At 34.3% G+C, this 72,089-nt stretch overlaps 2 protein-coding genes across 2 annotated transcripts; both read right to left on the minus strand.

The window, feature by feature from the left end:
- Positions 1–17,887: 17,887 nt before the first annotated feature.
- On the minus strand, positions 17,888–29,932 carry LOC139855619 (uncharacterized). The gene is made up of 12 exons (XM_071844861.1): positions 29,693–29,932; positions 21,814–22,029; positions 20,645–21,730; positions 20,429–20,551; positions 20,141–20,322; positions 19,828–20,059; positions 19,083–19,280; positions 18,846–18,974; positions 18,693–18,761; positions 18,405–18,527; positions 18,211–18,261; positions 17,888–18,120 (listed from the first exon to the last, which is right to left on the minus strand). The coding sequence occupies exons 1-12, from the start codon at positions 29,930–29,932 to the stop codon at positions 17,947–17,949; spliced, it is 2,823 nt and encodes a 940-aa protein (XP_071700962.1). The 3' UTR covers positions 17,888–17,946.
- A 1,857-nt stretch (positions 29,933–31,789) lies between these two features.
- LOC139852197 (uncharacterized) lies at positions 31,790–37,957 on the minus strand. The gene is made up of 12 exons (XM_071841422.1): positions 37,665–37,957; positions 36,776–36,991; positions 35,593–36,687; positions 35,344–35,466; positions 33,931–34,112; positions 33,617–33,848; positions 32,871–33,080; positions 32,629–32,757; positions 32,478–32,546; positions 32,196–32,318; positions 32,051–32,101; positions 31,790–31,954 (listed from the first exon to the last, which is right to left on the minus strand). Exons 1-12 carry the CDS (start codon positions 37,902–37,904, stop codon positions 31,790–31,792), a joined length of 2,835 nt encoding a protein of 944 aa, XP_071697523.1. The 5' UTR covers positions 37,905–37,957.
- Between the last annotated feature and the right edge of the window lie 34,132 nt (positions 37,958–72,089).

Here is a 72,089-nt window from a genome sequence, read left to right on the forward strand (position 1 = left end):
TATCCTTAATTTGTTTATCCATTTTATATATTTTTTTTGAAAAAATGTAACAATAATAGAATTTAGAATTGTTGTTTATGATGGTACAATGATATTCGATGCAACAAGTTTGTGGAGGTAAGTAGAAAGTTCATAATTGTTTTAACCTACGCCATGCTTTAGAAAATAATTAGCTTATATGAGAAATTTTATGTAGGATATTCCGAGTATATGGGAAGGTTAAGGTGAATTGAGTATGTAGAGAGTCTGTCTTTAACAACCGTGTGACAACCGTGTAGTGAATCGATGACTGTAATCAATATCGATAAAAGGCCTTTTGCATTGAAAGGAGAAAGTCCTCCTAGCCACCATTGCTTTGTAAAGAGGCTGTCTTTAACAACTGAGTGGTATGCGATCAAGTATGTAACAATTGCAGTCAATGTTAACTTTGTTGTATAGTTTTTTGTGGCATATGTTGATATGCATTGCCTAATGCCGCCCAACTTTAATATGAGAATGTAAGAAAATTATTTTATCTCTAGAAAATTATGTTGTATAATTTTATGAGAATGTAGTAGTCGAGAATGAAACTTCATAATAACGACTTAAGAAATTTGATTTTGCATTAACAATTGTTTTCATTCTTAGCGTTTAATAAATTTGGTTTCAATATAAATACTATTAATAATGAAGGGTTTCGTCATTATAACTATAATATTAATAATCGGTACCAATAATATCGTTACTTGATATATCATTTTAAGATTCAAGATTGTTTGCGAAAGAGTACCCGTGCAACGCACGGGCTCTTAAATCTAGTATTAGTATATACTCCGTATTTGATATTCCTACGATTTAACTTATTACTTACTAATTTTCTAATTAATCAATTCAATTAACTTTAGAACGATTTCACGCCCTTAATTTAATAGTACAAATATTTTCATCATGTTTAATTTTAATGGCATAAACTAAGAAAAGTTGGAATACACTTTTAGGAAATTATAAAATATGCTTATGTTTATTATGCTTATGCATATATGCAATAACCAATCACATATTTATTTTTATGGAAATGTTTTTTTTCCTAGAGTTTTAAATATTGCAGAGCATGCCGAGGTTGTAGCTAATATAGATTATGATCAAATTATTGAAGTTTTTGCATTAAAATAGGTAGTCATCATTTTAGTTGCTTCGTATGTTAGTAACTTAATTCATTGTTTATCTCAACAAATTGTATTGGACTCCGTATTTATTCAATATTAATGGGTGTAGGGATGAGTCAACTATTTTGACTATTTCTAATCCTTAAAAACATTGTGTTGTGTTGAGTGGGGGGATATTTTCAACCACCTCGCACTGAGTATCCAAATTCTCAGAACCGGCCCTGTAAACAATTGAATTGAAACGTTAAACTTCTGAGTATCTGATCAAGATCCACATTGAAGGAAGGTAATTGTGTAGTTGAGGATAATGACAATGACATAAATTGCATTTGCATGGAAACTCTTCGTCAAGTAGAGCTTTGTTGCGTTAAGTCCAAAGTTCGGTATGGTTTTTACTCGCTCTTATCATGTCAAGTTTACAACTCCATTCCAGGAGGCGTCATTTCTATTATAAACCACAATCATCCCAGCTTTCGAAGTTGAATAGATCCCATTTTTCTTTTCAAAAATCAGTGTTTTAGTTTATGCTTTGCAGGTAAGTTTAGCCCTTATGGCCCATTAATTTATTGCATTAATGATAAAAGGAGATATAAAGATAAAATATACTCGTCTTATTTAAGTGTATTTTTACCTCATCTCTCATGCGGTGTTTTTAATTTTCATTTTTTTTCTTGACAATAGGTAAATTGTATTTATCTATAAGAAAATATACATATAAACTTTCCTAATCAGTGATCATTGTGTTTAGGGATGGCAATGGATCTAAAAAAATCCGAGATCCGCGGATACCCGCGCCCGTGATGGGTGGATAAAATCCAAAATCTTTACCCGCTGGTGGGCGATGGATGTAATTTTGTACCCGCAGACGGGTCGCGGGTGGGTGATGGATGTAATAGATCCGTTGCGGGTAAATCCGATCCGAAAATCGTAATACCCGTTTGAATAATCCGCGGATATACCCGTTCTAAATGAGTGAAAATAACTCTAGTAATTCGTCAACGTACTTTATGATTAGTTTTAACAACTAAATTTTAATTGTTAATTTTAAACATTCTAACTTCGCATATATTAGTAAGAAAAGTATAACTAACATTATATGTTTTCTCATTTTATTATATCATAAACATGAATATATTATTGGATAATGTTTTTATGTCACTTTGAATTACGCAATTATATTTATTTTTGAATATTTTAATTTACATATACTTCATGAATAAGATCCGCGGGTAAACCCGTGACCCGCGAATATCCGTGAATACGGGTGATGGATCTAAAAATAAATCCGTTAACCAAGATCCGCGGATTAATGGATCGTAAAAAAATCCGCGGGTGCGGGTGATGGATGCAGTGAATCCGCGCCCACGACCCGCGGGTGCCATTCCTAATTGTGTTTTACTAACTATTATAAATTAAATATGTAAAGATATGGAAATGTATGTAATATATTTTTTTCGGTGCGAGTTTGGTTAAGTTATAGTTCTTGTTTTAAGCTCGGTTATCTTTGATTGTACGCTTTCTGGAGCTTCAATTTTTAATAAAGTCTTTTGTTTAATCCAAGTTCTTGTTTTTTCCACTGAATAAAAGAAATGTAATAGATGAGAATTAATTAGTTAAAAAGTAAATTTTGAAACTCCAACCATGATTCGAACGCGAACCACACGTGTTTCATATAGTAAGCCATCAATTTGGGCTAACTTATTACTTTCTGAAAACATTATTATATACTCTTTGATATCGAAAAAAAAAAGAATTTATTTCATTAAACGTTTGATTCAAAAAAATTTGTTTAGTTCTCCCTCGCTCATGAAAGGGCACTGTTCCATTTTAATTGTCCACCTTATTATTTTAATTTATTTGACAATCATTGTATCTTACTAGAAATAATAAAAAATAATCAGTAAAAACCATTAAACTTCTTATTTTTCCCTTATTTATTACTATTAATAATTTGATTAATAATAACTTTTAATCTGACTTATTTTAAATATAAGGGCAACACTGACAGTTTATCATAAAGCTAACGAAGCAGTGCTTCAGTGGTACCAGTCACCTATGAACTCTGGGCCCACGAGAATATGCTCTTTACCAAAAATGGGGTGCATGTTCGAATCCCTCCGGGGGCGATATTCAGCTTGCAAGTTCTCGTTGGGTATTGGGGGGAGGTGTTTTACACGGTATACTTAGCCCTTACTGTGTGGGCGGTATAGGTGCCAAAGGCACACGGGGTCAGGGTTTCTCCGCCAGATTAAACCTTTTACCAACATTTGTGTTGTGAGACAATTATTTTGGAACGGACGGAGTATTAAATGAAACTATAAATGAAAAAGACATGTAAAACAACATTCTTTAAGACACTAGACAACTCACCGACTTTCCACTGCTATTTAAAATAAAGCATCCGTGTTTTATCTATTTATACTTGGATATAAATATTTAACGCTATATAGTCAACCTTAAAACAAATTGTACTATAGTAAATCTAAATCTAAAGAATAAAATTTTAGAACATAAATGTAAATCTAAATAAATATTTGGATAGAATGATTTAGTCAACTCATTTGACACATTTTCTTTTGAAGACGTTTGTTTTATCTTATCATTTAAGATAAAACGCGACTGCATTTGATCCATTCACTTACCAGATGAGTTGAAATTATTATGATCATCTCTAATCTCTATTGCCGGGGTAAAAGATTAAAAAAAAATTGCATTTTCCAATTGCAAAATTTCTAAATGTTTCATGTTCATTAAGCAAAATTAGAGTAGCACAACCTAAAAGATTATACTACAAATCAAATAATTCTACATATCCAATTTTTTCAATATATAGATTCTTAAAACCTATAAACTCAATTTTGAGTACAAAATGCAGAACTATACATACTCATATTCCGTATCCTCTTGTTCATTATATATAAGTCAATTAAGATGTTTATTCCCATCCTCAACTTAGCGTAAACCAAAACGTGGTCTTAAAATGCTTCATAAAAGATCAGTTGTAACTGTTGAAATTGAAGGGAGATCCGACTGGTGCAGCAAGACCAAGAAAACGCATAATTTTGAATCTACGAACTTTCCTTGATGCATATAGCGGGCAGGTCACCTCCTAAAAAACGGTTTAAAACAAGGGTCAGTTTGACAGTTTGACAGATACTGTAACCGGATAAGGGTTTCACTGTTCAGCAAGTTTGACATAGATATTGAAAAACATTGAAAAAAAAACAAAAGGTATAAGGTAGGACCCAGTTAACTCACGTCGAAATGAACTTTCCGTTTTCTTTCACGCTGGCTTCTTGCTCTAACTGTCGAACCAGTTCCCGCAAGGCTTGAACTCGGTGAGTTGTCCCTTTCTCTATCTCCATCTTCATACTTCCTATTTCACACGTAAAAAATAATGCAGCCTTTGAGATATTGTGATTGCAAAAAGACGATATTGTGATTGCAAAAAGACCAAACAGATGTGCATATGGATGGTACACAATATGATATAAATAATTGTGTTAAACCTGTTACTGCAACGTTGAAGATGTGCATTTTCCTTGAAGGACTTGAGATTTGTGACTGGAATTTTTTTGTCGTTCGTCAGCGTTTTTTGTCTTCTCGTTTTAGGTTCGGTGGATCTAGTAGAAGAAAGGTCAACCGTACCATTTATGGTGTCATTTGACGAGCACCCAACAGTGATGCTTGATTTGATTTCTGTGCTGTTGTGCAGATCCAGTTCTACTGTTACATAAAAGATGACAAGATACGTAAACAAAAACATAAATCAGAAACTAAAACAGAATTTCTAGAATGTTCATTTGTCAATACACAACCGATATGGCCAAGACACCACCGCGACCAGGGGCGATTCTACCCACACAGGTGTGGGGTTCTTTGACCCCACTACTTTGTAATTTTTTTTTTTTTTTTTTTTACAATTTACTCTCTGAATTGTATAGGACAACTACATGACCTCATATAATTTAAGACATTTATGGTTTTTTGGGGGGTAAAGAACCACTAAAGTACCTTTCAAATAAAATTAGGTTTGAATTTTTTTTTGGGACCCCATTGAATTTCCATTCCGAATTCGCCACTGATAGCAACAGTAACCAAAACAAGCATTAAAAAGACACATATCTTAGCTAAAAAGCGTAGCTATATAACATCACTAAAAAGGTCTAAATAGCAGCAATGATTTGATGATCCAACATCACTTCAAATTTTAGACCTTTCTTTTGGTGTCTTTAACTGGTATAAATTATCTTACGTTATAATCATATCAATCATAAAACCTCTTATCAAATCAAGATTCGCTATACAGAACTACAGATCAACATACGTGGTTCATCACAAGAACCAAATCTCCTCTAAAAAAGAGGGTAGCTTGCATCATAAATATCTAAATTGCAGCAAAATATTCACAAATTTATGTGATGATCCAAAATCACTTCAAATTTAGACCCTCTTTGGTGTCTTTAACTGGTAAAATTATCTAAAGTTATCACATCAATCATAGAAAACTCTTATCAATTCAAGATTAGCTATATAAATCAACCTACATTAGTTATCACAAGCATCAAATATCCTCTAAATAGGCGAGTGTTCGAGCAACTAGCAAAACCTTACTCCCTAGTGACCAACAGTTCAATCTTGCAGACTTAGCCTTGTAGAGAATATTGGGAACATTGTGTACCAATAATCGCATAATCAAAGGAACCTTTGGGTGGGCTTTTTCATTCATAATATTCAAGACAAAGATTAATCACTTACAAAATTGCACACTAAATGTAATATAGTTTCAATAGAATCATATCAGCAAGATCCAATTGCATATTGTACATTGTACATTGTACATAAATATCAAAAGACAAACCTATAAACAAGATTAGCAATGGGGAAAAAAGCCCTAATCCTACCATCCTAATAAACATGTAAAAAGTACTCAATCTTTTACAAAATTCACATTAACCAATCAAAACAAATATTACAAGTCACAAATTTTCATCAAGTTCTAATTTTTATGAAAATTTATAAAGATATAAACAATACCCTTGAAGGAACGGATTGGAAGATTGAATTCAGTGCGTGGTTTAGATGCAGATGCAGTTCTAGGAAGCTGAAAATAGTTGGGAATATGATCAATTTGTTGGGTTTTTTTCTTTCTGTAATACACTTTCAACTCCATTGCCATAAACAGCACCAAAGTTGTCGTTTGATATAAAGAGAGAAACAATGGACGAATGAATGAATAGAATGAAACCCTATTGATATTTATATTCTGATTATTCAGGAAAGAACATGTATGTATATATATGTATATTGTACGGATTGAGAAGGCGAAAATTGGGTTTTTTTGTGTACTGATTTGTTGAATGGGTCACAAGGGATCAATCCCCGACCCTTTTTTCCACTACAATTCTATGCGACAGTTTCCTTTTTCGGGTACAAACTCTGAATTCCGAATTGGCAATGTTCTTCATGGAGCCCAACTTATTGTACGAATAGCAACTTCTATTTAGTACGGAGTAGTTTAAATTTAAATTAGTAAATTTAAAGAGTTTTCTAACAAAAGTAATTACTAGTAGATAAAACTGGAATGTAAACAGAAAGTGACTTTTATGATATTTCCTTAAACTGTGTATTTTTAATCCGTGAACTATTAATATAGGACGGATGAAGTACTTTCAAGTATGTTACAACGACATGTGGTTAGAAAATTTGCACCAAAATAATACAATAATACAATACTTCAGATTTTATTATATTTATAAATTATAGTAGCGGTGGTGGTGACGATGATTTTTTCCGGATAAATTAGTAATGTTATCATGAATTCGAATATTAAGAAGTAGAATACAATGGTAAACTAACAAATGAGCTCGCTAACTAGCTTAAAATACATTTGAATAGGACAAAACAAAACTAAAGCTATAACACGTGAAAATCAAAATAATCAACTACTTTAAACCATTCCCGACTAAACCCCCAGAAAGAACACCTAAGACCCCCAAACATGCAAGAATCAGAAGCAAACAAAGGAGACGACGAGAGAACACCGTCCACCAACGCAACATAACCTCTGGCAAAATTTTAGCGAGCTGCCGGAACAAACATCCTTCAAAGAGAACACGATACGACAAATCTCCAAACAAGAGAACGTTGCAAATGATCAAGCCAAAGTAAGGCGAACTAAAAACAATATGGCAGACCACTACATTAAACAACTCTTAGGTGAAAAATAAATTCGGGCGACCAATAAACTCAAACGCCTACAAGTCATGAGCCTATTTCAAAAAACGTCGCGGTCATCACCAAAACAAGAACTAGAGGGCCAAAAACACTCCAACCTTGAACTCAATCAAAACCGACAACACAAATTATGAAACTCTGGAAATATAAAACAAAATTTGACAAGAACCACCCACAGAAGCACATCAAACCCCCCAATAAATGACGAAGATAGAGCATCACGTGACTATAACTTCAGTGAACAAAAAGCTCAAAGATGTCAAAACCAGGGACGCACAGAAACGGCAAGTGGAAGAGACAAGTAGATGGTGGTTGCCAATACGAAAACAAAAAAACAGATGGACGAAGCGGATCCTGACCAAACAACAACCTTAGTCGTGTGAATGATGACAGTCATTGTCGACCCAAAAAATGAACATTTAGCCGGACAAAATGAGATGGAGAGCAAAGGCCAAACCACCGACGAGATGTCGGTGGTTAGAGTGGGAAAACATCTGTGTGCTACAAACCAGCCAGAAGTAGAGGGTTACTGAAACAACCCAACCCGTACTCCGTACGATAAATTTTTTTTTTTTTTATATATATACACATTTATGCGCCAATTAAATATGTAGACCAAATCACAAGTTCCATTAAAACGTACAACCATTTCCAATGTTTACAAAAGGCACAAAGGCCATTAATTAAGTTAATACAAGTTTGACCGAATACAATGATAGTTTATAAACCAAACGACCCAACGAGCATGGTTTGGGACTAAACTACCCAAAAGGTGGTCAACTTCCAAAAGCTCCTACAAGCACATCGTCAAGGACATCTAGTGTCCAACAATCCCCTTCCCTTTATCCTCACCTGCAACTAAAAAGATAAATAACGCGAGGGGTAAGCTAACGCTTAGTGAATGCAATAATTATACATGATCATATATAATCTACTTACTTGCATACAATTACACAATACCACATACAAGCTAGCAATTCAACAACATGCAATCGATCATGCATAAACTACTACCCACGTTCCACATTAAGCTAGCAACACTAATAGCATATAGTTCACAATATAATATGCTAAGCACAATTCGCACAACCATGGTTAACCAAGTTTACAAGAGAACGGTACATGTAAGTCCGTTGGAGTTCATAACATCCACTAGTGTTACTTATACACCGCGTAATCACTAGTCCCCCGGGTGATGTCTTAAACACCGCGACTAACTCACCCTTACAACAATGTGGCGTCTTAAACACCGCGACGAATCCACACTTCGTTCAATACAATGAGTGGTGTCTTGAACACCGCGACACTTCCACTCTCATGACCTTGTGGTGTCTTAAACACCGCGACAATACCACAAGTCAATCACACAATGAGTAGTGTCTTAAACACCGCGACAATACTACTCGTTACCTAGAATGTGGTGTCTTGAACACCGCGACACTTCCACATTCACACCACACAAATAAATACATTATATACGTTCACGCATAATTATTCCACTCACCTTGACGCAAGGATGATGAATAATCGCTTCCAAACTTCAAAGCCAAGTACCTAATACATTAAGTACCAATTCAATACATAAACTAGTGGAATTAACCACATTACATTTACTTGGGCATTTAATGACTCAATTTCGCATTAAATGACCCAACCACACCACAACCGCCCTCTTAATGGCCAAGACTCGACTTTAATTACCAACATTAGTGCATTGAAGTCTACTAGCCTCAATTGACATCCACCTAGGGTAATTTACACCCATTTTACCCAAACTAGGTCAACTAGTACATTCTTGACCCAAATGACATCTCTTTCAATTCTAACAAGTGTTTAATGCTTACAATATCATTAACACTTTCAAACTCCCAATTACAAGACCAAAACCCTAGGTTATGGCCATTAGGGTTTCATTACAACAACCTAACCCAAATTCACCCATTTTACTCCCAAATGGGTCATACAAGCTTCTATTAACCAAAACCCTAGCCATAATCAATTAAAACTCGAAACTTAGAGTTAGAACTTACCGAGACTATCACCACGTAGCTAGAGTCACAAGGAACAACTTTAACACTTGCTCCAAAGATCAACCCTCAATCCTTCCTCTCCCAATCTCACCTAGAATCCAAATGGGTGTTAGAGTTTTGGGAGAGAAATTGAAAGAAAATGAAAAAGGAAAATGAATAAATGAACTAGTGGACCAGATTTAATGCACCCATCTGATCTATACGTCCATTTACTATTTTGCCCCTCAAAATCCTTTAATTTAAATAAAATCCGGGACCTGACCTGCAGGTCTGCCGCGGCGCGGCACCACTCGTCGCGGCGCGACAATGCACTAGGAAAATCATCCTGTTTAAGTTGCTTTCTGATCTGAAGTTGCTTTGTGGGCCGCGGCGCGGACCCACTTGTCGCGGCGCGACATTGGGCTGCAACAGGCCCCTTCGACTAGTTAACACAATTCCGAGGTTTCCACAACTATACAACCCAAACGCTCACTCTAATACACGCCTAAACTCCAACCTTAAGTCTCGCACGACCCTTTAAGCGTGTACGGAAAAGCGGGGTGTTACAACTCTCCCCCACTTAGATCGGAGCGCGTCCTCGCGATCCAAGCCGCATGACAAGCCGGAAGATAAGCCAAAACAAACTCTTCGGATTCCCATGTAAACTCGGAACCCTTTCGATGTCGCCATTGCACTTTGAAGGTTCTAACTTCCTTGTTCCGCAACATCTTAACCTTTTCATCAAGGATTGCAACCGGTTCTTCCGCATACTCTAACTTGTTATTCAAAGTAATCTCATCCAATGGCACCCAAGTCGAGTCATCCACAAGTCACTTGCGAAGATGGGAAACATGGAACGTATTATGAATTCCCGCAAGTTCTTCGGGTAACTCTAATCGATAAGCAACCTCCCCAACACGTGCCAATACCTTGAAAGGACCAATAAACCGAGGAGCTAACTTTCCTCGCTTCCTAAACCGAATCACACCCTTCCATGGAGAAACCTTAAGCATCACCATATCACCTTCTTGAAACTCAATCGTTCTTCTACCTTTATCGGCATAAGACTTTTGTCTATCTTGCGCCGCTTTAAGTCGAGCCCGAATCATTTCAATTTTACTATTCGTCTCCAAAACCAAATCGGAACTTCCGATTTCTCGTTGACCCACTTCTCCCCAACAAATGGGAGTTCGACACCTTCGGCCATAAAGCATCTCGTAAGGTGGCATCCCGATACTAGTATGAAAACTATTATTGTATGAGAATTCCACCAAAGGTAAATGCTCATCCCAACTACCACCAAAATCAATGATGCACGCCCGTAGCATATCTTCCAAAGTTTGATTCGTACGCTCGGTTTGACCGTCCGTTTGAGGATGATACGCCGTGCTCAACTTTAATTGTGTACCCATATCTTCATGAAACTTTTCCCAAAATCGAGATGTAAAACGGATATCTCGATCCAAAATAATAGATATAGGAACGCCATGCCGCGAGACCACTTCCTTGATAAACAACTTAGCCAAGGCCTCCGACGATATTGCTTCTTTAATGGGAAGAAACAAGGCACTTTTCGTCAACCTATCAACAATCACCCAAATCGTATCGTATTGGGTTCGCGCCGTCTTCGGTAACTTGGTAATAAAGTCCATGGTAATGTGCTCCCATTTCCATTTCGGGACTTCCAATGGTTGTAACTTACCGTAAGGCTTTTGGTGCTCGGCTTTGACTTGCAAGCACGTGACGCATTGTTCAACATACTTAACCACATCACGTTTCATGCCGGGCCACCAATAATCTTTCTTCAAATCATAGTACATTTTCGTTGCACCCGGATGAATGGAATATTTGGACTTATGTGCTTCATCAAGTAGCACTCGCCGGTAATCACCCGTCTTAGGCACCCACACCCTTCCTTGAAAGGACAACAAACCCCGCGGACCCATAGTAATAAACTCCGATTGGCCCACAATTCGTTCCGTGTGCTTATCGTGAACATAAGCCTCTATTTGGTCTTCACCCATCTTTTCAAGAAAGTCGTTAGTGATAATCAAACGTAACGATGTTATACGTATCGCCGGATGTTGAGTCTTTCGACTTAACGCATCCGCGACCACATTCGCCTTACCCGGATGGTAAAGTATCTCACAATCATAATCTTTCACCACATCCATCCATCTACGTTGACGATAATTCAAATCCCTTTGAGTAAAAAGGTGTTTCAAATTCTTATGATCCGAATATATCGTACACTTGACACCATACAAGTAGTGGCGCCAAATTTTCAATGCATGCACAACCGCCGCCATTTCAAGATCATGAGTCGGGTACCTCGTTTCGTGATCCTTTAATTGCCGAGAGGCATAAGCAATGACTTTACCCCTTTGCATAAGAACGCACCCGAGCCCATTTAAGGAAGCATCACAATAAACCACCATGTCTTCGACGCCTTCCGGTAACACTAACACCGGAGCTTGACACAACTTCTCTTTCAATAATTGAAAAGCAATTTCTTGCTCGTTTTCCCAATTGAATTTAGCACTCTTCCTCGTCAACTTTGTTAATGGAGAAGCAATCTTAGAAAAGTCTTGGATAAACCGACGATAATAACCGGCCAATCCGAGAAAACTTCGGATCTCCGTGGGCGTAGTCGGTCGTCCCCAACTCTTCACCGTCTCAATTTTCCCCGGATCCACTTGGATACCGCTTTCGTTCACAATGTGACCAAGGAATTGAACCTCCCTTAGCCAAAATTCACATTTAGAGAACTTTGCATACAACTTCTCTTTTCTTAGCGTCTTCAAAACTTCACGTAAGTGACGTTCATGTTCGTGCATACCTTTCGAGTAGACTAGTATGTCGTCAATGAATACAATAACCGACTTGTCCAACATAGGTTGGCACACCCGGTTCATAAGATCCATGAATGCCGCCGGTGCATTCGTAAGACCGAAGGGCATAACTACAAATTCATAATGCCCGTAACGCGTTCGGAAAGCCGTTTTCTCAATATCTTCCTCACGGACCCGCATTTGGTGATAGCCGGACCGTAGGTCGATCTTAGAGAAATACGTTGCGCCTTGAAGTTGATCAAACAAATCGTCGATCCTAGGTAGTGGATAACGATTCTTGATCGTCACTTTATTCAACTCACGGTAATCAATGCACATACGCATACTACCGTCTTTCTTCTTCACAAATAAGACCGGAGCGCCCCATGGCGAAGCACTCGGTCGGATAAAACCCTTCTCGAGCAATTCTTGAATTTGATTCAATAACTCTTGCATTTCCGTTGGTGCTAAACGATAAGGAGTTTTAGCAATGGGGGTAGCCCCCGGAACCAACTCGATGCGAAATTCGACTTGTCTTTCCGCCGGGACACCCGGTAACTCATCCGGAAAGACATCTTCAAACTCATTAACTACCGGAATTTCACGAATAGGTGGTGGCTCATTACGAGTGTCGACAACATGAGCAAGGAAAGCCATACCACCGGTAATAACGTGACGTCGTGCCCGAGCAAAAGTGCATATCGGCACCGATCTCCTTCGTTTGTCACCATGAATAATCATCTCTCCCCCACTTGGGGTCTTTACACGAATAAACTTGTCGTGGCATGCAATATCGGCTCTATAACGATCGAGCCAATCCATACCAACGACTACATCAAAATCACCCAAAGTCATCGGAATAAGATCAATTTCGAAACTTTCGGCGCCAAACACAACATTGCAATTTTTACACACATCAACCACTAGCGCCGTCTTGCCATCCGCTATTTCAACTTCTACCGGACGACTCAACTTTACTAGCGGTTTATTTAACTTAGGCACAAATCTTGGAGATACGAAAGACAAATTAGCACCACTATCAAAAAGTATCCGAGCCGGATTAGAATTAACCATGAAAGTACCTGAAACGACTTCATTGGATTGTTTAGCTTCTTCATTAGACATCAAGTAGTTACGACCCCTAGCCGTACCCGCTGCCTTCTCTATCCGCTTAGCATTATCATTACGCAACTCGGGACACTCGGTCTTCTTGTGTCCTTCCTTCCCACAATTGTAACAAGTGAACTTTGTAGTAGAAGATGGTTTGGTGCAATATCGGGCCATATGCCCCCTTCGCCCACAATTATGACAAGAATAGGGGAAGTCCCCCGAAGCACCTTTCTTCACGCTCCCCACACTCTCGGAGCCCTTCTTAAACTTCTTGCTAGAAAAATTCGATTGGCTAGTAGCTTCAAACTTCTTCTTACCCAAGGTAAGGCTACTTTTCCTCATCACAAGTGCCTCGAACCCTTTCGCCATATTAAACAACTCATCGAAGCTCTTCACCACGTTTACGCTAATCTTTTCTTGATAACTATCATTCAAGGTTCGATAGAAATCTTCTTTCAACATTTTATCATTCCCGACATACTCCGGGCAAAATTGCGTCTTGGACAAGAACACGGATTTGAGAGTGTTCAAGTCCATCGACCCTTGCCTCAAGGTACGTAGCTCGTCCTTAAGTCTTGTAAGATCGGCCGAAGTTCGGTACTCATCGAAGAACTCCGCTCTAAATTCCTCCCAAGTGAAGTCCATACATTGTTCTTCACCATAGAGTTGGATCTTAGCATCCCACCACAATTTCGCGTCACCCCTTAACATGCTACAACCATACCTAGTCTTCTTGTCGGGTGGACACTCACAAGTACGGAAGGCCCCCTCCATATCGGAGATGAATCGGGCACTCTTGAGTGGGTCCCGATCGCCCTCAAAAGTAGGAGGTTGAGCATCCCTAAAGTTCTTGAAGAAAAAGTCACGCCTTCCCCCATTTTCTTCTTGAAGAGCATTCTTAATTTGCTCCTTAACCAAAGCGACGACTTGTTCGTCAATCGTCTCGATAAACATCTTCTTAACATCTTCGCGAAACTCCGCCTTTTGGCGTTGAAAGATGGCCTCAACCTTGGCCGTGAACTCGGGGTCCTCGCTCGTGCCCCCAATATCGGTGTCGTGTCCGTTTCTCATCTTCATTCTATAAAACGGAAAAGATTAAACAACGAAACTAAAGACATGACACATATATACCTATACACCATACCACTCCATCTCGCTCGACAATCGTCGTACATCGCTTGTTTGACACGATTTGCACCCGTAGTAAGGGTAGCTAATCATTACTACGCGAGCACGTCGCGTTAACTCGCTAGTACAACGTTCATTTCGCTCGATGCTTGCTACACAACATGAACAAATAACACATGATTAGTTCACATGAACCTATGTACTAACCAAGTCCCGGTCCGACCCAAAGTCCTACAAGTCCGCACAATGCACACACAAAAGTCTAAGTCTAGGCGCCTATCTCAAGTCACCTAAATCCCTTAGACCATGCTCTGATACCACTTGAAACAACCCAACCCGTACTCCGTACGATAAATTTTTTTTTTTTTATATATATACACATTTATGCGCCAATTAAATATGTAGACCAAATCACAAGTTCCATTAAAACGTACAACCATTTCCAATGTTTACAAAAGGCACAAAGGCCATTAATTAAGTTAATACAAGTTTGACCGAATACAATGATAGTTTATAAACCAAACGACCCAACGAGCATGGTTTGGGACTAAACTACCCAAAAGGTGGTCAACTTCCAAAAGCTCCTACAAGCACATCGTCAAGGACATCTAGTGTCCAACAATCCCCTTCCCTTTATCCTCACCTGCAACTAAAAAGATAAACAACGCGAGGGGTAAGCTAACGCTTAGTGAATGCAATAATTATACATGATCATATATAATCTACTTACTTGCATACAATTACACAATACCACATACAAGCTAGCAATTCAACAACATGCAATCGATCATGCATAAACTACTACCCACGTTCCACATTAAGCTAGCAACACTAATAGCATATAGTTCACAATATAATATGCTAAGCACAATTCGCACAACCATGGTTAACCAAGTTTACAAGAGAACGGTACATGTAAGTCCGTTGGAGTTCATAACATCCACTAGTGTTACTTATACACCGCGTAATCACTAGTCCCCCGGGTGATGTCTTAAACACCGCGACTAACTCACCCTTACAACAATGTGGCGTCTTAAACACCGCGACGAATCCACACTTCGTTCAATACAATGAGTGGTGTCTTGAACACCGCGACACTTCCACTCTCATGACCTTGTGGTGTCTTAAACACCGCGACAATACCACAAGTCAATCACACAATGAGTAGTGTCTTAAACACCGCGACAATACTACTCGTTACCTAGAATGTGGTGTCTTGAACACCGCGACACTTCCACATTCACACCACACAAATAAATACATTATATACGTTCACGCATAATTATTCCACTCACCTTGACGCAAGGATGATGAATAATCGCTTCCAAACTTCAAAGCCAAGTACCTAATACATTAAGTACCAATTCAATACATAAACTAGTGGAATTAACCACATTACATTTACTTGGGCATTTAATGACTCAATTTCGCATTAAATGACCCAACCACACCACAACCGCCCTCTTAATGGCCAAGACTCGACTTTAATTACCAACATTAGTGCATTGAAGTCTACTAGCCTCAATTGACATCCACCTAGGGTAATTTACACCCATTTTACCCAAACTAGGTCAACTAGTACATTCTTGACCCAAATGACATCTCTTTCAATTCTAACAAGTGTTTAATGCTTACAATATCATTAACACTTTCAAACTCCCAATTACAAGACCAAAACCCTAGGTTATGGCCATTAGGGTTTCATTACAACAACCTAACCCAAATTCACCCATTTTACTCCCAAATGGGTCATACAAGCTTCTATTAACCAAAACCCTAGCCATAATCAATTAAAACTCGAAACTTAGAGTTAGAACTTACCGAGACTATCACCACGTAGCTAGAGTCACAAGGAACAACTTTAACACTTGCTCCAAAGATCAACCCTCAATCCTTCCTCTCCCAATCTCACCTAGAATCCAAATGGGTGTTAGAGTTTTGGGAGAGAAATTGAAAGAAAATGAAAAAGGAAAATGAATAAATGAACTAGTGGACCAGATTTAATGCACTCATCTGATCTATACGTCCATTTACTATTTTGCCCCTCAAAATCCTTTAATTTAAATAAAATTCGGGACCTGACCTGCAGGTCTGCCGCGGCGCGGCACCACTCGTCGCGGCGCGACAATGCACTAGGAAAATCATCCTGTTTAAGTTGCTTTCTGATCTGAAGTTGCTTTGTGGGCCGCGGCGCGGACCCACTTGTCGCGGCGCGACATTGGGCTGCAACAGGCCCCTTCGACTAGTTAACACAATTCCGAGGTTTCCACAACTATACAACCCAAACGCTCACTCTAATACACGCCTAAACTCCAACCTTAAGTCTCGCACGACCCTTTAAGCGTGTACGGAAAAGCGGGGTGTTACAGTTACAATGGAAAAAATGGTAGTGGCGGCACTAGTTATGGTTACAAGGGAGCATATAAGGTTTTTGTGAAAGATTGTACGGAGAGGTTTTTTGGTGGTGGTGATGATGATGATGATAATATAAACATAAATAATAATAATAATAATATAATAATAATAATAATAATAATAATAATAATAATAATAATATTAATAATAATAATAATAATCTATATTCTAAATCTATATGTATATTATGTATTATATATAATAAGAATACTATAATTATAAATATGTAATCAACATTGATCTAGACCATTCAACAATTTATAATTTATTATATTAAAATTTCTCCATTATATCTAAATTTAAATCAATTATCATTTACTATTTATAGATTGAAAAGCTGAAAATCGCTAAAATTCTCTCAAATATTTAATTAAATATTAAAATAATAATTTATATTAATAAATTTGTTTCTAAAAGGAATAAAATAAAATTTTTTTCTAAAAGGAATAAAATGTAAAAAATGACACCAACATTTCTCCATATTTTTAGCTGACAAATATAGGACTTAGGAGGCATGTTTCCCCAAAAATGACAAGATGTTGAAGAAGTTAAAAAATCATACGGAGTAATTCTTTTAACTTCCATCTAAGATTATACTAACTATTAATTTTAAAATCTAACAAAAACTCGTATTAATGATATGCCAGATTACCGATTTCTCCAAATTACATAACAATAATTAGGATACATTGAGATTGCTACACTTGACTTTACGAAACATTACTTCACTTTGAAAAGAAGATTTTCACCAACAGTTTTTGTAGTTGGAATACGGAGAAAAATTTCATATAATAGCCAAGAAATTAAAGACTCCCATCAAGAACTACAAATTTTCTAGCAACATAATTGGAAACACGGTATTCTATAATCCAATTCAACTAGAACATACTATCTCTAACATTTATAGTCTAACTGATTTGTCGAATCGAGTAATGTTGTTATCATAAAGTTTAACTGAATCTAAACTTCGAATCATTTGTGCCACATAATGATGATAAGTATCGTCCCTGATTGTTAGGAGCTACCATTTTTACGAATCATTGAGATAGACAAATGATCACGGCTGCAGAATCAAGACCATACATGTCCGTTATCCGTTTTCTGCTTCTTCTTCTTCTTCTTCTTTCTCCTGTCAGCTTTCGTGTCTGCCCTTGCTTCGACACGTTTTGACAGCTGTAATCGTATTTCTTGCAACTTAGTCTTAGCATCTCGGAAGGGTACATCAGATTTTGAAGCCATCATTTGCTGCAATAAGTGAATTAGATAAAAGAAATGTTTTCAACAATAAATTGTTAAAAATGTATATTACCACATATTAAAGGGAAAAAAACAAACCTTGAGGTGATCCATGGCTGCCAGATTAAATCCAATAGTATCCTTGCATTCCTGAAAAGAAAAAAAAAAAAAACAAATATATCATTCACATGTAAAAATACTTAAAAACCATACCAGTATCGATTCAATAGAAAGATACAAAATTGTATGAATAGGATTAGAATATGTCTATTCGAATGTCATGTTTTCGGTACCTTAACTCTAGCATGAAGTATGTCTTTGAGAAGAGACAAAAGAGGTCTAGTAGTTGCGGTGGCGACTAGCTGATTATGATGCAACTGCAATAACACCGTAACAATCCTGCATACTACCTCAACCTACACATAAATTGAGTTACCAAAAAGGTAAACATTAATACATGTTGACAATTAAGAAATCATGTATTGTAATAATATAATAAAAATAAATGTTATGAAATAACTTCTTTAGTTAAGTTATAACAGGCTTCTGAAATGATTCAAAGGAGAAATAAATTGTCTAACCTTGTCAGGATTCGAAGACCAATCTTTTACATATGATAAAAGCTTCAAAGCATCAGAAAACGGTAGAGCCTGAAAACAAGATATTATTATTCACGGGACTTGTATATGATTTATTATCATTTTCATTATAAAATAATGAAATTCTTCACTTACTAGTAACGCCTGCTCGAGGTCATTAGTATGAACCTTTGAGACAGCTTGAAGAATATAATCAGATGGAGACAGCCCTCGCATAAAAACATTGGTGCGAAACTCTGCATCCTTTCCATTTCTCTTTTTCTCCTATAAAGTTGACATACAAATGATTTTGTGAACACACACACACACATGGACGTGTACATATATTTTCAGTTTTATGTAAAATAAAAATAATAAAATATATATATGGACCTCATGCTCAGCGATTCGTTTCAGTTCATCTTCTGCAAGATCTAATGCTTCAATAATTGAATCGGTTGCTGATAATGTTTCTTGTGTTTGCTTTCCAGCAACAGTTACAGCTCCCTCCATTGGAAGTTCTTGTTGAGGCAAATATCTGTTGTCATGTTCAGCCTCAAACATTTCTTCCATTCTCTTCTCATTTTCTTCCTGATAAAAAATTATAAAATTAACTTTACGAAACTTCGAATCTGAATCTGATTTTGACAGTAAATGTAGTATAGAGATATAAAGCAGTTAAGGACATGCAGGTTGGAAAACGGGTCCAAACAAGTCCCGATTGGGTTGACTAGCACACTTTTTTGTCTATCTTTTATAAATTTGTAATTTGTATGACCAATTTGATTATATATCTTATATGGCCAAATAACCAAATTTGATATATAACACTAAAACACAACCCGAATTGACACTTTCACCAGTAAACCATCCCAAGGTAGCCCAAGTGGTTGGGGCCCTGAGATCCTTGCAAGAGGTCTCAGGTTCAATTCTTGGGGTGGCCAGGGAAGGGTTGGAAACAGCCAGGGAGTATTCCTGATGGGCTGCGTACACTAGAGTATGGAGTCGGATTACTCGCCCTTCCCAGGTAACCCGAACAGGGAAAACCTGACAACTTTTTTTTTTTTAACCAGTAAACAGGTCACAATTGCCACCTCAGATAAGGAGGAATAGACCTAACTGTTAACAGTTTATTTACCTCAAGAAAAAAAGGCTCTTCAGTACGGTCCCAACGTCGTATTGATCGATCATGAGAACCAGTAACGAGAAAATCAGCACGTTTGCTTATAGAGAGACACCAAATTTCAGCATGATGGCCTTCAAGGGTTAAAAGTAGCTGAAATTTATCAGCATCCCAATATTTTACCAGTCGATCTTTCCCAACACTGAACACGTAATGTGTGTTTAAAACAAACTTCACCTCTGTTACACTGTCATGATAAAATAACTGACTCAGTAAATTAATTTGTAGGATGATGAAAATAAGTTATTAATCAATAACAAAAACGTACCAATCGGCATGAGCAAATAACGACTTGTGACGATCACCAAAGTCCATACCCCAGATACCTAAATTTTTGTCCGCAGAACCGGTAACAATAAGATCCCCGTCAGATGATATATCCATACACAACACTGGTAACTTGTGGCCGTACAATGGAACATGAAATTTTAGAGTATCAGTGTAATAGACCTGAAATTTTTTAATCATATAATTAGCAACTAGAAAAATTCTATTTCTGTTAATAATGATAATAATGACTATATGGTAGAACATACGAAAGAAAAACGAATCTGACCTTAACAGTAAAATCCAACAAAGCAACTGCAATATGCTTCCCATCAGGGCTTACAGTAACCACTGTAACATCATCATTCATCGTTAACGTCCTCACGTTGGTTACAGTTAAATTTACTGAATCCTGTATCCAAAAAAAAGGCATAAAGATAAATAAAAAAAACTACATAAAGTAAAAAAAAAAGAAAAAATAGAATGAAGATGAAATACAACGCACCTGATTAGGAGCTTGTGTTGTTTCATACTCCCAAAACTTAACATCATGATCCAAACTCCCTGTAACAAAACCATCACCATCGGGAGTGGGAACAATCGATTGAACAGAGCCGGTATGAGCTTGCACAACTTCAACACAAGTACCACTTCTCACATCAATAATTTCAAGGGTCCCACTTTTGGTACCGATAACAGCATACTTATTACCAGGAACAAACAAACTACACAGCCCAAATCCCGAATCAATAGTACGAATACATGAACCAGTACTCGGGTTCCAAATCTTTACACAATTATGACTGGTTGACATTAAAAGAGTGTTGTCTGAACTAATTGTAACACTTCTTATATCCGAACGATGCCCTTGAAGCTCAATTGCACTCGTTTTTGTCGTTGAATTACTATCTACTGAATACACCTCTAACAAATTGTTGTTCAATGATAACGCTAAAGTAGCTAACGACTTTTTGGAACTAACGGGAGAGAACGAAAAAGAGCAAATTTTCTTGTTAGCTCGTATAGTTTGCAAAAGCTTGAATACATCAGCAACTGTAACCATGGTTAGGTTTCCATCATCTTTGAGTTCATAATCCGTCTTTTCGATTGATTTTTTCTCCTTTTTCCGATTGATTCTTCTTTTTGCTTTGCGTTTCGATTCAGCCTCATCTAATACACGATAGATCTCGACCGTTTTCCCTGCAACTTGACAAGCTAAAAGATTACCAGATTTATTGAATCTCACAGTTGCAACACGGTCTTTGCTCTGTCTTTGAATTTCACCAAATAGTTTCAACGTTTGCCATTTGTTTTCAACAGATGAGTCATTAGTGTCTGTTTGACCGTTTTCTGATATCGATTGACCGGTTACATCTTCATGGTTTATAGTATAAAATCGAAGCTCTGCATCTGCTGACCCAGTGACCAAATACCTTTCATCAGGATCGACATCTACAGACCAAACTTCACTGTAATGCCCCCCTATTATTTGTGTACAATGTTGTGTATCAAGATCCCAAACCCTTAAAAACTTATCCTTTGAGGCGCTAACGAGTTTTTTACCAGAATCCAAAAAGACAAGATCAGTAACCTACATTCCAAACAAACAAACGGTACACTTTAACTTACAGACGAGAGAAAATGTCACATTGATCAGCTGATCGGAAAACATACCTGATCACGGTGACCACGAAGACGAAAAAGTCCAACTTCGCCTATAACGTCCCATAAAACAATGTCGTTATCTTTGCTACCAGATGCAAGTAGTGAACCGGTCTTGTTGAACCGAAGGATACATGTAGCCCCTTTGTGCCCATTCAAGGTGGTCTCACAGGTTCCTTTTTCACAATCCCAAATTCTTATACTTCCATCAGCGTGACCACTTGCTATCTGCAACAAAAGTATAGATATTGTTGCAAATGAACTGCAAAGAAAACTCATTTGATCCTATTGTACCGGACGAACTTTGAGATATCATATTATATATATAGTAATAAATAATAATGTTTACTCTATGCATTTATGATCTAACTTACTATTGTATGCATAGACTTGGCAAAACAACTAGGAATATATATTATCACAAATATATGTTTCTTAAAACTTAGATACTACAGTTTGTTACATACAAAACTACAAAAGTAGGACGTGTATTGTGGACGAGTCGAGTCGAACATGAGCTTGACTAGGCTATAGCTTGGCTAGTTTGAAATTCAAAGTGCTCGAACGAGCTAGCTTTTAAGCTCGAACCTTGGCTCGTTTGATATTATACAAGCTTGAGCTCGGCTCCAGTTCAACTCGTTAATATAAATTATTATTATTATATATAGTCAGAGGCGGAACATAGAGTAACCCAAGGTGGATATCCGTCCACCCTGGATTTTACGGAACAAAAATTTTAACACTAAAAAAAAAAAAATTACTAAAAAATAAGGTTTTTTTTTAGTGTTCATCCATGCTGAATATGAAAGATTTAAAAAAATTTTACACCCGCCCCACCTGTATCCGAGTTCAAGTTCCGCCGCTGTATATAGTTATATAGTTGTTGGAGGTTTTATTAAATTCTTTCGTGTAGGGTAAAATAATCGATAGCCGGATAAATCACTGAATTGTGGTATCACTTTCCGAAAGTAATTATTCGACCCTTATAGCCTGGGTTACACGAATATTACTTTGGGATAAGACAGAGATTAAATTCTTGTTTTGGCAGAAACAAGAATTCCTTTTTCAGAAGAATATTTTGGTGTTCGTAACTTGTGTATATTTCTCATGCATATTAGTTAATATATTTATATACACCCTTAATCATGAAAGAGTCTTTTATTAAAATCAATTGGCCGATTGATTAATAAAAGTATCTTCTATAATATTCAAAAGTGGCTACAGGAAGAATATTTCTTCCATCATTAAAGTAAAAGTTATTACTTTTACAATAAACAAATATTATCATTTCTATCATTAAAGTAAAAGTTGTTACTTTTACAATAAACAAATATTATATTTTACAACTATCAAAGCATGAGTGATCACTTTATAATAAACAAGTATTATTCCTTCAACCACTAAAGTAAAAGTGGGTGCAAGAATAATTCTTCCGTAATCACTCAAATTGTGTTAAGTGTTTTCTTACTGCTGTCTCTTAAGAACCAGCACTGCAAAAGGACCAGCAGCGCAAAAATCAGCAAACAGGACCAGCAGCGCAAAAGTCAGCATACAGGACCAGCAGCGCAGAGGAACCAGCAAACAGGACCAGCTGCGCAGAACAACCAGCACAGGGACCAGCTGCGCAGAACAACCAGCACAGGGACCAGCTGCGCAGAACAACCAGCACAGGGACCAGCTGCGCAAAACAACCAGCACAGGGACCAGCTGCGCAGAACAACCAGCACAGGGACCAGCAATGCAGAACAACCAGCACAAGGACCAGCAATGCAGAACAACCAGTACAAGGACCAGCAATGCAGAACAACCAGCACAAATCACTTAGCCAAATTTCAGCTTACTAAGAAAACTTAGTACTGAAAACACTTAGTCAAATTTCAGGTAGACCAAGTCATGATAGTAAATAATGGAAAACCACTTTTGGGTTCGGGTAATCTATCACTTAATGGGTGTACACTCCGTACCTCCAAACCCATTTACAAGTGTAGATTAAAACCCAAAATTACACTAAATTTACAACAATCCTCCCCAATTTAGTGCAATTCGTTTCATGAGAATTAAACAAATTAAAACAAAACTCATGCATAAATGAAAATATCTTGAAGATTGAATTTTCACCTTAGTACATTACACATTCCAAATATTCGAGAATCGGGGTGTTCTAAGAATTGAACCCTTCAACCCATTTGAATAACTGAAAATAACATACACATAAGTTTTCAAATACTCTAAAGCTATCCTGACACTTTACAAGCCATGTGTCCATATCCATTCATGAATGTATCTAAAGCAAAAGTCCAAGCTTTGTTGAAGCGGCAAAACTTCACATTCACATAGGTAGTTCATTTCAGTCATGCACCTGCTATTGCACTTTTTCAAATAAACCATTAAGAAGCTAAACTTCATCCTCACCTTCAACAGGTCCGAGTACATACCTTACCTTGGGATGATACAAAATTTTGTACTCCAAATTTCTAAGTATAAGCCTTCCACATTGAATTCAACTTCTAATTTTCATCAGAAGGGAATTGGGTATCTTATAATTAGAAATTTATGTGGACTTTAAACCCATCCCCACAGCAGACTTGTTCACCAAGTCTCTTGCCAATCCCTTTGTCAAGTGATCAGCTAAATTCTGTTGTGACCTCACGAACACTATAGAAATCACCCCATTCATGATGAGTTCACGAATCATGCTATGTCTGACACCTAAGTGTCTAGACTTTCCATTGTACATCTGGCTATAAGCCTTTGCCAATGTCGCAGCACTATCACAATGGATAGACATGGGTGCTATAGGTTTAGGCCATAATGGTATCTCATGGATCAAGTTTCTAAGCCATTCTGCTTCTTCACCAGCAGCAGCTAAAGCAACAAACTCAGATTCCATCGTTGAGTTGGTAATACATGTCTGCTTCTTAGAAGCCCATGAAATAGCACCTCCCCCAAGCAAGAACACCCAACCACTCGTTGAAGAATGATCTTCAATATTGGTTATCCAACTCGCATCAGAATATCCTTCTATTACCGAAGGAAACCCATTATAAGATAAACTATAGTCCATAGTTTTCTTCAAGTACTTCAGTACCCGCCTAATTGCTTGCCAGTGATGAGTACTAGGATTACTAGTATATCTACTCAGTTTTCCCACAGCAAAATCAATATCCAGCCTTGTACAAGTCATGGCGTACATCAAACAGCCAATCACCTGAGAATACTCAAGTTGTGATACAGCTTCACCTTGATTAGGCATAAGCTTCTCACTTGGATCAACAGGGGTACTCACAGGATTACATTCAAAGCAATTGAACTTTTTCAACACCTTCTCAATATAATGAGATTGACAAATCGAAATTCCTTTGCTTTCACGTTTGATCCTAATGCCAAGGATAACGTCAGCCTCCCCCATATCTTTCATGGAGAATTTTGATGACAAAAATTCTTTTGTTAAATCAACCTGACTTTGGTCAGTCTCAAAGATTAACATGTCATCAACATATAGACAAATTATAACTCCTTTACCAGAATCATCAAATTTACTATATACACATTTATCTGCTTGGTTTAATTTAAAACCACTAGATAAAATCACTTCATCAAACTTTTGATGCCATTGCTTAGGTGCTTGTTTCAAACCATATAAGGATTTCACAAGTTTGCACACCTTGCCTTCATTTCCTGGCATGACAAAGCCCTGAGGTTGGTTCATATAAACCTCCTCATCCAATTCACCATTCAAGAATGCTGTCTTCACATCCATCTGGTGAATAACTAGATTGTGAATCGTAGCCAAAGCAATCAGCAGTCTAATGGTAGTGATACGTGCCACGGGAGCATAAGTATCAAAATAGTCAATTCCAGACTTTTGTCTAAAGCCTTGAATGACTAACCTTGCCTTGAACTTTTCAATAGTTCCATCCACCTTCATCTTCTTTTTGAAAATCCATTTGCAACCCAAAGGTTTGCAACCAGGAGGTAGATCAGCTAACACCCAAGTGTTATTGCCCATGATAGAATCTATCTCATCATTAATTGCCTCTTTCCAGAATGCAACATCCTGAGACCTCATTGCTTCATCATATGTTTTAGGATCATCATCAACATTGAAACAATACGAATATTGGGTAGAAACATCATCCCTAGAACCTTCAACTAAGTATAGTTGAAAATCTGGTCCAAATGATTTAGGTTTCCTTTTTCTTTTGCTTTTCCGAAGCTCAAGTGACTGATCAACAGCCTTTTCAGAGACTTCATCATTACAATCCTTATTGATTCCATTGTTACTTGGAATCATATCCTTTGGTCTAGGTATAGATGAAAATCGATTTTCATCAAAGATTGCATCCCTTGAATCAATCACAGAATTGATTGAGACAAACTCATTAGGCTCTATTACATATAACCTATATGCCTTGGAATGTTCAACATATCCAACAAATATGCAATCTATACCTCTTTCACCTAAACTTTTCTTCTTGGGATCAGGTAGTCTTACAACCGCCCTACAGCCCCATACCCGAAGATAATTCAAGTTAGGTTTCCTTTTATTCCAAAGTTCATAAGGTGTAATCTTGTTTCTTTTGTTAGGAACTCTATTAAGCAAATAACAAGCTGTTAACATAGCTTCCCCCCAAAATCCTTCACTTAAACCCGAATAGGATAACATGGAATTAACCATTTCCTTAAGGACCCTATTCTTCCTTTCAGATATACCATTTTGTTGTGGAGTATAAGGAGCTGTGGTCTCATGGATAATACCAACGGATTGAAAATACGATTGGTCAATGTATTCACCTCCCCTATCTGTTCTAAGTCTTTTAATCAAAGCCTTTTGTTGTAATTCTACTTCAGTTTTAAATATTTTAAATTTATCTAATGCTTCATCCTTAGTATGTAACAAATAAACATAGCAAAATCTAGAAGCATCGTCAATAAAAGTCACAAAATATTTCTTGTTCCCTAAAGTAGGAGTAGCATGCAAATCACATAAATCACTATGTATTAATTCCAAAATTTCAGTATCACGATGTACATTTTGAAATGTTTTCTTAGTGATCTTTGTTAACATACACGTTTTACACTTTTCATTGTTCATGTCAAAAGCCGGTATTAATCCATCTTTAGACATATCTTGCATTCTTTTAAAGTGTATATGTCCTAGTCTAGCATGCCAAAGTGTAGAATTATTTATGCTAGAAGTAGATATAAAAGCAAAATTAACATTCAAGTGATTAATGTTAAGTCTAAACATTCTATTGCATAAATAACCAAAACCAACAAACATACCATGTTTTGACAAAACAAACTTATCAGATTCAATCACTTGTTTATAACCACAACAATTTAACACACTACCGGAAACCAAATTTTTTCTTATTTGTGGTACATGCAAAACATCAAACAAACAAATAGTTTTTCCAGAACTAAAACACAAATCCACACTTCCACGTCCATGAACAGAGGCTGTTGACTCATTTCCCATATGAAGAATTGATCCATCAGTCACGGACTCGTAAGTCTTGAACCAAAATCTATCCTTGCATACATGGGTGGTGGCTCCCGAGTCAACCCACCACGCGACATCATCATCCTGCACAAAATAAGCCTCAGATATATATGAAACATAATAATTCTCATTTGAATTATTAAATATATTCTGACCTTTCGAGTTGTGGTTGTTTAAACCATTTCCCGAACCGCTTGTGCTAGATCCTTTGGCATTATTATTACCAAAAATAACCTTGCAATCCTTTTTCATGTGTCCAGTTTTACCACACTTCCAACAAGTCAATTTAGACTTCTTGTTCGGATTAGCCTTGTTATAACCTTGATGTTTACGTTTGCCCTTTTTGTCATTATTACTAGTGAACTTTTTATGTTCCACCATATTGACAACAGACGTACCAGCAACTTCGTTGCTCTTTGGCTTGTCATTATCCTGCAACCTGAGGGATTCCTCAATACGCAGATGACTACCCAACTCAACAAGAGTTAACTCCTCCTTCTTATGTTTCAAAGAATGTTTAAATTCTTTCCAAGATGGAGGTAGTTTATCAATTATGCTTGAGACTTGAATAGACTCATCCATGTTCATCTTATGTTGTGTGAATTGACCAAGTATACGAATGAGCTCATTGTATTGTTCCAAGACCGGTCTAGAATCGACCATCTTGTAATTATTAAAATTACTCACAAGGAACTTTTTACTAGAAGCATCCTCAGACATATACTTGGTTTCTAAACAGTCCCATAGTTCTTTAGAAGATTCAACATTTAGGTAAATATCAAAAAGGGAATCAGCCATACCATTGAGGATTAAACCTCTAGCGATGTAGTCATCGTTCTCCCACTTGCACCTTTTCCGAATTTGTTCAATAGTGGCATCATCACCATGATCTTCGGGAATTGGTGTGCTGAGTACGTACACCACACTCATGCTGCTCAGAAAGAAGTGCATCTTCTTTTGCCATCTCCTAAAATCAATTCCCTCAAACTTATCAAGTTTGGAGAAATTCGTCGTCATGTGTTTCATCGTAGCCGCCATCGATTATAACAAATAATTACTTTCGATTGTTGGAGGTTTTATTAAATTCTTTCGTGTAGGGTAAAATAATCGATAGCCGGATAAATCACTGAATCGTGGTATCACTTTTCGAAAGTAATTATTCGACCCTTATAGCCTGGGTTACACGAATATCACTTTGGGATAAGACAGAGATTAAATTCTTGTTTTGGCAGAAACAAGAATTCCTTTTTCAGAAGAATATTTTGGTGTTCGTAACTTGTGTATATTTCTCATGCATATTGGTTAATATATTTATATACACCCTTAATCATGAAAGAGTCTTTTATTAAAATCAATTGGCCGATTGATTAATAAAAGTATCTTCTATAATATTCAAAAGTGGCTACAGGAAGAATATTTCTTCCATCATTAAAGTAAAAGTTATTACTTTTACAATAAACAAATATTATCATTTCTATCATTAAAGTAAAAGTTGTTACTTTTACAATAAACAAATATTATATTTTACAACTATCAAAGCATGAGTGATCACTTTATAATAAACAAGTATTATTCCTTCAACCACTAAAGTAAAAGTGGGTGCAAGAATAATTCTTCCGTAATCACTCAAATTGTGTTAAGTGTTTTCTTACTGCTGTCTCTTAAGAACCAGCACTGCAAAAGGACCAGCAGCGCAAAAATCAGCAAACAGGACCAGCAGCGCAAAAGTCAGCATACAGGACCAGCAGCGCAAAAGTCAGCATACAGGACCAGCAGCGCAGAGGAACCAGCAAACAGGACCAGCTGCGCAGAACAACCAGCACAGGGACCAGCTGCGCAGAACAACCAGCACAGGGACCAGCTGCGCAGAACAACCAGCACAGGGACCAGCAATGCAGAACAACCAGCACAAGGACCAGCAATGCAGAACAACCAGTACAAGGACCAGCAATGCAGAACAACCAGCACAAATCACTTAGCCAAATTTCAGCTTACTAAGAAAACTTAGTACTGAAAACACTTAGTCAAATTTCAGGTAGACCAAGTCATGATAGTAAATAATGGAAAACCACTTTTGGGTTCGGGTAATCTATCACTTAATGGGTGTACACTCCGTACCTCCAAACCCATTTACAAGTGTAGATTAAAACCCAAAATTACACTAAATTTACAACAATAGTATACTATAAAATTATAATTACTGTACGTTTAAGTTTGTAAGCTTGTTCAAGCTCGATATAAGAAGATATAAGAAGCTCGAGCTCAAGGTCGAGCTAGTTTACTAAATGATATTGGAGATGCTTTGTTTATTTTATTCTTCACAGTTTGAACATAAAGTTCACACTAAGCTAATGTAATCATTAATGAAACAGAAGAATTAATCACCAGAGACGATGAAGAAGGAATGGCGGAAATTGAAGTAACGGCGATAGACGGACCGTGAGATTGAGTTGACGGCGTGAGCGTTTTTACGCAAACACCTTGACGGACTTGCCAAACTCCGATCTTCTCGAGTGCCGGAGCTAATAAATGTTTACCGGTGGTATCGTACGTAATGTTAGACTCCGGCGATGAAATAACACCAAACGCCGTCGCTGGTTCATACCGGAGATAGGACTTCACCATTGAGGATTAATTTGGAGTGTTTTCGAGTTCGATCGATTGTTTATGTATAGGGTTTAGAGGTATTAATAATAATAATATGCATGAGTTCATGTGCATGATTAGGGATTTACAAAGTGTCTTGTAATTTAGGGGCCGTGAGACCGTGAGAGTTAATCTATTTTTTTTTCATGCGAATTTTTTTTAGCAATTTTAATTACAAATTAAAATATTTATAATTTAATTTTAGAATATAAAAATAGAATATATGTTAAATATCACTCTATTCTGTCTCATATTAATGGTTATGTTTTGATTTTAGAAATCTTTTCTTCTCGAACTTTAACTTTAAATTTTTTGTGTATCTTATATGATACTTGATAAACGTTATACCGGTAGAAATATATTCAAAAAATTAATCAATTAATAGTATAAATTTTTTTATCAAATAATATTTAATACAAACAAAAATATTTAAAATCGAAGTTGGAAAAAAAAGGTCCTCAACGATAAAACCGGAATATTAATATGAAACATATGGAGTATTATTTTGAATTTACAAAATAGAGTTAAATACGCCTAACTTTTAAGCTATATGCTTTTCTTAAAAAACTCAACGCTCTTATACTACTCTTATCGGGAGCGTGGTTGGAGCTCCTTTATAGCTCTGTTCGCCGTTACTAGCAAGTGCGGTTGGAGCTTTCTTGCCAAGACTGTAGTGCTTCGGTTGTGTGGCATTGTATACCACAGAGTTTATTGCTTTTGTTGTTTGTACTCTACTGATTAAATGTTATACAAATTGTATTAATTAATTAATTTAGACGAGTCCATTTGATGGTGAAAAGGTATCTTATGAATACTATTGTCAAGTGTAAAATGATGAGTTATTGATGGAAATGAAATAATGAAGTGATGGTGTCACATAGCCGTTTTGTGACCAAGGTTGTGGGACTTAGCCGTATTAGTCCATGTTTTGTACTAAGGCACATAGCCGTGTTTGTGCATTTAGTGGCGAGTAATAGCCGTGTTTTACTCCCACGTTGTTATTTGAGTTACCCGTACACATAGCCGTGTTGGTGTACGAAAGCGTGAGTAATAGCCGTGTTCTACTCACATTGAGCAAGTGATGCCATAGCCGTTTTTGGAACACTTGAGGGGTGATGCCATAGCCGTTTTTGGAACACCTCGGGGGGTTAGCATGCCATAGCCGTTTTTGGAAGCTAACGAATGTTATGAACATCGATGACTTGTTTCGCGAAGTCGTTCCCTAGCGAAGAGATTGGTTAACCATGATTTATTGTTGTTCATACTAGCATTTGATTATTGTTATGAGTATTTATGCTATGATTATTGCTAGTGATACGTTTGGTGATACTAGCTTGCTTATCGAGATTTGTTATGTGTTATTTGATATCGTGGATGCGTGTGGGTAAGTTGTATATGCATATATCATAGATAAAAAGTAGTCTTAATGACCTAAACAATATAGTCATTGACCATTGTAACTCATGATTAAAAAGTCGGTAGTGACTAGTTTGATTTTTTGTGAACTTTTTATATCACAACTTTTCTGCTCCAATGTGCATAAAACTGTAGTAAAAAAAATTAATGCTCAAGGCATATATGACGCGACATTTGGTATTTAAAGAGTGCTTATGAGCGCACAAGATTAAGAAAACCAAGAACATTTCATCAATTTATGCAACTAATGCATAATATTACAAAATTTATATTTTACATATCATAAATTATAAATTGAATCACAACCGTTCTACATTTGCACTACAACATGAAGAGAGCAACTGTCGACCCTGGTTGTTACGACTTACGAGACACCCTTTTTGCAAATCATTGTGATAAGCAAATCATGGTTTGTGAAAATCAAGACCACACATGTCCATCATCCTTCTTTTGCTTCTTCTTCTTCCTCCTGTCACCTTTCGTATCTGCCCTTGCATCAGCACGTTTAGACTGTTGTGATCGTATTTCTAACAACTTGGTCTTAGCATCTCGGAAGGGTGCATCAGATTTTGAAGCCATCAATTGCTGCCATAAGTGAATTACATGAAGTTTTTGAAAGGAAAAAAATAGATAAAGTGCTCAAAAATACATATACTGCATTATCAAGAGAAAAAGGCAAACCTTGAGGTGATCCATGGCTGCCAGATTAAATCCAAGAGTATCCTTGCATTCCTGAAAAAAAAAAAAAAAAATCTTTCGTATATCGAGATACATAAAACATTACCAATATTAATGATGTTCGCTCAAATGTCATGTTTAACTGTACCTTGACTCTAGCATGAAGTATGTCTCTAAGAAGTGCCAAAAGAGGTCTACAAGTTGTGGTGGCGACTAGCTGATTATGATGCAACTGCAATAACACAGTTGCAATCCTGCAAACCACCTCAACCTACATATGAATTGAAGTTATCAAAAAGGGTAACTATGAGATATGCTTACAATAAATCAATGTATATTGTTAACTAACTTCTTCTTTACTTATAAAAGACTTCTGAAGTGATTCCTTTTGGCAACAATTAAAAAAAATGAAGAAGAAAGACGGTCTGACCTTATCAGGATTTGAGGACCAATCTTTTAAATATGACAAAAGCTTCAAAGCATCTGAAAATGGTAGAGACTGCAAAAAAGAGATTTTCATTCAAGCGAATTGTACATAATAGGGACATTTAAGTTCAAAGATATTAAAATTCTCCACTTACTAGTAATGTCTGCTCGAGGTCATTTGTATGAACTTTTGAGACTGCACGAAGAATATACTCAGATGGAGACAGCCCTAACATAATAATATTGGACCGAAACTCTGCACTCTTTCCACTTCTCTTTTCCTCCTAAAATTGCATTGCATTGAGTTATAACTAATAATATTCTGACAACACGCACGCACGCACATGTATGCAAATATGCTAATAATATTAAAAGAGGGAAAGGATGAAATACAGACCTCGTGCTCAGCCATTCGTTTTAGCTCTTCAGCTGCAATGTCTAGTGCTTCGATAATCGAATCAGTGGCTGATAGAGTTTCTTGAGTCTTTTTTCCAGCAATAGCTGCAGCTCCCTCCTCAGGGATTTCTTGTTGAGGCAAATATCTGTTTTCTAATGAGTTGTCAATGTCAGCCTCAAATATTTCTTCTAGTCTCTTCTCTTTTTCTTCCTGCAAAATGTTAAATCTAGCATTACGTAGCTGCAAATCTGAACTTAACTTCGAGTATAAATGTAGTAAAAAAGTAAACATGGGAGAATCGGGTTGCGTGACAGAAAAATGTAAACATTGGGTTGACTCGTGAACACTTAAGTACTCATTTATTTTGAGTTTTTTTTTATAAAAAAGATGTAGAATATGATAACAAAAGCAATAATTAATCATAATACTAATCTGCTAGTAAAACAGTGTAGGAGATTATGTGCAAACATATATTTTATTGGCAACTTTCAAACCATTAGACCCATTTTAATTGTCACCCATTTAGGCTATTTGTTGACTTGGCCAAAATGGCCCATTCAATATATTACACAGCCCACATTGGCCATTTTAGTATAGAACATAGCCCAAATTGACCCAATTACAAGTGAAATTATAGCCTAAAACACAGCCCAGATTGACCCAATTACAAGTAAACAAATGATAACTGCCACCTCTGAAATATAAGGGGAAAAAATAATCCAACTACAACGCTTTATGTACTGTACCTCAAGAAAAAACGGCTCTTCAGTACGATCCCAACGCCGTATTGATCGATCATGGGACCCGGTAACAAGAAAATCACCACGATGGCTAATAGAGAGACACCAAATTTCAGCATGGTGGCCTTGAAGGGTTAAAAGTAGTTCAAATTTATCAGCATCCCAGTATTTGACCATGCGATCTTTCCCCACACTGAACATATAATGAGTGTTGCGTACAAATTTCACTGCCGTTACACTACCAAGAAAGATAAAACGCATTAAAATTGAATAGTAGATTAATTTGTAAAAAGGTTAAATCTTAAATGGCAAAAAGGTACCTATCAGCATGAGCGAATATGGACTTGTGACAGTCACCAAAGTCCATGCCCCAGATTTTTAAATTTTTGTCAGCAGAACCGGTAACAATAAGATCCCCGTCGGATGAAATATCCATACACAATACTGGAAGTTTGTGACCGTACAATGTAAGAAAAAATTTAAGAGTATCCAAGTAGAAGACCTGAAAAAATATACAACTTACTATCAGCAACAAATACAAAAATAGTCTGAAGTCTGATCTACCAACGCTGAAAACATAGCAAGATCAAGATACAATAAACATATCAAATAGCGCCCTTGATTTCATCTTCGAAATGCTTCTACGAAACTAAGATTGAATTTTAACTATATCTCCAAAGTTATATATTGATATATCAAAATGAATATAATCAATAGCTATTTGTGTATCTCTGATGTACACCATGCTAACCAATTCAACATGCATTCGTCATTGAGTTTGAAAATTTTCAGAGTCTACATATTAATTTCGTCCGCGAAATATAACTATTTAACTAAACGTAACATTGATATCAAATTGACTTCAGCTAAAAGCTTTGGCCTATGTCTGGTGGACACCATGCACACCGTTCAACACGCATTCATCATTAAGTTAAAAAATTTCGGGATTTAGGTTTACAAATTTATTTCTGCAACAAAGTTCCTATAGCAGCTACACAATGCATGAATGGAATGTAATTAAGTTAACTTCAATAACTACAGAAAAACACATCTGATAAACCCCCAAAATTACAACAGAAAAGAGATATTAATTATAACCTGAAATAACATATAACTTGCTATCAGCAACTAATACAAAAATACTCTGAAGTCTGTTCTACCAAAGCTGAGAATATAGCAAGATCCAGATATAATAAACATATCAAATAACGCCCTTGAATTCAGCTTCTAAATGCTTTTACGAAGCTAAGATTTGACTTTAAATTATATCTCCAAAGTTATATTAATATATCAACTGACTTTAATTAAAAGCTATTTTTGTATATCTGAAGTACACCATGCTAACCATTAAACAAGCATTCATCATTGAGCTTGAAAATTTTGGAATTTAAAGTTTACAACTTAATTTCTTCCGTGAAATTTAATTACTCGTATTTTACTAAATCTCAGCTAAAAGCTTTTGCCTAGGTCTAATGTACACCACACACACCATTCAGCATGCATTCACCCGAGTTACAAAATTTCAGGACTTAAGTTTACAAATTTATTTCTGCCACGAAATTTCTATAGCTACACAATGTATGAATAGAATGTAATCAAGTTAACTTCAATAAATACAGAAATACAAATCTGACAAAAAACAACCTAATTTACAGAAACAGAAAAATAAATAAATAAAAAACAACTATATGGTAAAACAGTGGTAACAAGAGAGTTAAAGAAATGAATCTGACCTTAACAGTGAAATCCAACAAAGCAACAGCAATATGCTTCCCATCAGGGCTTACAGCAACCACTACCACATCATCATTCATAGGTAAGGTCCTCACGTTGGTCACTGTTAGATTTACCGAATCCTGGACACCCCAAAAAGGCACATATAAAAAAATAAAACGATTATATAAAGTCCATCCAAACGTTACATGTTGAAGAAAAAAAAGTAGGATGCACATGAAGAAAAATTATAAATTTTTTTAACACACCTGACCAGGAACTTTTGTTGTTTCATACTCCCAAATCTTAACATCATGATCTGCACTCCCTGTGACAAAACCATCACCATCTGGAGTAGAAACAATAGATTGAACAGAGCCGGTATGAGCTTGCACAGCTTCAACACAAGTACCACTTCTCACATCAATAATTTCAAGGGTCCCACTTTTGGTACCAATAACAGCATACTTATTACCAGGAACAAACAAACTACACAACCCATATCCTGAATCAATAGTACGAAGACATGAACCAGTGCTCGGGTTCCAAATCTTAACAGAATTATGACTTGTTGACAATAAAAGAGTGCTGTCTGAACTAAGTGTAACACTTCTTACATCAGAACGATGCCCTTGAAGCTCAATGGCACTCGTTTTTGTAGTTGAATTACAATCTATTGAATACACTTCAAGTAAATTATTGTTCAATGATAATGCTAAAGTAGCCAACGAGTTTTTGGAATTAACAGGAGAAAATGAGACAGAGCAAATCTTCTTGTTAGCCCGTACAGTCTGCAAAAGCTTAAATACATCAGGAACTGTAACCATGGTTAGGTTTCCATCATCTTTAACCTCATTTTCAGAAGTGTCCATCTTTTTAGAAGATTTTTTCTCTTTTTTCCTACTAGTTCTTCTTTTTGCTTTGCGTATCGATTCAGCTTCATCTAACACACGATAAATCTCGACCGTCTTCCCTGCAACTTGACAAGCCAAAAGATTACCAGATTTATTGAATCTCAAAGTTGCAACACGGTCTTTGTTCCGTCTTTGAATTTCACCAAAAAGTTTCAACGTTTCCCATTTGTTTTCAACAGAAGATACTTCATTCTCGGTTTTACCATTTTCTGATACGCGTTGACCATCTACAACTTCATGCTTTATGTTGTAAAATCGAAGCTCTGCATCTGCTGACCCACTAACCAAAAACCTCTCATCAGGATCAACATCTATAGACCAAACCTCACTATGATGTCCCCCTATTATTTGTGTACAATGTTGTGTGTCTAGATCCCAAACCCTTAAAAACTTGTCCTTGGACGCACTAACAAGTTTTTTACCAGAATCTAGAAACACAAGATCAGTAACCTACATTCCAAATAAAATCCAAGAATAATATTTACATTATAACTTACAGATGTAAATAATATCATAAAGATCAGCTCGTAATACATACCTGATCACGATGACCACGAAGCCGAAAAAGTCCAACCTCGCCAATAACATCCCATATAACAATGTCGTTATCCTTGCTACCAGATGCAAGTAGTGATCCAGTCTTGTTGAACCGAAGGATACATGTAGCCCCTTTGTGCCCGTTCAAGGTGGTCTCACAAGTTCCTCTCTCGCAATCCCAAATTCTTATACTTCCATCAGCATGACCACTAGCTATCTGCCAGAAACATTCAAATAAACAAATATTAGTGCATACAAAAACCTCTCAATTGAAATTAATTAATACTTAAAGTTATACTCTATGTTTGGTTTCAATCCTAAAATCCATGCATTGTTTCTTTCTCACTGACTCACCACATATAGAAAATAAGCTTGTATCATGTTTAGCAAATAAGTCAACGTAATCAGACATGTTGTTCAATTAAGTACGAACGAAAATATGACCAGCAAAACACGAACAGGGGCGAAACTAGGTGGGGACGGGGGCACCCGCCCCAAGTGGATTTCAAATTTTCAGTGCAAAATTTTTGAATTTTTTTTATTTGCCCCTGGTGTATTTTTTTCCCCCAAAAGTCACCATATTTTGCCCCAAAAGCCTCAGATTTTGACCAAAAACCTCCATATTTTGCCAAAAAAAACTCCATATTCTGCCCAAAAGACTCCATATTTTGCCAAAAAAATTGCTACGCTTCTAAAAAAAATTTCACCACCGGTGAAAAAAAAATTCTGGTTCCAAGTAGGTATATGAACCAACAATATACAACCGACTAAGCAATTTATTCAATTTTCTCCCAAATAATTCTAACATTTAAAGCTACAATATACATTTTCATACATTAAAATTACTACAATACGGAAATCATAAACACAAGTACAGAAGAAATGATCACCAGGGACGATGATGACGGAACGGCGGCAATTGAAGTAACGGCGATAGACGGACCGCGAGATTGAGTTACCGGCGTGAGAGTTTGAGAGCAAACGCCTTGACGGACATGCCAAACGCCGATCTTCTCAAGTGCCGGAGCTAGTAAATATTTACCGGTGGTATCGTATGTTATATTAGATTCCACCGATGAAATCACACCAAACGCCGCTGCCGGCTCGTACCGGAGATAGGACTTCACCATTTACAATTGTTTTGGATTGTTTTCAGTTCAACTACTGGCTACTGTTGATTTGTGTGATTGTTTAGGTATAGTGTTTTTAACTGCTAGGGTTTAACGAGATTAGGGTTTTTTCCGAATTTGTTTGACTTATTTTGACTTTTTGTTTTCGGGTAATATGGGCTTGTTTGAACCCGAGGTAAAAAATTTGCATTAGGACACTAACTTGCAAACTGGGTTCGGCCCAGTATGATTATCCGTTGTCAAACAATTTTCCTTCAATTTCAATTGCGTAAAATAAATAATGAATTACTAACTAGTTTATAACTTTAATTCTTTAGATATATATATTTTTAAATTGTATATAAATAAATAAAAGTAAATATAAGGTTTAAATTGAACGATGTTATTTAGTTATGTACTTGAATATGATAAAAATTATATGTAAAATAAAGTATGGAATAATTTGAATTTTAACTTAATAGATAAAACGCTTAGGGATTGGGACGAGATTGTCAAATAATACTACATAATGTCGTAGCTCTGTTAAATTAGTCTTTTTATGACGACTTTAATTATTGTGATTTATATTAGATGTGTTAAGCGGCGGACATGATGTTTTAGATTAGGGAGCCCAATTACGTATAAAAGAAAATAGGGAGGCCTGGCCTAATTAAGTAAAAAAAAAAATTTAGCCCATGAAAAATTATAAATATTACACTAGAAGCCCAGCAAGTTGAGGAGGCCAATGCCCTTTTGGGCCTCCACTACCTTCCACATCTGAATGTGTATGTGTATAGGAATGACACCCAGGTGACACGAAACAATACACCCATAGCAATTTTTCTTTACACGACGGAGCCTGTGTACCCGTTAATTGTTTTATTTTTTTCCCTCCAATACCCGTAATCTGCACATACCAATGACCCGTAAATTATAAAAACTTATACAGCAATAAAAACTAATAAATATGTGTGAATAGTTCAAAACTATAACTACAGTAAATAATATGTGCTAATATAAGTATGCGAGATAACAGTTATACTTGAGTGTTTCTCAAAGGGTTATCACGAATTGACGAGACGGACTTTACCCGCAACTGATATGATAAACATGATGTTAAAAGATAGTGTTTATATCTTAGTAATGAAATTATGTCTAGAGTGTTCAAGAAACATTGTAGAAAACAAATGGTTAGAAAATGGTATGTAAGAAGCATGTTAGTTCTCAAAAACCTCAAAGTGTCAAAATTGGTTTCGGGTCAATAAGTTGTCTAGTATGAAGATTTGTATGAAAGAAAGTATGTTATGTCATACCTCCTACGTTGAAACGAAGAAATGATATTAGCAGAAAGTTTAGTGAGTATGTATGTATGTATGTATGTATGTATGTATGTATGTATGTATGTATGTATGTATGCTTATGTTTATAGGTTTCTACAACAAATGCTTATTCTTGTGTCGTCGCGATGGAATCTCTGTGCAAGGTGAGTGCATACATAGGTAAATAAGGGTTGTTTGCCTTTATTTGCATTGGTGCATATAAAGGCATATGACTTTCGGGGATGAATCTCCAATGTGTTAGTAGTGCTAGGAAAAGCTAACGATGGATTAGGTGGTTAATCAACCTTATGCGGTTACCACAATTATTTTGTGCATGTGTGGTTATTCAGCCTTGTGTGGGTACCACAACTTGTGATTAATCTACAGATCCGTAGATTATTTGGTAGGCTATGCGGTTGTGAGTGATATTATATATATTTTATATATATGCATTGCTAATGGTAGATATTACTTAATTGCTTATTTATGTACTCACTAATCTTAATGCTTACTTGTCATAGTGTTGACCTTTTTATAGGTTTGAAGGTTGCGGATGTGCTAGAAAGGTAAGAAAGTAGCTCGGGATTAGCTTGAAGATGCTTTAGGGTAAGTGGATGTTTCCATTGTTCCATCCTCGATAAGACACTGACCACTTAAATGTAAAACTTCATTTTTAGTCATGTTGTGTCATTATGATATATTTGCATGTGTTTTGTAGTGATCGATACTATTTTGTTGTTAAACGAGTCAAATGTCAATTTGAGTCAAGAATTTCTATAACGTTTTACCCACTGGATAAGGTATGTAACCGTAAGGTAATTCTTAAACAAAATGAGGCCTGAAAGGGTTTACCCACTGGGTAAGTGGTGCACCCGCATGGTAAATCTTTGGACAGAATGAAGTCTTATAAGGTATACCCGCTGGGTAAGTTGTGCACCCGTCACGTAAAAAATATTCGAGTTAAGGGCGTTTCACGTTTTGAAGAAAATGAGCGGTTCATGATAGTATCCCTGAAGCCTAACTGCTGGGTAAGTTTGTTTCTTTTTCATCTGGTTAAATATTGTTTTGGTGGTGATGATCCATTGATATATTTCCTCCATTGCTCGGTTCATTCTTTCCATTTATGGCTCTGTATGCTCTTAGATTCATATCTCCGAATTGGATTTTGCTTAATCTTTCAGCAAACTTGTCAAGTTCATCAACTCCTTCATATCCAACAAAACCAATTTTTTTCCCACTAGATAAGTTTTTAATGGCCAGGTAGATGTATGTTATACTTCCATGTCTCTTGAATAACCTCCATAAGTTTGCCCCCACCCAGGCTATTGAGAAGTTGAAGAACAAAAAATATGTAATCTGTTTGCCGTTTACCCTGGAGGATGAATACCGGTAGTCGTAGCTAGTGTACCCTTCATACGTTGCCACTGTGCTCCTTGAGTTGTCGTAACTACTCTCTCTCTCTCTCTCTCTCTCTCTCTCTCTCTCTCTCTCTCTCTCTCTCTCTCTCTCTTTTTAATGATATCGTTCTTAAGATTCTTGAAATCTTAAAACCCAACCGAGATATGCACCGATACACACCAAACTTAAACCAAACAATCTAATGTTTAAAAGGACATACCACCTAGGCAAGTGACAAATGCCACAAACTACAACTCTACTTAAAACTCAAAGATCATAATACATCCAACCAATGAACGATCTTATAAAAATAACAAACCAACAAAACTCACCCCTACGTTACTAATCAAAAGCAAGAATAAACCACTTGAAGAACTTCCCTCCACCAACAAAATCTATCATGCCAACTCACTTAATAAACTACCCCACTTGCATACAAAGTTACACATAACATACTGCAATTGACAGAAGCAATTAACCTCGGTCTATATAATTAAGCAAAAAAATTGTACTCATCCGCCAATTGACCGATGAAAAAAGACCTCACATGTTCCAATTGCCAAACAGCTTATCTATTTGTTATGAGGAATTTTTGTCACTTTCCAATTGCCTTTTACAAAACTATCAAATACACCTCTTTCTTTTTGTTTTGTAACATTTTTTGAATTTAAAAGTTTACCTACTTAAAGTTTGTCTCCTTACATATCCGTTTCCACAACTCGTTTTGAAGGCTATTGAGGCCTGTATCAAATAAACTACTGGATTCATTTGCCCAATGACAATGTGAACATGTCAAAAGGCTAACACATGAAAAGTTACTTAATACTTTCAATTTTTTTAACTAATTAACTTATATCTTTATTTTTTTTATAAATTATTATAAGGTATAAATTTATATAAAAAAATTGTGAGTTGAAGCCTTATTTGAAACAACATATACGTGTAGTAATATTTTGTGCATATTTAAATTATTATTAAATTCAATTTTCAAAATATATCATGATGTCTGTGACGTCACAGGCAGATTGTCCACTTTTTGGCCAAAAAGTGCAATCTGCCTCTGACGTGGCAGTGTCACCCTCTGACACCAAAATAACCCTGACGCCCCTCCAGTGTCAAATAGGTCCCACCAGTTTTATTTTTTCTTTTTTATTTATTTTATTATGCATACAAATTATATTACATATAATTAAAAAACATATAAAAATTAACCATTACATAAAAAATTAACCATTACATAAAATTTAACCATTACATAAATTATTGAGTTTGATGTGTTAAAAATGATAGGTTTTGATGGGTTTATATAGAAAAGAATATAAATAATTCAAATAAAAAAACCAAAACAAAACAAAACAAAAATCATTTTAATGAAAGTGTTAAAATGAGAGAAAAAATTGAGTTTGATGTGTTAAAAATGATAGGTTTTGATGGTTATATATAAAAGAAAATAAATAATTTAAATAAATAAAAAAACAAAAACAAAAAAAAAAATATTTGAATGAAAGTGTTAAAATGAGAGAAAATATTGAGTTTGATGGGTTAAAAATGATGGATTTTGATGTGTTTATATAGAAAAGAATATAAATAATTTAAATAAAAAAAACAAAAACAAAATTAAAATCATTAAAATACGTGGACCAATCAGAAACCCTGACGCCTTTTTTTTCCGTGAAAAAGTTGACTGACGCCCCTCCCGCGTCAGCTGTAACGCCCCACTAGGGGCGTCAGGGGGCGTCACCCACTGCCAGCGCGTCTGACGGGACCCCTCTGACGCCGTGTTAAAAATGGTCTAAGCTTTAGAAAAAAGGGGAAAAGGAGACAACGGAAATGGGTGACCCACGTAGACATAATGTCGAAAATGCAGCCCCGTTTTCAGTACTCTCACTTCATCACTCTCCTTTCCGTCTGAACTTGTGGGGTTCCCCCATCATCTATCTATATAATCTAATAAACCTCTAAAATGATGACATCATCATTAAATTAAATTACCCTTTACTTTTCATAATAATGATGTCATAATTATATATTAATTTAACTAAAAAATAATACAAAATCTTTTATAAAAGGAAATATTAATCTCTCATAAATTGTAATTTTATTTTTCTAAAAAAATTTAAAAGGCATTTATTATTATTAATTATTATTTTTAAAAATATAAATATAATTATTCAACTTTGAGCGAGCTTTATGTTTGTAAAATCAACGAAAAGTTTCTTAGTCAAAATCTGTAGTTCCACAGGGCAATAAACTAAATGACATTAACATTTACATTCACTTAATACCTAAAACATATCATTAAACTATTTCGTTTAAACAAACTCGTTTTTTCACGGGTCATTTCACTAGTATATATCATTACCCATGCTTCATGATCAACTTTTTGATACATCTAATTTGTAAATTAGGAACAAGGGTTAAAGCCAAAAATAAGCTACAAACTTATACAAATGTACCGATGTCGCCCACAAACTCATTTTCGTCCTACTGTCGCCTACAAACTTATAAAAAATGTGCTAATATAAATAAAATAATTTTTTTAACCGTCAACCAAAATGGTTGATTACGTGGCTTCTAAGTAGTCATGACACGTCGGTAATACATCGAAACAGAACTGAAAGTATATGGGCGACATCGGGACACAAGTGAAAGTATATGGGCGACATCGGGACACAACTGAAAGTATATGAGCGACATCGAGACATATAAAATGAATAAAAAAAAGTTAAATAATTAACTTTACCGGTTCAGCAAGTAACCGGTAACGAAATGTTAACATCAGCACATTTTTTATAAGTTTGTAGGCGACAGTAGGACGGAAATGAGTTTATGGGCGACATCGGTACATTTGTGTAAGTTTGTAGCCTATTTTTGGCTTTAAACCTACCAAGAAATACTCAATTATTTGTCAATAGTTTTATACAGACAAAACTACATGGTTTTGAGTATTTTGAAAGAGTAATGCATATTTTGAATTATGATCATGAATGATAGGATGTAAATTGGTAATTAACATTCCAATACCATGACAAAAGGGTTTTTTTTTAAAGGCACATATATGATTTTTATTACTAACAGAAAGCTCCTATGGAAGCATACAACAAGTTCTCAACATATACAAGATGCAAGATGCCAAGGTGGCAACGAGCAAAACATACGATCAAATAATACAACTAAAACGCAAACAACTAAATATTACACAAATTAGACGGATTATGAAGCCAACTATGCCAAACGAGGCCTCTTTCTTTGTATCTTCTGCAACCCACTCAAAACTTTTAACTTGAACTTCACAAACCGCAACCGGCACATTCCATACTTTATTTTTGAAAACTTTTTCATTACGTAATTTCCACAAAATGTAAATACAAGACCATGTCACCGCTAGACAACAACACATAAATTACAAACCGTGCATATCAATCCGGAAATTTTCAACCAAATTTAAATTTAATCTTAATATAATTCCGATATGATAAGTAAAGTCTGTAATGTTGAGTCTCGAAAATTCTAAACTGTTTCATATATTCATTTGACCTTCGACTACTCCCGACGATTCACGAACAGTTGTTTATGATTAGATGTGAATAGATATATATAAAATAACATAAACAAAGTATTAAATGATATATTCTGAGTTTAATTAGTTCAATATATAATTAATATATTAATAATTTTAAAATGTAACATTATATATGGTAGTTTGAATATATATAAATATAAATATAAATGTATATTATAAATTGAAATAATAAAAATATAATTTAATTATTTGGATTTAAAAAGTAAAATAATAATTAGAATAAATAAGCTATTATTAAATATATATATAAATATATATGTATATGTATATATATATATATATATATATATATATATATATATATATATATATATATATATATATATATGATTTTTCTTTTTTACATAGTGTGATATATATATTTATATATTAAATATTCAATAAATGTTATTATATAATATAATGTAAAGTTTATGAATTATATGTGGTTACAAATTAAAAACATAAATGTTATACTAATATTATTATCACTATTTTCATTATTATTAATAATTGTATTATTAATATTATTAATAATATTATTAAAAATATTGTTGTTACCACTATTATTAAACTTATTAAAATTTTTATTTTTGTTAATATCATTTTTTTTATTTATTATATCATTGTTATTAATATTAGAAGTATTAATATTACTATTAATATTATAAATTTATTATTATTATTTATGTAATTATTAATAGTATTAATATAATATCAAAATTATGATTATAGATATACAAATAATCAGATATACTTTATACAGATATATATAGATTACATATATACAGATAAATAAATATATAAATACATTATATACATATGGATTTACAGCACAAAACGTATTCTGTTTCAATCGTTATCAGGCTGTAATAATTTTTGCTTTATATTCCCAATCTAGTACAAATAACGACTTTGATGACAGATAAAATCAAATTCAGTTATCAATTCATATCTCGTTCATTTGTTTTTATTATTATTTTTTCTTCCTGAGCGAATAAAGTCTTGTACTTCCTGTCTGCGAATTATTAAACGTCGACTTCACAAAACAAATAGAATCAAATTTAACTGTTTAATCATGTACTCAATCACATTATATACTTTACCTACTGCTAATCGTAAATGGGGGAAGAAAATAAAGAAAACTAAAACGAAACCTCTGTTCTTGAGTATTTTAGGCCAAATTTCGAAATCGAATTTTATTTAAAAATCTATAAATACAGAGTTGTTTGAGATATCTTACTCAATCTATCCGAAAAGTTTCAATCTTCAATTCATTAAATTGAGATCGAATTTTGAGGTCAAAGTTTTAAAATCAAAAAGTCAAAATTTGTTCTTCAGCCAAATTCAATTTTTCTGTTTAGATATAAATTAAATTGATGGTTCCTTTAGTTTCTAGGAGGGATTTGAGATATATTTCATGTTGTGCTCGTGGTCTAAAACACCCTAGATTTCAAAATTGGGTGTTGAGTCATCGTGTTCTTCAGAAAAACTGGTACAGTAAATCTTTTTGTATTTTTTTTTGTCTTAATTAATTTCAAACACAGACAAATGATTTCTGGTCTAGTTAATATTTTAAAAACAATACGTTAATTGTTATTAGATTTGGTTGATGGTTCTGGTCGAAATAAATTAGTGAAGAAGAAGATGAATATGGGACAGGAATATTACGGGTTATATATTAATAGGTTTAATGCAATTTCGGATAATGGGCAACAGCCCAGCTGGTTTGATGTGTTGTCGGGTGTGCGAGAGGTTGAGGGTTCGAGTCCGGGCAATGGCAATCTATTCTTTTTGATATGTGAGGTAGTAATTTTGTTATCTTATTATTATTATTATTATTATTATTATTATTATTATTATTATTATTATTATTATTATTATTATTATTATTATTATTATTATTATTATTATTATTATTATTATTATTATTTATTGTTATTGTTATTGTTATTATTGTTATTTATATTATTATTATTATTGTTATTATTATTGGTATGAAAACTATTAATATCATTAATATCATTATTATTATTATTATTATAAGTATTATTATTATTAATAACATTATTATTATCATTATTAGCCAAAGTATTATTATGATAGATATTATAGTTATTATTATTATTATTACCATTACTATTTTTTTTTAAAGTATTAAAATTTTCACTCGTATTAAAATTATCATTTTATTTATAAGATTATCTTTATTATTAAAACTATTATTATTATTAACATTAATGGAATCAATAATAATAACATTATTATTAGTATTACCATTATTATTATTTTTATCATTACTAATAATATTTTAGTATTATTATAAGTACTATTGTAACGAACAAATGACATATATATATATATATATATATATATATATATATATATATATATATAAAACTTTATTTAATACATATAACATAACAAAATATATTTTTGATATAAAAGGTATATATGAAATAGAAATATATTATTAATATAAAAATAACATAATTAATAAGTTATATATATAAACTTATTCGATTACGAGTATGTGTATTAATATATATACACAAATGATATAGGTTCGTGAATCCGAGGCCAACCTTGCATTGTTCAGTATCGTCGTATGCATATTTTTACTACAAAATAACGTATTGTGAGTTTCATTTGCTCCCTTTTTAAATGCTTTTGCAATATATATATTTTTGAGACTGAGAATACATGTGCTTTTATAAATTCTTTACGAAATAGACACAAGTAATCGAAACTACATTCTATGGTTGAATCGTTATACCGGATATCGCCCTTTATTGAACTTGGTAGTCTAAGAATTGGTGTTTATTATAATTGCCACCAATTGACGCGAATCCTAAAGATAGATCTATGGGCTTTGACACGCCCAGTCAGAGAATTTGAACTGCTTTAGTACTTTGATATTTATATATGGGGATATTCTAGATGCATTTTGTTAATGTCGGTTACCAGGTGTTCAATCCATACGAATGAATTTTTAAACACTTGCGAGTGTATGATTATTGAATAAATGAAATCTTGTGGTCTATTAAAATTATGGAAATGATCGATTATGATAAATTAATGAACTCACCAACCTTTTGGTAGTCACTTTAAAGCATGTTTATTCTCAGGTATTAAAGAAATCTTCCGCTGTGCATTTGCTCATATTAGAGATATTACTTGGAGTCATTCATGACATACTTCAAAAGACGTTGCATTCGAGTCGTCGAGTTCATCAAGATTATTACTAAGTCAATTATAGTTGGATATATTATGAAATGATATGCATGCCGTCAACTGTCGATGTAATGAAAGTTTGTCTTTTAAAAACGAATGCAATGTTTGAAAAATGTATCATATAGAGGTCAAATACCTCGTGATGTAACCAAATGTAATGTATTCGTCCAGATGGATTAGGACGGGTCATGAAAGTTGGTATCAGAGCGGTGGTCTTAGCGAACCAGGTCTTGCATTAGTGTGTCTAACTGATAGTTGTTTAGATGCATTAGTGAGTCTGGACTTCGACCGTGTCTGCATGTTAAAAGTTTTGCTTATCATTTCGTGTCAAAATTCATCTACTTATCATCCTTAGGAAATTACCTGCTTATCATTCCTAGTCTAGACACATCTTACTGCATTAATTGCATGAATAGTGTATAGACAAATCCATATCTTAGCGTATCTATTACTGTAGACTTTATCTGACACGTTTCCTTAATTTCCTCCGTAATCTATGGGATCTTCTGTACTATATTAGATATTCTATATAATTAGAATATTATCCGATAATCGAATATCATTTCATATCGAAAATCCTCTAACTGATCATAAGAGATGGATACTACACCTAGCTTGGATTCCATTAGTTCCGGAAGCAATTTCGAGATGCGTATTAAAGTAGACTCCGAAGTGAATGAACCCGAAGTGTCTCTACCGTTTAGCTATTTTTCTTTCTGGAGGAGATGGGGGTGGGTCCAAGACTTACTCACTCGATGGAGAAATGAAGAAGGCGAGCCCTACCGCGAACCAAACTTACCTCCTAACATCGGAGTAAAAAATGTACTCACCGGTGAACCTATGCGCAACACTGTATTCACCCTTCTTACTAAAGTTTTCCACCTCGAAGGTCGCATTATTGCAATCTCAGAAAATATTCAACCTATACTTCCGAATACCAATCGAAGGGGAATATTAGAAGAAGTTAGGGAACTTCGAATTGATAATCAAGATCTATCGAATCAGATAAGTGGATGGATAGAAATGATAGAGGGTATGATAGAAACCCTGACAAGAATGGTGCGTGATTTACAAGCTATACTTACTACACCAACATCATCACCAACCTCAGCACCAACAACACTTGTAGCACCGACAGCAACAGTACCACCATCAGCAGCACCAGCAGCATAACCAGTACCAACAACAACAACATCATCACACGTCTCAACCTCGCAATCTATACCTCAATCATAATCATCGTTCTACGAATCGTTCTACATAAACTATCTTCATCCTTCATGGCGATTATGTAACCTCTAATGTTTTAGAGATTATGTACTCTAGTTCTAGCTGTAAATCTAATGAGTTTAATATCACATTGACTCATTAAATCCATGATTACGTCTGAAGAAAAAAATATATATATATATATATATATATATATATATATATATATATATATGTTTTCATAAAGATTGTAATTAAAATTTTTATTGTACAAACTGTTAATGGTGAAAATATTTTAACGGGTAGGTAATACCAGAGGAATATTTAGATTTCGCATTAATAAGTTACACTGTACATTCTTCGAATCTGATTCAACAGTCATTTACTATCCTACTTACAACCACAGCTATACGAATCCATTCACCACAGAATAACCATTTTCATTCAATTTCATATTTGGATTTTGACCTATCAGAATCCAACAAGTGGTATAATGAAGAAAACATTGGACAAAAATAAAATTTGTTAGAAATAAACAAATTAACTATGAGAAATTCTGTTAAGAATCCACGCTAACAAAATCCTAGCTAACTGTTCCTAGCTAACTGTTAATTCCTTATTACATTTAATTATCGCAATTTTATTTATCGTCATTTAATTTCTGTTATTTATTTTACGCACTTTATTTATCGTCATTTAAATACTGTTATTTACGCATTTTAAATATCGGGACACGTATACAATGTTTTGACATATCATATCGACGCATCTATATATATTATTTGGAATAACCATAGACACTCTATATGCAGTAATGATCGAGTTAGCTATACAGGGTTGAGGTTGATTCTATAATAATATATATACTTTGAGTTGTGATCGAGTCTGAGACATGTATATAACGGGTCACGATACGTATTAATTAATTCGAATATTATATATTAAGCTACATATGAATTATTGGACTGTTAACTGTGGACTATCAACTGTGGACTACCAACATTGGACAATTAAAATGAATTAAAATATTGATTATAACATATGAAACTAAACATCTCTTCAAGTTTGTCACTTGATTTCATCTTAAACCTCATTTGTATCTTGACAATTACAATCTGCGTTCAAACTTTTCATGATTCTTGAAAACACCTCGATCGAAAGGATGAACCAACCGCACTTCAGCTACGGAAGAAAAGATTGATGCATATAGTTATGCACATGAAAACACTCGGAACTTGAGAAAACGATTAACACGTAATCTGTGCTAGCTCCTTTAGCATTGTTATTACCGAAAATAACTTTGCAATCCCTTTTCAAAAATAGCCAATTTTGTCACAGCTCCAGCAAATCAACTTCGACTTTCATTCGGATTAGCCTTATTATAACCTTGATATATAAGTTCGCCCTTTGTCATCGTTACCGGGGAACCGTTTATATTCCACCACATTAGCAGTAAACTTACCAGCAACTTCACTACTCATTGACTTAAGTTTCTCCGAAGAATCATTATATTTGTTCATCAAAACCTTATCATATACTCATCCACATCCTATAACGAGAATTATCATATGAGTCATCAGCAATCAGTATTTTGAATCTCGTACCGCTTCTACATCAACCAATATATGTATACATATAACATTTATCTCTTAGAATTATGATCTTCCATCCTAGAATTCTGAAAAGCACTCTAGTCTATGGATCAGTTACTGAAAAACGGATTGAGAAAATCATGAAGGAGACTCTGAACAAATCACAAGGATTAAACTTGTACATAAAGAAACCAGATGATTCTGTTTCTGATGAAATCTTTAGCGAATACCTTGTTCCGTAATTGTTCTAAATCATTGTGAATGAATTCCTTCATCACATTTTGATTGTAGAATACTAAGATATCATTGTATCTTTTATTATAAATATCCTCAATATTTATGAGGATATCTTCATAAATATCCTTGTTCGATATTATCTATATCTCCGTGCTATCTGTGTTGAATCATAAAAGAAACTGTTTTAGTTTCAAAAACTCTGAAAATTTGAAATTGAAATATGAATGTTTTTGAAGTGGTTTTGGGAACTTATGCATGAGTTAGTATAATATAATGACACTTGATCAACTTGATTATATTACAGTAATTCATGCTGAGTTTCTAAATGGGACGTGATGATTCACAAACCATAACATCATCATGTGCCATGTTACACGACTCTTACTTTCTATCTAATCTCTAAACATGTCAAGAACATATATTCTTGATAGTTCTATCCTTAATGATTCTGGTAAATTGACAAATCAAATCATGCTATTACGTTCATTCTTGTCTAGAACATTAAGTTCATTCGAAACTCCATATTTACGAATTCTGGACTGTTACTCGCTTTAATAGAGGTCGAGAAGATAATAAAAAGGTAAAGAGCTCCGAAATATAAGAGAAAATATAAAGCTCAATAACAACACGGAAATTACAAACCGTGTATATCAATGTTTATCGCAACATAAAGACACGGGAGAATTAAAAACACTATAACCCCAAGGGCGAAGTAGAAGAAAACAGATTCCTCCGGTGGAAGTTGGAAAAGGAGAATGATTGTTGTGATAGTAAGGATAAGGACAAGGATTAAAACTGGATTAAGCATTTTCACAATCTTTTGGATGTGTGAACTAAGAAAGAAAGTATAGGAATGGAGAGAATAATGGAACGGATGAGTTTAATTTATAATGGGAATATCAGACAGAGTAATCAAGGAAGATCACTGTATTTAATTTTAGAGATCTTAATTTCCTTACTCGCCGAAGAATCAAATCTTATAGATTTCCTAGATTTTTCTCCAAATCCCTAAAACTCTGGAAATCAATACTATCTACGTCAAAAGATATGACGAATCTACATTTACTCATTTTCACTCTTTCATGACAGCTTCACTCGTACTCTTCACATATACGAATTGTTTTATCCAAACTACTCACTGAGGATAAAACTTAAATCCTCAACTCGTATGAGTCATGAAAACATACTTATTACCAGCCATGACCATTCCAATCAAATTTCGGGACGAAATTTCTTTAACGGGTAGGTACTGTGACGACCCGAAAATTTTCAACCAAATTTAAACTTAATCTTTATATAATTCCGATACGATAAGCAAAGTCTGTAATGTTGAGTCTCGAAAATTCTGAACTGTTTCATATATTCATTTGACCTTCGACTACTCCCGACGATTCACGGACAGTTGTTTATGATTAGATGTGAATAGATATATATAGAATAACATAAACAAAGTATTAAATGATATATTCTGAGTTTAATTAGTTCAATATATAATTAATATATTAAGAATTTTAAAATGTAACATTATATATGGTAGTTTGAATATATATAAATATAAATGTATATTATAAATTGAAATAATAAAAATATAATTTAATTATTTGGATTTAAAAATTAAAATAATAATTAGAATAAATAAGCTATTATTAAATATATATATAAATATATATGTGTGTGTATATATATATATATATATATATATATATATATATATATATATATATATATATATATATATATGATTTTTCTTTTTTACATAGTGTGATATATATATTTATATATTAAATATTCAATAAATGTTATTATATAATATAACGTAAAGTTTATGAATTATATGTGGTTACAAATTAAAAACATAAATGTTATACTAATATTATTATCGCTATTTTCATTATTATTAATAATTGTATTATTAATATTATTAATAATATTGTTGTTACCACTATTATTAAACTTATTAAAATTTTTAACTTTGTTAATATCATTTTTATTTTTATTTATTAATTATATCATTGTTATTAATATTAGAAGTATTAATATTACTATTAATATTATAAATTTATTATTATTATTTATGTAATTATTAATAGTATTAATATAATATCAAAATTATGATTATAGATATACAAATAATCAGATATACATTATACAGATATATATAAATTACATATATACAGATAAATAAATATATAAATACATTATATACATATGGATTTACAGCACAAAACGTATTCTGTTTCAATCGTTATCAGGCTGTAATAATTTTTGCTTTATATTCCCAATCTAGTACAAATCATGACTTTGATGACAGATAAAATCAAATTCAGTTATCAATTCATATCTCGTTCATTTGTTTTTATTATTTTTTTTCTTCCTGAGCGAATAAAGTCTTGTACTTCTTGTCTGCAGATTATTAAACGTCGACTTCACAAAACAAATAGAATCAAATTTAACTATTTAATCATGTACTTAATCACATTATATACTTTACCTACTGCTATTCGTAAATGGGGGAAGAAATTAAAGAAAACTAAAACGAAACCTCTGTTCTTGAGTATTTTATGACAAATTTCGAAATCGAATTTTATTTAAAAATCTATAAATACAGAGTTGTTTGAAATATCTTACTCAATCTATCTGGAAAGTTTCAATCTTCAATTCATTAAATTGAGATCGAATTTTGAGGTCAAAGTTTTAAAATCAAAAAGTCAAAATTTGTTCTTCAGCCAAATTCGATTTTTCTGTTTAGATATAAATTAAATTGATGGTTCCTTTAGTTTCTAGGAGGGATTTGAGATATATTTCATGTTGTGCTCGTGGTCTAAAACACCCTAGATTTCAAAATTGGGTGTTGAGTCATCGTGTTCTTCAGAAAAACTGGTACAACAAATCTTTTTGTATTTTTTTGGTCTTAATTAATTTCAAACATAGATAAATGATTTCTGGTCCAGTTAGTATTTTAAAAACAATACGTTAATTGTTATTAGATTTGGTTGATGGTTCTGGTCGAAATAAATTAGTGAAGAAGAAGATGAATATGAGACAGGAATATTACGGGTTATATATTAATAGGTTTAATACAATTTCGGATAATGGGCAACAGCCTAACTGGTTTGATGTGTTGTCGGGTGTGCGAGAGGTTGAGGGTTCGAGTCCGTGCAATGGCAATCTATTCTTTTTGAAGCCTATTTTATGTGAGGTAGTAATTTTGTTATCTTATTATTATTATTATTATTATTATTATTATTATTATTATTATTATTATTATTATTATTATTATTATTATTATTATTTTTGATTTGTTATTGTTATTGTTATTATTGTTATTTATATTATTATTATTATTGTTATTATTATTGGTATGAAAACTATTAATACCATTATTATTATTATTATTATTATAAGTATTATTATTATTAATAACATTATTATTATCATTATTAGTAAAAGTATTATTATGATAGATATTATAGTTATTATTATTATTATTACCATTACTATTTTTTTTAAAAGTATTAAAATTTTCACTCGTGTTAAAATTATCATTTTATTTATAAGATTATCTTTATTATTAAAACTATTATTATTATTAACATTAATGGAATCAATAATAATAACATTATTATTACTATTACCATTATTATTATTTTTATCATTACTAATAATATTTTAGTATTATTATAAGTACTATTGTAACGAACAAATGACATATATATATATATATATATGTATATATATAGATATATGTATATATATATATGTATATATATATATGTATATATATATATAAATAAATATATATATATATATATATATATATATATATATATATATATATAACTTTATTTAATACTTATAACATAACAAAATATTTTTTTATATAAAAGGTATATATGAAATATAAATATATTAGTAATATAAAAATAACATAATTAATAAGTTATATATATAAACTTATTCGATTACGAGTATGTGTATTAATATATATACACAAATGATATAGGTTCGTGAATCCGAGGCCAACCTTGCATTGTTCAGTATCGTCATATGCATATTTTTACTACAAAATATCGTATTGTGAGTTTCATTTGCTCCCTTTTTAAATGCTTTTGAAATATATATATTTTTGGGACTGAGAATACATGCGCTTTTATAAATGCTTTACGAAATAGACACAAGTAATAGAAACTACATTCTATGGTTGAATCGTTATACCGAATATCGCCCTTGTTGAACTTGGTAGTCTAAGAATTGGTGTTTATTATAATTGCCACCAATTGACGTGAATCCTAAAGATAGATCTATGGGCTTTGACACGCCCTAGTCAGAGAATTTGAACTGCTTTAGTACTTTGATATTTATATATGGGGATATTCTAGATGCATTTTGTTAATGTCGGTTACCAGGTGTTCAATCCATATGAATGAATTTTTAAACACTTGCGAGTGTATGATTATTGAATAAATGAAATCTTGTGGTCTATTAAAATTATGGAAATGATCGATTATGATAAATTAATGAATCACCAACCTTTTGGTTGACACTTTAAAGCATGTTTATTCTCAGGTATTAAAGAAATCTTCCGCTGTGCATTTACTCATATTAGAGATATTACTTGTAGTCATTCATGACATACTTCAAAAGACGTTGCATTCGAGTCGTTGAGTTCATCAAGATTATTACTAAGTCAATTATAGTTGGATATATTATGAAATGGTATGCATGCCGTCAACTGTCGATGTAATGAAAGTTTGTCGTTTAAAAACGAATGCAATGTTTGAAAAATGTATCATATAGAGGTCAAATACCTCGCGATGTAACCAAATGTAATGTATTCGTCTAGATGGATTAGGACAGGTCATGAAAACCGCTTGCCATAAACGAATACCCAAATCCGAATTAAAAACTCCCGAGTTGTTTAGGAAGGCAAAATTCAAATTTGGGGGCCGCGGGACATTCCACCAATCACAAATTTTGTGCCAAACATCGCGAACTTTCTCACAAGATAAAAGAGCATGATTAATATCTTCAATACCATTATCGCAAATTGGACATCGAACCGAATGAAGATCAACACCCCTTTTGTCTAACTCGACCAACACCGGAATTCTTCCTTTTAAGACCCTCCAAATAAAGACTTCCACCTTTTTGGGAACCAAATAATTACGCATAGTACCCAAGGAGGCGGATGAATTTATGTGCAGAATCTTCTCGTCAATTAATGTCAAAAGGAGCTTTGTCACAAATACCTCTTTACCACAAGTTTCCAGCACCAAGAATCACGCTGTCCCGAGATAACAGAAGCTGATTTCAGTAGCTGCTGCAGCTGTTCGAGATCCCCTTGCGCCCGACCCGACTGAACCTTAGCCCATGACCCATTTAAAATGAGTTCCGACCCATTATGAACAACCCTTGAGCCGACCAAAGACTCCAGATCAGTTTCCAAATGAGAGAGACGATTGAATCTATTTTTTAATTTCATATCCCCAACCCAAAGATCATTCCAAAATGAGGTTGACATTCTGTCCCCAATCTTTCGGATGAAAGAATTAGAGAAAGGAACACCAAGCTCATCAATCGAGAACCCTGCTTTAATGATGTTAGTCCACATCGAAATATAAGGAAACGCGTTGTTAACATTATTTTGAATTAAACCCCCCGGAGCCCCAAAAATACTAGAGATGACTTTGACCCACAAGGAGTCGGTTTCGGTTTTGAACCTCCACCACCACTTGCCAATCAAAGCCAAATTTTTACTTTTTAAAGAGCCCAAATTTAACCCTCCTTTCTCGTAAGGAAGAAGGGTTTCATCCCATTTAACCCGTGAAATTTTTGAATTAGAACCCGACCCGCCCCAGAAAAAAGAACGTCTTACACTCTCAAGTTTTTTTACCACACATGGCGGGGCACGGAAGAGCGAGAAGTAGTACAACGGGAGACTATTCAACACCGATTTCACAAGGGTCAAACGTCCACCATAAGACACCGTACGTGCCTTCCAATCCGAGAGCCTTTTCATGAATTTATCAATAACCGGATTCCAACTTTCTAACTTATTCATTTTACCACCCACCGGAAGACCAAGATAGGTGAATGGGAATACACCGGGGTTACAACCAAACATATTAGCTAAAGAATCGATTTCGGCCTTCTCAACCCCAATACCGTACAAGTTGCTTTTATGATAATTAACTTTCAACCCTGACGTGAGTTCGAAACATTTAAGTAGTTTAAATAGGTTACGCAAATTCAAAATACTCCATTCCCCAAAAAAGATTGTGTCATCTGCATATTGGAGGTGTGAGATGGGAATTTTGTCGGAACCAATTTCAACATCGAGAAACTTTTTATTACACACCGCCTTTTTTGTTAGGACATTTGTAACGACCCGACTTTTTCGACTTGCTTTTGTGCTTTGTGCTTTCACGAAACTGCGTATTTGTGCGTACTGAGCTATATTATACTCTGGAATCTTACTACATATGGATTACTTTCGTTTATATGTTAAAACGTGCCTTTAAGTACGTAAGGTACTTAACTTGATCCCCGGAAGCCTTTATGACCGTTGGTGTCACTTAACTTTTAGAACGAACTGCGTACTGTGTACACGTTTAACTTTGGTCATAATCGGAATATTATGACTACGAAATACTAATTGTTATTATAATAACAATTACTTGGGTTTTTGGATGCTTAATTACGCTTAGTAATTTACTAGAGCACACTAGTTAGTCTTGTTGGACTTTCTTTCTTGTTTGACTTTAGCCCACCCTACACTATCTAGTGGACTATTTAATTAGCCCAATTATTATTAGTTAGTGACCCATATTAATGTAAGACAAATGCCCATTTATTAGAGGGAACATACTAGCATTTTTGTTAACCATTATCCTTATTGTTGCATGGGATCCTAACATAAGCACCAACTTTAGACAACCATTAACCAAAAAACAAAAAGGTGTCCCCCTTGTCCCCCCACCAAACCCACGGCCTCCCCACCTCACCACCACCTCACCTCCTATAAATACCAAGCTTATCCCATTCATTTCACACTTGATTTCATTTACAATTTGAAGCGACCCGTCCTAATCCATAAGGACGAATACAATAACATATGATTACATTGCGAGATATTTGACCTCTATATGATACATTTTACAAATATTGCATTCGTTTTGAAAAGACAAACTTTCATTTCATCGTAAGTTGACAAACATGCATACCATTTCATAATATCCAAACTATAAATGACTTAATCTGTTATTTATTTAATAATAATCTTTATTGAACTCAATGACTTGAATGCAACGTCTTTCGAAATATGCCATGAATGACTCCAAGTAATATCTTTAAAATGAGCAAATGCATAGCGGAAGATTTCTTTAATACCTGAGAATAAACATGCTTTCAAGTGTCAACCAAAAGGTTGGTGAGTTCATTAGTTTATCATAATAATCATTTCCATAATTTTAATAGACCACAAGATTTAATTTTCATAGTTAACTGCAGGAACACTCATCTGCAAAAAAAATTATAATACAGGAACACTCATCTGTATAAAATTCATTCATATGGTGAACACCTGGTAACCGACATTAACAAATGCATATAGAATATCCCCAAATATACAGGTACACTCATCTGTATATAAAATCAAAGTACTAAAGCATCCATAACCTGGATGGGGTTTGTTAGGCCCATAGATCTATCTTCAGGATTCACGTCAATTAGGAGGTCTGTTCCCTAATTCTTAGGCTACCAAGCTAAAAGGGTGATATTCAATTTCGATAATCCAACCATAGAATGTATTTTCGATTACTTGTGTCTATTTCGTAAAACATTTATAAAAGCAGCGCATGTATTCTCTGTCCCAAAAATATATATTGCAAAACCATTTAAAAAGGGAGTAATGAAACTCACTATACTGTATTTTGTAGTAAAAATACATATGACGACATTGAACAATGCAAGGTTGGCCTTGGATTCACGAACCTATATTAAGTATATATATTTATATAATGGTCAATATCTATCGAACAATTTAGGTTAAGTCATAGTGTATCACAATCCTAATGCTCGAGATTATCATGCAAAAGTCAACAAAGTCAACTTGACCCAAAATGACTTCCAGAATCTATACATGTTTATATATAACATAAATATAGTCGTTTTATATATTTAAATATATTTATTAGATTTTATTAAAGTAAATAATACAAGTCATTTATCAATAAATAAAAATTTATATTAAAATTTATATATGATAAAAATATTTTTTTATATATAACTCAAGTAATAAAATTTATTAAGTTCACTTAATATCATAAAAATATAGTGGTGGGTATTATTAATATAATTATATTACGTGTGGTAAAAATATCTTTGTATTACATATTTATTCGATAAAATAATATTGATAATAATAATAATGAGTAAAAGTTGTATTATTTTGTAATAATAATAATAATAATAATTATTATTCTACTAATAATAACAATAACAATATTTATATTTACTAATGATGATATTAATTATAATAAAATGATTATTCTAATCATGATAATTTTAATAATAACGATACTTTTTATTATTAACTGTAATAATAATAATATTTTATAATAATAATAATAATAATTCTATTCAAAATGATAATTTTTAATAATAATAATACTAAAATGATAATAATAATGATATTTAATAATAACAATGATATTTCTATTAAAATCATAATTTTAATAAAAATGATAGTTTTAATATTAATGATACTTTTAATAATAATAATAACGATAAAAATAATAAAATGATAGTTTTGATAAAAATATTAATTATTTTAATAATAATAATAATAATAATAATAATAATAATAATAATAATAATATTGATTATTAGATAATAATAATAACGATAATAACGAAGATAACGATAACGACGATAGTAATAATAATAATTATTTTAATAATAATAATACTAAAATTAATAATAATTCAGTTGACCATATCTTTTAATCCGTTCATCGAAACCATAAGCTTTCTAAATGAAAAGTTATTAATTTTTCGCCAGCTTTCCAACGACATGCATATCATATACCTTATCCTAGTAGCATATGTATTAAATTCATAATTTATCATAAACTATTTAACGACGAAACTAAATATACAAGCATGCATGATCATATCTATTCGAGCACTAGTCAGGGATACACTATTAATACAAAAAGATAAAGTATGAATGCTCATGTATCAATATTGAGATTCAATATTGCAGGAAAGTACGTAGACACAACGAAAATGATAATCACTAGATTGACCTCACGAACATACCCCCGAACAATACCCATAACCTCCATAATTATAACCCATAATTTCTTTAGCTCTATCCCGTTTGAAAACTTATTTTGAAATTGCCTGAACATAACTCTGTCGTAGTATTTTATGTATACTAATAATATCTTGAAATAATACTGAGTATATATATATATATATATATAAATATATATATGTATATATATATGTATATATATACGTAAATCGATTGAGAGAGTTTAGAGAAATATAATTTCAAGTTTCTATAAAATAATGAAACCTATTGAATTCTATTTATAATAGATTTTTAAATTATTAAAGTGAATTATTAAAGTATGAATTATTAAAGTAAATTATTAAAGTATGAATTATTAAAGTGAATTATTAAAGTATGAATTATTAAAGTGAATTATTAAAGTTAAAGTAAAGTAAAAGTAAAGTAAAGGTAAAGTTAAAGTATAGTAAAAGTATAAAACTATGTACGTATAATATGTGTATAAATATATATAATATTAATTTAAATCGTTATATATATTTAATAAAATAAAATATAAATATCGTTATCTTTATCATACTGGTTAAGTAATGAGTTGTCAAAAGTGGTTCTAGATATTTATAAAACTTATATACGTTTTAATAATAAAGTTCTTTTCAACTGAAAATGTTTTTGTACGTTTGAAACTAAATCAAATAAATATGATAATTTTGTTTTCCAAAACTAAATATATTTAAGAATCATTTTGTTAAAAGGATAAAATAATGGAAATCGTTATATCATAAAATGTTTTAGAAAAGTAGAATTATATATATTCATAATAGGTTCCAAGTTTTTAAATTACAGTCTGTTGGTGAAGCATGAGATAAAGTCTAAAGGTCAAATAAACGTATGAAATCATCTTAATGAAAAATTTCGAGTTACTTAACTTGTCGATATCCAACATTTAAGTTATTTACACTCCACACCTTCTTACTTTCATATTAAATAAAATGAAAGTTAACATAGTTATCTTATCAAGGTCACGAGGAAAATATTATAAAACATGAATTGGAAATTAAACAGGAATTTCCACTAATCCTTGTCTAGTTCCCGTTAATTAACACATTTGTTCTTACTTATAAATCACTTTACCATTTTCCGAATGTTATCAAAAAGAATAGATTTCTTAAATCACAATAGACCTCATAACATAGACCAGTAATAATAATGAATCTTGATAACTCAATCATTTGATATTACCTTTTAATTCCGTCGATAAATATATTAAACATATATTGAAACAAATACGTTTATGTGAAGTATTATACATCTAATACTTTGTTAACGTTTTCACTTAATATAACTATATTATATATACATATCTATATGCACATAAATGTTCGTGAATCGTCGAGCACAGTCAAAGGGTAATTGATTACAAGAATAAAGTTCAAAGTTTTTAAGATTTCAACATTACAGACTTTGCTTATCGTGTTGAAAACATTATTTCATTTAAAGATGAAGTTTAAATTTGGTTGGAAATTTTCGGGTCGTCACACAATTTACACACACTTACTCTCTAAATCTCTCTCTAGTCTTTCTCACTCTAAAAAGTGTAAGTTTTAAATTTTATTTCTCTTCTTCTTCCCTTCTCATTCACGACATCATCATCATCGGATCTAGCTCTTTAGCTTTTAGATATTGTTATATCTTGTAGATTCAAACATGGATTTGAATCCTTCAAGACATGGAAGATTCAAGCTTTCTAGCTTTAAATCTTCACTTATTTTGTAGATCTAAACCTTTTTAGCTTTTAATCACTTTATTTTGTTGTAAAGATTCAAACTTGTGTTTGTAATCTTCATGTAACTTGAAGATCTAACTTCATGCTTCAAGGATCTTTAAGAACAACCAAGATTCAAGCTTTCTAGCTTTGAATCTTCATTTCTTTGTTGGATCTAGGTTTTCTAACCTATGAACTCATTATTTTGTTATAAAGATCAAAACTTGTGTTTATGATCTTCATGTAACTTGAAGATTCAAGCTTTATGCTTCAAGATCTTCAAGAACACCAAAGATTCAAGCTTTCTAGCTTTGTAATCTTATAAATTGTGTGAAAAGGATCCAAGCTCTCTAGCTTAGGGTTCCATTACTTTGTTTGATCAAATTTGTGTTCATACTTGTTTGATTGATGGAAAGTTCGTAGCTTTAGTTGTAAATAGAACTTGTATTTGTGTTAACACTAAGAATATGATGTAACCATGGTTCATCATCCTTCTAAAACTCTTAAGTGAGTTGTATCCTTACTTGGTCTTAACATATTGTGTGTTGATGGTTGAATCTTGGTCAAAGTGATGCTAACACATCAATGAGTTGTACACTTGAAGCTTACACGCATCAAGGATGAGAACCGTGATGAGCATCAAGCACCAAGAAACCCACCGAAGCACTTGTTTGCTGTTTTTAGGGGTCTGGTAAAACTCCTGGACTTCTCTAAAATTGATTTTCAGATAGCTCGTTTCGAGTAGATGACTTTTCGTTTAGGCCTCACCTTAATCCAATATACGGTTTAGGATTTATAGCCTTCCGAAAGTCACTACGCCTTTGTAACGTTGTGCTGAAATTTCTGACCTACTCACACTTAAACCATCGCCAAGGTCAAACGAAGACGAGTTAGGTTCTGAAAATTGTTCAACGGTTAGAGGACTCACATACGGAGCCATGGCCATTGACTACGCGTCTTTTCGATTTGTATAGAGGTCGTAACAGCTGTCCGAAGTCAGCCTTTTATTTTGATCTCTATTCTTGTTAAACTTACCTTAGTTTTGATGAATGATGATGATAATGATGATGTTGATGATGACCCTTAAACTTAATTCATGCATTTAAACTTATGGGGACAACATACTGACCTAGTGACCTTTGACTTAGGTTGACGACCTTTCGGACCGACTTACTACCTGCATACGTTTCATATCGACTTTTACTGCTTATTCACTGTGAGTTATAGCATCCCTTTACTACTTTTTACTATTTTTGGGACTGAGAATACATGCGCTTTTTACGTTTTACATACTAGACACGAGTACTTAAACTTTATATATGTGTGGGTTACAAAACGGCACAAAGATTCCCCTTAGCTCGGAACATTTAATCATTGGTTTCCTAACCGTGAACGCGAATCTTAGATATGGATCCATAGGGTTTGACAACCTCACTCGGGCTAGTCGCGCTAGTAGACAACGGGTGTTTAATACTTCAAGGACAAACGCACTCGCCAAGTGCACTTTTAGGGGGTGATATACATACGTTAAGTCTAGTTACCGGGTGCCCACGGTTAAGCATATACTTTTCATACTTATTTAAACTGCTGATTGAAGCACTTAAATCTCATGGTCTACATTACTTTACTGATTACAAACTATAGCTCACCAACATTCGTGTTGACTTTTAAGCGTGTATTTCCCAGGTGCTTAGACGATGTTGCTTCCGCAGTTAGAATTGCCGTCTTGGTGTTATAGACTTGCTGTTATGGACCTGCTGTGTTAGATTTCCGCTGCATTACTTAGAGATGTCTCAATCATGGAACTTTTCTTTTGCATTCGTAACTTATGTTATTTTCAAACAATGACTTTGTAACGACCTTCGTGTCACGTTATCTTTTGTAAAATGCTATCTTTTTATGAATGCAAAACTTGTTTTCAAACATCATATAGTGTTTGACCTTGTAATGATCCTGTTGTTGATGAACCGTACACGGTGGTTTTGTACGGGGCATCACATTTGGTATCAGAGCATTGGTTGTAGGGAATTAGGTTGCATTAGTGAGTCTAGACCAGACCGAGTAGGATTCACTAATAGGACTAATCTACAACTTGCTCGTTTACTTGCTACTGCTTACTATTGCTGCATGCTACTGCTTACCCTTACTACTATGTGAACTTGCTATATGCTATTGCTTATCCTCGTTACCGCATGTTACTGTCTGCTTTTGATTGCATGTTACTTTTGTTTAATACTGTTACTATTGCCATGCTATGTACCGCTAGGATGCTGTAGTGCCTGATTACGTGCTTGCTATATGTCTTACTGACATTGAAAAAGTTATTTTTCCTTATTCAGATGTCAGACATGCTGCCCATGACCTTTGACTTTGAGAGTGACTCAGAGACGACTGTTGCCTCGCCTACTATTGTTGCTGACTCGACGCTACCCTTCAACGACTCTGGCGATTCGCCTTCTGGAGATAGTGGACTAGTGCTTGACCTGATGGACATCTCAGACGGAGACGAGGATCCCGAGATGACTCCAGCACCACCCAGCCCTAGACTCCCGGAGCCACAGCACCATTCCGGTGGTACTGTGATCCCTTGGGAAATGGAGACGGTCCTTTCCGTAACGAGCATGGACATTGGGCTAGACGCACCACTGATGGACGTGTTGTACCAATTCCACCAGGCAGATATCGACTTATGACCACCGGCCAGACGCTTTCTCCCGCCCGCGACGATCTCGCATTACCGTCCGACGATTCAGACGGATCATCTGTGACGACCCGGGAATTTCCGACCAAATTTAAACTTAATCTTTATATGTTTCCGACACGATAAGCAAAGTATGTAATGTTGAGTCTAGAAAATTATTTATAATTACATAGGTGTGTGTGTGTATATATATATATATATATATATATATATATATATATATATATATATATATATATATATATATATATATATATATATATATATATATATATGATTATTATGCATAATCCATAATATATGTATATTACAATACATAAAATTTATAAATAATAAGTATCCAATAAGAGTTATTACATATTATATGTAATCATAAGTTAAAGTATAAAGATTATATTAATATTATGATTGTTACTTTCATAATTATTACTAAGGACAGCATTAATAATTGTATTGTTAATAATATTATGTTTAACATAAAAATAGATATCTATATAAATATATGAAATTTGATATAAGTAGATATATTGTCAAAACTACTAACATTCTTAATTATCATTAATATTATTATAAGTAGTATTATTATTAGTATTAATAAACATATTATTGTTATTGTTTTATCATGATTAGTAAACTTATTAAAATTATCAATTTTATGATTTTTGATAACAATACTATTTATTATTATTAATAATATAATTATTATTATTATTGATATTAACATCATTATTATTATTATTCCTACTACTATTATTATTAACCCCATTTTTTTTGTTAATCTAATACTGAAGATTAATGATGTAAAAATTTATACAATCTATTATAATTATTAGTAATAATATAATTATTATAATTATTGATATCATTATAATTTATTATTATAATTATTAGTAATAATAATAAATTTATTAATTAATTGTATTTATTATAAAACTATAAAAGAAATCAAACAAATCGTACAAATTGGTTACAAGTATCAATCAACTGTGTTAAATTCGAAATTCTGTCTCTAATTTGATCCCATGACAAAAACTGATTATGCATATGATCCAAAATTTGTTTGAAGTCCCTCTCCACTTTAATTTTTTATTTGTTTCAGTACTTCCTGATGAACATGTTGTCGACACCCACAAATGCTACAAAAATCAAGCATCTCAAATTGTTAAAAAGGCATTTAACTTCCTCCATATTCATAAAAAAAACATACTGCTATCATCTGTTTCTAATTATTAAGTTTAAACAAAATTTTTCTTTTAATATGCTCTGTACGCGAAAATTTTAATCAAAGCTCGATTTCATTACGAATTGCAAAAATCTATAAATGCAGAGTTGTTTGCAATCATATATTGATTCTCTCTGTAAATTTTCAAGCTTCAATTCTTCATATTGTTTAAAAATTTCGAAGTCAAAGTTCAAATTTTAAAAAGTCAAATAAATCGTTCTTTGATATGGCCGAAACGGACGGTTTTTATTTGCGCGGTGTCGTTAGGCCGTGGCTCGCCAGGATCAGCCACTCGTAGGAGAGGGTACTGTTTTAAATTTATATTTAGCGGGACCTAAATCTTACTACTCCTTATAAGTAAGGAAAGTATAACCTAGAGTCGTATTTTTGAGATATCAGTAACATCGAACCTATATTGTCGCCTAAGATAGTTAGGGAGTAGTGAATATTTATTTTGGGATTTGCTAATTTAAGATAGATAAAGTAAATGCGATAAAATTTGTAATTCAGATAAGGTTAAAGTAAGTGCATACTATGACTTCATCAGTTATTCTGCCGAGATTATGGAATGCTGGCTCATGAATAGGCAGAGGCCCTGTATTCATTACACTGGTCCTAAACGCTCCTGTCATAAGACATGTCGCTGGGTACTGCGTTAGGCTTGAAGATTCTGAATAGACAGCAATGTCCCTTACCCCCGACGCCCGTGCAGTCTGACTACAGGCATACACGTTCAGACGGCTCATCCAATTGAGCGACTCGGTTGGGTGACGTATTAACATTCCAAAATGGTCTAAACTTTCTTAAGCATAATAGAATACATGGTGTACCATATTCGAGAGACGTGATGTGTTTCAATGCTTTCGTTAATGATTGGTAAAAGATAGTTAGGCCCTTAAAAAGAGTTCAACCATAAAGAACACCATGGCCAAGTCAAGTCTGACTTCCATGAACACGTTCGGTTATCCTAACGGTCCAATCCTTTATGTGTCTAAACAAACAGTTCCTTAATTAACTAAGAATCCCTCAAGAGGGGTGCAATGCTTGAGACCGCGTTATGGTGCAGTGTACTGGTCAACACTAACCGTGTTCCATGGCCTTACTTAGCAGAGGTACAGCTTACAACAACCGCTGTGCTTCAGCGTACACGTACGAAGTTTATATGCTTGGTGACTACACTAGCATGGTCTGGGATCGACAATGTACTAAGGGTCTAGTCAGATGTTTCACTACGAAAGAGTCCTCAGTCAAAATCTAAAGCTCGATAGACTTACTACAACTGGTGTGCCTCGATCGATCTTACGTTGTATCCGAGAGACTTCTCTTACCAAGGGGTGACACAGATAGTGTACTCTGAATCGGGGTTCGCGACTTCCCAATAACAGAGCCTATAACTATGTCCTATTAGTTGGAAAAACGATTGAGTTTAAAGCATAATCGGAAAGCATTTCAACAGCATACACAGACCATAATATTATTTCGGCATTATAACTGCTTAAATCATGGCATACACTAAAGATAACTACTCGCTAATCATGGCAATAATATTATAAAACATTATATAAGATAAAGGATAGAAGTACCAGTAGATTAAATGAGTTCCGAATACAAAAGTGACAACTTCAAGACTCCAGACCGCTCCTAATACAATCTTCAGCGTTCGCCTTCGGGTACATAATTTCCCGCTCGGAGGTGAGAAGGCCTTGAAAGTATGACTAATATTGTACAAGAGAGAGAAAGAAGTGAATTGAAGTGTGTGTTGGAATGAATGACAAAGACCCTTTAAATAGACTTGAAAATTTGCCAAATACGCCTGGCAGGCCGTTTGGCAAGCCGTATGGCAGGCCGTATTGCTGGCAGGCTGTTTGGTGGCTCGTGTGGTGGCACGTATATGGTAGGCCGTTTCCATACTGGCAGGCCGTATGGCAGGCCGTATGGCTTGCTGGTCAGCCTGAATTCCCTGGATCGTAACTTGATTTCTTGTCTTTCACCGTTTTTGCTCTAGAATCTTCGTTTTAGCTCCGATTCTCTTGATTCTTTTTGTACCGTCTTCGTAATTACTTGTTCTTAAATTCTAACCGACGAAGTGGGTATTTTGCCGACAAAGTTCGAATATTTCTTGTTTTTGGGCCTTAATACCGGGGTGAAAACGTGACTTTTTAGCCGATATCAAATATCCCACACTTAGACTTTGCTTGTCCTCAAGCAAACTATCATTTTAAAGAATCTTTTCGGCGTTTCTTTTCTAATAGCCTAAGCGGTTTGCTTTTATTATAAGAGCAAAAAGATAAGGTGAGTCATCTATGTTAGGATTGAAATTATCCCTTCAAGCATGCGAGGAGGTTACATGACATAGGCTAGCTTTCATGGGTCACTCAAATCACTCAAGTATTTAGGGTTCCCTATAGGTCTAATAAATGAATACGCTCATAGCCAGTCATGCTGCACCCATCGTCATAGGCTTGATAAAGACTCAAATCCTCGCTGCTAACGCGAGAACGGTAGTAATCTCAGCTTTATGGGTTATTTGTCAATGATGGAAAGGAATTTTGGAGTGGTGGTGAAGTTGTTTTTGAAGGGTGAGATAAAAGGGTAATGTAGTCTTTGGATACATAGGAGTGCTGAAGTATTTTGAGAAGCACTTTTGAACTTTTCTTCATTTGATAATCATTTTCAGTCGAGTTCTCTTCGGCATTTCTCTTATTTAGTTCTGCTCCTTTTTTTTTTCAGAACTTCATTTTTTTTTTCGGAGACTTCATCACGAGAAATTTTTTGCCGGTAAACTTTTTCAAGACCTTTGCCATGATACTTGAGAGGTTTATAACATTGGGTTTTCGGAAGGAATCTCATTTTCTGGGTTTTCTGAGAAATAGTAAAGGTGATATGGATGTGGTGGTGGAGTAGAAGTAGTGGAGGTGTGGAAGGCTTATGTTTGACAAATGGGTAGCTATTTTGATTACAACCGAACCACGCTTTGCTGCTTGGAGATGTAGATCTAAAGCAAGTTCTGATTCTAAGCACAGACATCGGCACTCTCAACGGAAAATAGTGAAGCATTAAAGATGAATGCTGATCTTATTTGAGGTGCCTCACTATAATCAATTTAGGTCGATAATGCCTTAGTCATGCATGCTCTATTAGAGATTTCAATCTAACAAGAATTCCACCTTACTTAAGCCTTATTTTTATTGACAAACATTTTAGGTTTTCAAAAATACTTTTTCGAAAAGGGGTTCTTTTGCAAAAAATTTGAAATTTGGCTTAAGGACTTGGAATCTTCGTAATGGGTTATTATGATATAGCATAAAAAGATACCAACATCCCACACTTAGACGGACATTGTCCTCAATGTTCCTAGTGTATCCCACACTTAGGAGTTTTAGTTGAAGATTTAGGAGTGTTTGTCTAGTGTTTTAATTGGGTGTTATCCCACACTTAGTGATAAGCTAGGATGTGGTATAGTTTGAATCTTGAGCTAGTAGCGAAAAGAAAGAAATACCCCTAGCAGATGCGCCTGGTTTCCTTGCTTCTTTATCGGCTCATTTGTCATCCTTTATTCTTCTACTCTACTTTATTGCACGGGTTGCCTCCCGAGAAGTGCTTTTGTTTAAGGTCGTTGGCTCGACCGTAGCGATTCTTCAAAAAGCAAACGTTCCTCGTTGATGGTTGTGATCTTGGTCTTCTTGAGGGAATGTGAGTCTTGGTGGATAAGTTCTGAGAAAGTGTCGGACCAACAATGGTAACAAGTCCGGTACTTCTCTTGAAGATCTTCTGAATGATAAGTAGTGCGCAGTTTCGGCTCTTGATAAGTCTTGAAGTCCGATGAGAATGTGATCCACAGCTCTGCTGGTTGACCCATGAATGTCAATCATGGTAGCAGTGCTGGTGTTGATGATTTCTCTGATGGGATGCTCATTTCGGAGGTCTTCAAACAATGTAAGAAACTGTATCTTTAGAATTTTGAAGTCTTCGGAACGGTGATCTCCACAGTAAGAGTCTGTAGCTTTGCACAGATTAGTTAAGAGACGAAGCAGGAAAGAAGTGAACAGCAATCCTGATCCGAGTATCAATTTCACCGTCTTTGAGTATATCTCCCGACATCCATCTTTAAATATGAAACTAGGATCTGTGGACTTGTGGAAGATACGTGATAGCTGCTTCGTAACATAGGTGGCAATGTTGACTCGATCTGGTTCAAGATGAGAGAACGGATTGTTTCATCTTGCTTCCTTCATAACAGCGTCTTGTAACTCTTTGATAATCAGATCAGCGTGGTGATCAATTGTTACATAAATCACTAGTCTGTCTGGTGTGCTTTCGAAGTTATCTCTATCCAGAAGAGCGAAAAGACTGTGAATATCCTCGATCATTTGCAAATCAGAGTGATAAGTCAGGTGGCCGGTGGAAAGATCCATATGCTTCCGGATGAGAGTCAGTAGTGCTCTTTCGTTTCTTGAGAACGGAAGGGCAGATCCAGCTAAGGCATTATAAACCTTAGAGTAAATGATCTTCTGATCTCGACAGAATCTTGTCTCGAGAATAGTGCGAACCACTTAATTATGCTCTCGTTGCCTTTCTTCGTGATAGATATAATCGTGAAGAGAGTTGATAAAGTCTTGAATGCGTTCTTCTAGGATTTCAACATCATTGTCTTCTCTTCGGAGATAGAGGTGGTGCTCTTATCTGATAGCCATGATTCGTTCTGTTAAGCGTAGCGAAAAATCAATGGTTGACTTTCGGATGGCTTCGAGAATGTCTTCAAATTCATCGGTATCATTAATGAAGGTAATCATGTCTGCATGTGTGGATATAACCGGAATTCGATCTGAAGAAGAGTCCGGCTCCCCTTGATCTACTTCGGTTGGAGAGTGTGAGTTAGTCAGAATGTCTTCGTGATGCTCTTCCTCATCATCATCGGTATCCGGTTCCTCTGAGGATGCGTTTGATGAACGGGTTTCTTCAGTATTCCGATTCTCCACTTTGATACTTACAGGATCAATTTCTATATCCTTAACCTCAGCCTTATCGGTCTTCGTTTTGAAGCGAATGATTAAACTTTGATCTGCCGTTTCAAGCCTCATTATTTCTTCATGACGCTCAGTGCTTGGAACGGGTGTTGTCGCAGTTTCTTTTACATCTTCCATTTCCTCTTCCTCTTCAGATTCCTCCTCTTCCTCTATTTCTTCGCTGGGATCCTCTTCTTCCATTTCTGGGTCGTTTACAGACTGTGATTCGATACCCATCTCGATATCGTCGGCTGGTGGTGATGACTCATCATCGGAAGTAATCCGTCTGGTGGAAATAGCAAACATCTCTGCCTGTCCAGAAAGATCAGTTGGTCGGTCAATTTTGAAGGTAACGCTCTCCCCATGTGATCGTAAGATCATGGTTTGATTGTACACATCAATGACAGTCCTAGCCGTATTCATGAAAGGTCTCCCTAACACTACTGGGGTGTGTAGGTATTCCTTAATATCCATTACTACGAAATCCGTAGGATACAAGAATTTGTCGACTTTTACCAAGATGTTCTCAACTATGCCCATAGGATATCGAATTGTATGATCGGAAAGTTGGATTGTCATTTTGGTTGGTGACAAGTCTCCTAACTCTAATCTCTTGTAGAGAGAGTAGGGGATTAGGTTGATACTTGCTCCTAAATCTACTAGCGCATGAATGGTTCCAGATTGGTAGATTGAACACGGGAAAACGAATCGACCCGTATCTCCTAGTTTAGGTGGTAGAGAGTTTCTGAGTAATGCAGAGCATTCTTCACTTAGTAGAATTTTGTTAGAGTCTGGTATCCTCTCCTTTGTAGATAGAAGCCTTTGGATGTATCTCTTCTAGTTGGGAACTTTGGACATGGTGTCTAGGAATCTGCCATCAAGTTTGAAAGAATCAAGCTTGGATGGTTCTTCTTGTAGCCTTCCAGGATAAAGTACGCGAACTGGAGTTTCAGGGGTCAGCTTCTGAGTATATGTTGATTTGTTCTTGAGCCTAGTTGACCTTCTCCGTGGTTCTTCCTCTGGGATTACAGAATCCATTTGCTTTGCTTATTCTATGTGGGGATTCTAGATAGTATTACTTGGCAATCTTCCCTACGGTCGGGTTTCAAGGCGTTGTGATAACTGTCCGAACTGCGTTTCCAAACTTTTGAACAGAGCCAATTGATTTCTCATTAGTATCTTCGTCTGATCTTGTCTGGTTGCAGTTCTCTGATTTAACTGTTGTTGTCCTTGAATGAACTGAGTTAACTGATCATCAGCTCCGAGAGTGGGGTTAGTTGCTTTTGTAATCTGGGTGGTAGGGGAATTCTCCTCAACTGGGGGACCAGTGAGTGGAAGTGGTTGATCATAGGTCAATTGAGATTGCTGGGCTGGGTAAGGTGGATAGCGATAGCGAAAAGGTTGATTACTTCGCTGAAATTGATTAACCCTTGGTGGTTGATTGAATCCGGGATTTGGTGGACGAGCTGGGTATTGAACGTAACAGACTGAACCGTTAGGGTTTTCGTACTCAAATTGATAGTCTTCAGTAGGTTGTGGGTTGGTACAATTAACACAGGCCTAAGCTTGGTTAACCTGCTGTGGTTGCGTCTTCAATTCTCCGAGTTGCTTTGCAAGAGATTCCATCTTATCCGTGAGGGATTTGATGGCCTCGTTTGATTATT

This window comes from Rutidosis leptorrhynchoides, chromosome 6, assembly GCF_046630445.1.
Source record: "Rutidosis leptorrhynchoides isolate AG116_Rl617_1_P2 chromosome 6, CSIRO_AGI_Rlap_v1, whole genome shotgun sequence".
In the NCBI taxonomy this organism is placed as follows: Eukaryota; Viridiplantae; Streptophyta; class Magnoliopsida; order Asterales; family Asteraceae; genus Rutidosis; species Rutidosis leptorrhynchoides.

Bases quoted from the DNA above. Each gene is read 5' to 3' on its own strand.
- LOC139852197 (XM_071841422.1), bottom strand. From the start codon at position 37,904: ATGGTGAAGTCCTATCTCCGGTACGAGCCGGCAGCGGCGTTTGGTGTG. The intron at 35,467-35,592 runs GTGTGTTAAAAA...TGGGGTGTCCAG, and splicing joins CAACAAAAGTTCCTGGTCAG to GATTCGGTAAATCTAACAGT. The intron at 34,113-35,343 runs GTCAGATTCATT...ATATTTTTTCAG, and splicing joins TGTTGGATTTCACTGTTAAG to GTCTTCTACTTGGATACTCT.
- LOC139855619 (XM_071844861.1), bottom strand. From the start codon at position 29,932: ATGGTGAAGTCCTATCTCCGGTATGAACCAGCGACGGCGTTTGGTGTT. The intron at 20,323-20,428 runs GTCAGATTCGTT...AAAAAATTTCAG, and splicing joins TGTTGGATTTTACTGTTAAG to GTCTATTACACTGATACTCT. The intron at 18,262-18,404 runs GTACCGAAAACA...TTTTCTTTTCAG, and splicing joins TACTTCATGCTAGAGTTAAG to GAATGCAAGGATACTATTGG.